Source organism: Triticum urartu, chromosome 3A (assembly GCF_056163025.1).
Source record: "Triticum urartu cultivar PI428250 chromosome 3A, HENAU_Tu73, whole genome shotgun sequence".
NCBI classification, from domain to species: domain Eukaryota; kingdom Viridiplantae; phylum Streptophyta; class Magnoliopsida; order Poales; family Poaceae; genus Triticum; species Triticum urartu.
In genome coordinates, this window is record NC_141875.1 from 511,110,278 (window position 1) to 511,182,366 (window position 72,089).

Below are 72,089 nucleotides of genomic sequence, written 5' to 3' on the forward strand. Positions count from 1 at the left end.
TTTTATCCCGTTTGGACTCCGTTTGATATGGATATTCTGTGAAACAAAAAACATGCAACAAACAGGAACTGACACTGGGCACTGGATCAATATGTTAGTCCCAAAAATAGTATAAAAAGTTGCCAAAAGTATATGAAAGTTGTAGAATATTGGAATGGAACAATCAAAAATTATAGATACGACAGAGACGTATCACTTGGTTCTCTTGTGAAATCTGGATTCCTTTGCCAAGGCAATTGCTCCAGTATTGTCACAAAAGATTTTCATTGGACCCGATGCACTAGGTATGACACCTAGATCGGATATGAACTCCTTCATCCAGACTCCTTTAGTTGCTGCTTCCGAAGCAGCTATGTATTCCGCTTCACACGTAGATCCCGCCACGACGCTCTGCTTGGAACTGCACCAACTGAAAGCTCCTCCATTTAATAAAAACATGTATCCGGTCTGTGACTTAGAGTCATCCGGATCAGTGTCAAAGCTTGCATCGATGTAACCGTTTACGATGAGCTCTTTGTCACCTCCATATACGAGAAACATGTCCTTAGTCCTTTTCAGGTATTTTAGGATGTTCTTGACCGCTGTCTAGTGATCCACTCCTGGATTACTTTGGTACCTCCATGCTAAACTTATAGCAAGGCACACATCAGGTCTGGTACACAACATTGCATACATGATAGAGCCTATGACTGAAGCATAGGGAACACCTTTCATTTTCTCTCTATCTTCCGCAGTGGTCGGGCATTGAGTCTGACTCAACTTTGCACCTTGTAATACAAGCAAGAACCCGCTCTTTGCCTGATCCATTTTGAACTACTTCAAAACTTTATCAAGGTATGTGCTTTGTGAAAGTCCAATTAAGCGTCTTGATCTATCTCTATAGATCTTGATGCCCAATATATAAGTAGCTTCACTGAGGTCTTTCATTGAGAAATTCTTATTCAAGTATCCTTTTATGCTATTAAGAAATTTAGTATCATTTCCGATTAACAATATGTCATCTACATATAATATCAGAAATGCTACGAAGCTCCCACTCACTTTCTTGTAAATACATGCTTCTCCAAAAATCTGTATAAAACCATATGCTTTGATCACACTATCAAAGCGTATATTCCAACTCCGAGAGGCTTGCACTAGTCCACAAATGGATCGCTAGAGCTTGCACACTTTGTTAGCACCTTTCGGATCGACAAAACCTTCTGGTTGCATAATATACAACTCTTCTTTAAGATATCCATTAAGGAATGCAGTTTTGACATCCATTTGCCAAATTTCATAATCATAAAATGCGGCAATTGCTAACATAATTCAGACGGACTTAAGCATCGCTACGGGTGAGAAGGTCTCATCGTAATCAACTCCTTGAACTTGTCGAAAACCTTTTGTAACAAGTCGAGCTTTGTAGACAGTAACATTACCGTCAGCGCCGGTCTTCTTCTTGAAGATCCATTTATTCTCTATGGCCTGCCGATCGTCGGGAAAGTCAACCAAAGTCCATAATTTGTTCTCATACATGGATCCCATCTCAGATTTCATGGCTTCAAGCCATTTTGCAGAATCTGGGCTCATCATTGATAACCCACAAGTATAGGGGATCAATTGTAGCCTCTTTCCATAAGTAAGAGTGTTGAACCCAATGAGATAAAGGTAGAACAAATATTCCCTCAAGTTCTATCGACCATCGATACAACTCTACGCACGCAAAATGTTTGCTTTACCTAGAACAAGTATGAAACTAGAAGTACTTTGTAGGTGTTTTTGGATAGGTTTGCAAGAATATAAAGAGCACGCAAATAAAAACTAGGGGCTGTTTAGGTAAAGAAGCAATAAAGATAGTATAGAGAGTGTGGAAAAGTGATGGTAGGAGTTGCGAAATTGTCCCTAAGCAATTGACTACTTTACTAGACCGATAGCAAGTTTTATGTGGGAGAGGCCACTGCTAGCATGTCATCCCTGACTTGGAATTCTATGCACTTATGATTGGAACTATTAGCAAGCATCCGCAACTACTAACGTTCATTAAGGTAAAACCCAACCATAGCATTAAGATGTATTGGTCCCCCTTCAATCTTGTATGCATCAATTTCTATGCTAGGTTGAAGCTTCTATCACTCTTGCCCTCCAATACATAGTCCTATCAACATACAACTAGCCCTATGGTGTGATCCACGCGCGCGCTCATATGATGGGCACCAAAGGGCAGCAACATAACCACAAGAAAATTAAATCAATCATAGCAATTCATCAACCACCGATAGGACAACGAAAATCTACTTAGACATCATAGGATGGCAACACATCATTGGATAATAATATGAAGCATAAAGCACCATGTTCAAGTAGAGGGTACATCGGGTTGCGGGAGAGTGGAAGCTGCAGATAGAGGGGGCATGGTGATGGAGATGTTGATGGAGATGGCATAGGTGTTGGTGAAGATCGCGGTGATGGTGATGGCCCCGGCGGCGTTCCGGCGCCACCGGAAGAGAGGGGGATAGAACCCCCCTCCTCCTTCTTCTTCCTTGACCTTCTCCCTAGATGGGAGAAGGGTTTCCCCTCTGGTCCATGGCCTCCATGGCATGGGAGGGGCGAGAGCCCCTCGGAGATTGGATCTGTCTCTCTTTTTCTGCGTTCTGGGATTCTGCCCTTTGACCGTTTCTTATATATCTGGAGATCCGTAACTCCGATTGGATTGAAACCTTCGCCCTAGTTTTTTCTCTCCAAAAATTAGCTTTCTTGCGGCCAAAGAAAGGCAGTAACCGCCTTACGGGGGGCCCACAAGGGTCAGGGCGCGCCCCCTGCCTCGTGGCCCCCTCGGGCACCGTCTCGCATTGATTTTCTTCCCATATCTCACAAATATTCCAAAAATATTCTCCATCCGTTTTTATTCCGTTTGGACTCCGTTTGTTATGGATTTTCTGCGAAACAAAAAACATGCAACAAACAGGAACTGGCACTGGATCAATATGTTAGTCCCCAAAATAGTATAAAAAGTTGCCAAAAGTATATGAAAGTTGTAGAATATTGGCATGGAACAATCAAAAACTATAGATACGACGGAGACGTATCAGCATCCCCAAGCTTAATTCCTGCTCGTCTTCGAGTAGGTAAATGATAAAAAAGATAATTTTTGATGTGGAATTCTACCTAGCATAATCTTGATCATGTAATCTAATCATGGCATGAATATTAAGACACAAGTGATTCAAAGCAATAGTCTATCATTTGATATTAAGACAATAATACTTCAAGCATACTAACCAAGCAATTATGTCTTATCAAAATAACATAGCCAAAGAAAGCTCATCCCTACAAAATCATATAGTCTGGCTATGCTCCATCTTCACCACACAAAGCATTCAAATCATGCACAACCCCGATGATAAGCCGAGCAATTGGTTCATACTTTTTAGTGCGCTTCAGCCTTTTCAACCCTCACGCAATACAGGAGCGCAAGCCATGGACATAGCACTATGGGTGGAATAGAATATGATGATGGAGGTTTGTGTGAAGAAGACAAAAAAGTAGAAAGTCTCACATCGATGCAGATAATCAACGGGCTATGGAGATGCCCATCAATTGATGTCAATGTGAGGAGTAGGGATTGCCATGCAACGGATGCACTAAGAGAAGTGTATGAAATCTCAAACTGAAACTAAGTGGGTGTGCATCCAACTTGCTTGCTCATGAAGACCTCGGGCATTTGAGGAAGCCCATCATCGAAATATACAAGCCAAGTTCTATAATGAAAATTCCCACTAGTATATGAAAGTGATAACTCAAGAGACTCTCTATATGAAGAACATGGTGCTACTCTGAAGCACAAGTGTGGTAAAAGGGTAGTAGCATTGCCCCTTCTCTCTTTTCTCTCTCTTTTTTTGGGGGGGCCTTCTCTTTTTTGGCCTTTCTCTTTTTTTTCGTCCGGAGTCTCATCCCGACTTGTGGGGGAATCATAGTCTCCATCATCCATTCCTCACTAGGGCAATGCTCCAATAATGATGATCATCACACTTTTATTTACTTACAACTCAATATTACAATTCGATATCTAGAACAAAGATATGACTCTATATGAATGCCTCCGGCGGTGTACCGGGATGTGCAATGATCTAGCGTAGCAATGACATCAAAAAACGGACAAGCAATGAAAACATCATGCTAGCTATCTTACGATCATGAAAGCAATATGCCAATGATGCTTAAGTCATGTATATAAAGATGATGGAAGTTGTATGGAAATATATCTCGGAATGGCTATGGAAATGCCATGATAGGTAGGTATGGTGGCTGTTTTGAGGAAGATATAAGGAGGCTTATGTGTGATAGAGCGTATCATATCATGGGGTTTGGATGCACCAGCAAAGTTTGCACCAACTCTCGAGGTGAGAAAGGGCAATGCACGGTACCGAAGAGGCTAGCAATGATGGAAGGGTGAGAGCGCGTATAATCCATGGACTCACATTAGTCAAAAGAACTCATATACTTATTGCAAAAGTTTATTAGCCCTCGAAGAAAAGTACTACTACGCATGCCCCTAGGGGGATAGATTGGTAGGAAAAGACCATCGCTCGTCCCCGACCGCCACTCATAAGGAAGACAATCAATAAATACCTCATGCTCCAACTTCGTTACATAACGGTTCACCATACGTGCATGCTACGGGACTTGCAAACTGTAACACCCTCGATGCGACTATAGCTCCCACGTGTCGAGGCACGACTTAGAGACATAATCGCATTGAAGGCATATGTCGCAAGTTAGGCAATCTTCACAACATCCCATGTAATATAAATAATAAAGGGGAGATAACATAGTTGGCTTACACTCGCCATGTCAATCAAGGTACATAAATAACATTACATCATCCAAACACTCATGGCCCGACTACGGCGCCAAAATAAAAGATAACCCAACATGCGACACGGTCCCAATCACCCCCAACTGGGCACCACTATTGATCATCGGGAAAGGAAACATAGTAACGTTGAGAGTCTTCGTCGAACTCCCACTTGAGCTCATACGCGTCTCCTGGAGCGGAATCATCTGGCCCTGCATCTGGTGTAATAGTAATCTGTGAGCCACAGGGACTCAGCAATCTCGCACCCTCACGATCAAGACTATTTAAGCTTATAGGTAAGGCAAGGTAAAAATGTGGAGCTGCAGCAAGCGACTAGCAAATATGGTGGATAACTTATTCGCAAAAGAGGACGAGAAGAGGAGGCAAGCGCGAGCGAGAAACTAGAGAAAAACCTGCGCAAACATTACTCCAACACCGTGTCCACTTCCCGGACTCCGCCGAGAAGAGGCCATCATGGTAACACACTCGGTTGATTCATTTTAATTAAATTAAGGTTCAAGTTATCTACCACCGGACATTAACAAATTCCCATCTGCCCATAACCGCGGGCACGGCTTTCGAAAGTTCAAATCCCTGTAGGGGAGTCCCAACTTAGCCCATGACAAGCTCTCACGTTCAACGAAGGAATAGACCTCCTCCCAAGACGTTCCGATCAGACTCGGTATCTCAGTTACTCAAGACACTTCGACAGGTTAAAACAAATCCAGCAACACCGCCCGAATGTGCCGACAAATCCCGATAGGAGCTGCACATATCTCTTTCTCAGGGCACACTCAAATGAACACTACGTACAACTAAAACCAACCCTCAAGTTGCCCCGAGGTGGCGCTGCAAGTGGCTCTATTTGGACCAACACCCAGAGGGAGCACTGGCCCGGGGGGGGGGGGGGTTAAAATAAGATGACCCTTGGGCTCCGGAAACCCAAGGGAAAAAGAGGCTAGGTGGCAAATGGTAAGACCAATGTTGGGCATTGCTGGAAAAGCTTTAATCAAGGCGAAATATCAAGGGGTTCCCATTATAACCCAACCGCGTAAGGAACGCAAAATCCGGGAACATAACACCGATATGACGGAAACTAGGGCGGCAAGAGTGGAACAAAACACTAGGCGAGAGGCCGAGCCTTCCACCCTTTACCAAGTATATAGATGCATTAAGATAGCAAGATAATATAATGATATCCCAACAAGTAAAATAAATGTTCCAACAAGGAACGGCCTCCAATCTTCACCTGCAACTAGCAACGCTATAAGAGGGGCTGAGCAAAGCGGTAACATAGCCAATCAACGGTTTGCTAGGACATGGTGGGTTAGAGGTTTGACATGGAAATTTGGGAGGCTTGAAATCAAGTGGTAGGCATCGTAGCATTGGCATAGCAAAGAGCGAGCAAACTAGCATAGCAAAGATAGTAGTGATTTCGAGGGTATGATCATCTTGCCTGCACAGTTGTCAGAGTTGACTGGATCCTCGAAAGCAAACTCAACGGGCTCCTCGTTAGCGAACTTGTCTCCTGGCTCTACCCAAACAATACAAACAAGCAACAAGGACACAATCAACCACGTGCAAGACCAAGCAATACGGTGCAAAGATGATATGCTATGCGGGATGCGATGCGGGATGCAAAATGCAAGATATGACAGGAAATGCATGAACCTGGCCTCAACATGGAAATCCAAGTGTGCCACTGGAAAGATGAGATGAAATCGCTTGAAAACGATATAAAGAACGCCGGAATCGGAGTTACGGTTTGGAAATGGCAAGCGATTCAAATATGACACCGGTCTGCGATTTACAGCAAGTAGCCAATTAATGCAATGAGATGAACATGCTACAACAACCAAACATGACAACTAAATACATGGAAGGGATGCACACAAGATGCTTAACAAAAGTCTAGCACTGAGCTACGGCCAATTCATCCATTAACAGGTTCAAACAAGCATGGCAAAAATGCATATGGCAAACAGATCTCAGACTTAGTGAAATTAACACTTGTCTGGAATTTCAGATCAGGTAGCCCTCTTCGGAGCCACAAAACTACATGTTACAGGACCTGAACATGGCAAAGTAAAGCATGGCCTGGAGCTACTCAAAGAGCTTAACAAAAGTCCCTTAGTGACCTTGAGCCAAAAGGGATCAGAAAATACAATTGCAAGCACGTCAACATAGCAAAAACATAATCAGTTTTCAGACTTAGTGAAAACTGACACATGCTGAAATATAACTCAAGTAGGCATGTTTACGAGCTCGATGCACTCACTACGGTGCAAGTCATGGCAAGACAAGCATACACCCATCAAGAAGGCACAAAATTCAAGCTAGACATGGCAAGAACAATAGCATAGCATGCATGGATCAACCACAACATCACCGGCAAAATTGCAAACAAGTTGACAATCTGCCCAGATTCACAAAGTAGCAAAAGTAGAGCTCGATTGACTCAAGCTAGGGTGATCCATAATTGCAAACAAAGACATGGATTGATATAGCACTACAATATTAACAAAACATCCTTACTTAACATCCTCAAAAGAGGCACAGATCACTAGGAAACAACATGAACATATGGCAACATGAGATAAACAGCTCCAGGACTTGGTGAAATTACTAAGTCCCTGAAAACAGACTTAGCAAGTGCACCACTTTGCAAGCTTGCACAAGTCACCACACACATCACAAAAATACATGGGTTGCACCTCTGGAAAGATGACAAAACCCTTAACAAAACACATGTAGAACTCATGGGCATAGCATGCACACATTAATCATGGCAAAAATGACAAAAGTGCTAAACGGAGTAACAGATCTGGCAATTAACTCAAGTAGCCCTCTTCTAACAGCATTTCGGGCATCAGGATGAGCTCAAATGAAAATGATGCAATGGAATGAAATGATGTACTCTCTGAGATGAACATTTTGATATGCTATATGCATAAATCGGAGCTACGGATGCAAAGTTACGGAGCTACAAACATGAGCATATGGACTGAAAATATCAGGAACTTAGAAAAAAACCTTAGATCTAGGGTTTGACCGGCGCGCGAACCGAGGCGGCGGCGGGCACTGTTCACGGCCGGCGGATCCGAGGTCGCCGGCAGCCGGCGAGGGCGAGGCGAGGCCGGAGAGGGGCGACGGCGGCGAGCTCCTGCGGCGGCGGCGAGGCGGCGGCTCGGGGCGGCCGCGGGCGGCGGGCGGCGCACGCGTGGCGGCGGGGAGGCGGCGGCGGCTCGGTGGCGGCGCAGGGAGGCAAGGGCGGCGGCCGGCTTCGGGAGAGGCGGCGGCGCGTGGGCGCCCGGGAGATGGGCCACGGGGGCCGGCTGCGGGCTTCCCGGGCCCGGGGGGCGCGGGGATCTGGGGACCGGGCGCGGGCGAATTGGAGGCTGCCACGTGGCGGCGGTGGCAGCGGGATTTTTCGTCCGGTGGCGGGCGGACACGTCCGGCCGCGCGGAGATGAGTTTTAGGGTTTCGGAGGTAGGAGGAGATCCGAAAATCGGGGGGGTGTTTAAATAGGCATAGAGGGAGGTAGGAGAGTCCAAATGAGGTGCGGTTTTCGCCCACGCGATCGTGATCGAACGCTCTAGATGATGGAGCAGAGTTTGGTGGGTTTTGGCCCAAATTGGAGGGGTGTTGGGCTGCAACACACACGAGGCCTTTTCGGTCCCTCGGTTAACCGTTGGAGTATCAAACGAAGTCCAAATGATACGCAACTTGACAGGCGTTCTACCGGTAGTAAACCAGGGCCGCTTGGCAAGTCTCGGTCCAATCCAGAAATGTTTAATCCCCACACATGAAAGAAAGCTAGAAATGATCACCGAAGGAGAACGAAGCGCCGGAATGCAAAACGGACAACGGGGAAAAAGCTCGAATGCAAGAGACGAACACGTATGCGAATGCAATGCACATGATGACATGATATGAGATGCATGACAACGACAACAACACACTGAGACAAAGACCCGAACCCGAGATAATAAATTAACTTAACGCCGGAAACGGCAAGAGTTGGAGTACAAATAGGGAAAGTTACATCCAGGGTGTTACACAAACCTCAACACAAGTATTTCTCAATTTCACAATTACTCAACTAGCACAACTCTAATATCACCACCTTTATATCACAAAACTATTGCAAGGAATCAAACATATCATATTTAGTGATCTACAAGTTTTATGTAGGATTTTATGAGTAACCATGTGAATGACCAATTCCTATCAACTATCTAAATAGATATAAGTGAAGCAAGAGAGTTTAATTCTTTCTACAAAAGAAATGCCCACTCTCTAAAAAATATAAGTGAAGCAAAAGAGCATTATAAAAATGGCGATTTTCTATGTGAAGAGAAACAGGCAATCCAAACTTCAAATGATATAGGCGAAGCACATGAAGCATTCTATAAAGCCATACTCAAAAGATTTAAGTGAAGTGCATAGAGAATTCTACAAATCAACCAAGGACTATCTCATACCAGCATGGTGCATAAAAGAAAAATGAAAACTAAATGCAAAAGACGCTCCAAGATTTACACATATCATGTGACGAATAAAAATATAGCTCCAAGTGAAATTACCGATGATCGTTAGAAGAAAGAGGGGATGCCTTCCGGGGCATCCCCAAGCTTGGTTGCTTGGGAGTCCTTGAATATTTCCTTGGGGTGCCTCGGGCATCCCCAAGCTCAGGCTATTGCCACTCCTTATTCCTTCATCCATCATGATCTCTCCAAAAACTTGAAAACTTCAATCACACAAAACTCAACAGAAAACTCTGTAAGATCCGTTAGTATAATGAAGCAAATCACTACTCTAAGTACTGTTGAGAACCAATTCATATTTTGTTTTTGCATTGTAGATATTATAATATAACTTTTCCATGGCTTAATCCACTGATATAAATTGATAGTTTCATCAAAACAAGCAAACTATGCATCAAAACAGAATATGTCTTAAACAGGCAGTCTGTAGTAATCTGAACATTCACCATACTTCTGGTACTCCAAAAATTCTAAAAAAATTAGCAAAAATGAACAATTTGTATAGAAAGACATTGCAAAAAGTTTCAGAACAGTTTGACGTTCCAGCAAAAAATGTAAAATCTTGCACTACAGCCAAAGTTTCTGTCCTGCACCGTACAAACCAACAAGTAATCTAAAACATTCTAAAGGCAAACCTTGGCACATTATTTAATACAATGGAATTGTGCAATGGGATAATTATTTTTGTTGAAAAGTTTCTGTAATAAAGATTCACAAAGTTTTCGTGAGCATGAACAAAGTTCAAGGAGCTCCCCCACTTCAACAATGCTTGTCTCTCTCACTTTCGCTTTCCTTTTTGAAAAAGTTTTGGGTTCCCCTATTTATTTATTTTTGTTTTTAAACTATATAAAATAACACACAGAAATAAATGACTCTATAAAACTTCCGGGTTGTCTCCCTGGCAGCGCTTTCTTTAAAGCCATTAAGCTAGGCATATAGTGCTCAAGTAATGGATCCACCCGGATCCCAAGGTATATCAAAGACAATTTTAATTAACAATGATTTGTAATTTAGTAGTGAGCACAAAGTAACATATATCATGTAATGACGAAGTCTAACTCTCTTACCATGCATCCGCATGTCATAAAAGAACAATTCATGCACACAAAGTAAAGGCCAATGCATAGTATAAACAGTTTCTTGCAATTTTTTCGTGTTGGAAACATAAAGAGGCAGAGATGTAGTTCCTCTCTCATAATAGTTGCAAGTAGGAGCAGCAAGCATATGCATATTATATCTATCAAAATCATCATGTGTAATAGTAAAACACAACCCATCAATATAATCCTTAATAAGGATAAAGTTCTCCGATATAGTGTAGTCGGGAGAATTCAAAAAGATAATAGGACTATCATGCGTGGGTGCAATAGCAACAATTTCATGTTTAACATAAGGAACTATAGCAAGTTCATCTCCATAAGCATAATTCATATTGGCATCTTGGCACAAGCATAGCAAGCATCATCAAAAAAGGATATTTCAAGAGAATCAACGGGATCATAACAATCATCATAGCATTCATCCTTCGATAAGCACGAAGAGAAATTAAACAATGTATGAGTTGAAGAGTTACTCTCATTAGAAGGTGGGCACGGGTGATCAATCTGCTCTTCCTCCTTTTGTTCTTCGCTCTCCTCCTCATCTTTTTCATCCAATGAGCTCACACTTTCATCAATTTCTTCTTCCATAGACTCCTGCAAAATATTAGTCTCTTCTTGGACAGCGGAGACTCTCTCAGTAAAATCATCAATTTCGGTATTGAATTCATAATTCTCATAGCAGTATTTAAGGATAGCTAAATTTTCAGGTCTATAAACGGAATCATCAAAATTTTCGCACTCTTTAAACAAAGATTCAATTTCATAAGCACCCATAAAAGCAACAAATTCTTCTATTTGTTCCACATCATAGTAATCATATATACCATTAGCATAAGAAGCCAAGGTTTTATCATCATTAAATTTTCATGAAAAGGGAAGGTGTGGAGCATTCATCCTAAAGAAACAAGTATAATCATATCTCAAGCATAGTTCCCGAGCATACCAATGCAACATATGAATTTGATCCCATAATAGTTTCCCTTTTTGAGTCAAGCGATAATCCATAAAGTATTCACGTTGATCTAACGTGTCTCCCATTACGTAATTGAATGGGGTTTTCTCAGGATTATCAACGTAGTACATAATATTTTTCACATAACCAGCATCGAGGGTTTTAGGAGGTTCCCCATCTCCATGAGTAGCAGGTACACCTAATTTTTTTTTGGTATTTCATGTTCCATACCCATAACTAAAGATAGAGAACAACTAAGAACAACAAATAAAAATTACTTAGTGATAAAGCAAACAAGCACACACGAGAATATTCACCCCACGATATGGCTCCCCGGCAACGGCGCCAGAAAAAGGGTCTTGATAACCCACAAGTATAGGGGATCAATTGTAGCATCTTTCAATAAGTAAGAGTGTCGAACCCAACGAGGAACTAAAGGTAGAATAAATATTACCTCAAGTTCTATCGACCACCGATACAACTCTACGCACACTTAACGTTTGCTTTACCCAGAACAAGTATGAAACTAGAAGTACTTTGTAGGTGTTTTTGGATAGGTTTGCAAGAATATAAAGAGCACGTAAATAAAAAGTAGGGGCTGTTTAGGTAAAGAAGCAATAAAGTTAGTATAGCGAGCGTGGAAAAGTGGTGGTAGGAGTTGCGAAATTGTCCCTAAGCAATTGACTACTTTACTAGACCGATAGCAAGTTTTATGTGGGAGAGGCCACTGCTAGCATGTCATCCCTGACTTGGAATTCTATGCACTTATGATTGGAACTATTAGCAAGCATCCGCAACTACTAACGTTCATTAAGGTAAAACCCAACCATAGCATTAAGATGTATTGGTCCCCCTTCAATATCGTATGCATCAATTTCTATGCTAGGTTGAAGCTTCTATCACTCTTGCCCTCCAATACATAGTCCTATCAACATACAACTAACCCTATGGTGTGATCCACGCGCGCGCTCACATGATGGTCACCAAAGGACAGCAACATAACCACAAGCAAATTAAATCAATCATAGCAATTCATCAACCACCGATAGGACAACGAAAATCTACTCAGACATCATAGGATGGCAACACATCACTGGATAATAATATGAAGCATAAAGCACCATCTTCAAGTAGAGGGTATAGCGGGTTGCGGGAGAGTGGACCTCTATAGATAGAGGGGGGAAGGTGATGGAGATGTTGGTGGAGATGGCGTAGGTGTTGGTGAAGATCGCGGTGATGATGATGGCCTCGGCGGTGTTCTGGCGCCACCCGAAGAGAGGGGGAGATAGCCCCCCTCCTTCTTCTTCTTCCCTGACCTTCTCCCTAGATGGGAGAAGGGTTTCCCCTCTAGTCCATGGCCTCCATGGCATGGGAGGAGCGAGAGCCCCTCCAATATTGGATCTGTCTCTCTGTCTCTCTCTGTTTCTGCGTTCTGGGATTCTGCCCTTTCACCATTTCTTATAATATATCCGGAGATCCGTAACTCCGATTGGATTGAAACCTTCGCCCTGATTTTTTTCTCCGAAAATTAGCTTTCTTGCGGCCAAAGAAGAGCAGTAACCGCCTTACAGGGGGCCACGAGGGTCATGGGCGCGCCCCGGGGGCGCCCCCTGCCTCGTGGCCCCCTCGGGCACCGTCTCACGTTGATTTTCTTCCCATATCTCACAAATATTCCAAAAATATTCTCTGTCCGTTTTTATTCCATTTGGACTCCGTTTGATATGGATTTTCTGCGAAACAAAAAACATGCAACAAACAGGAACTGGCACTGGGCACCGGATCAATATGTTAGTCCCAAAAATAGTATAAAAAGTTGCCAAAAGTATATTAAAGTTGTAGAATATTGGCATGGAACAATCGAAAATTATAGATACGACGGAGACGTATCAATCATCGCTTCCTCATAGTTCGTAGGTTTGTCATGGTCAATTAACATGACTTCCAAAACAGGATTACTATACCACACTGGTGCGGATCTTACTCTGGTTGACCTACGAGTTTTGGTAGTAACTTGATCAGAAGTTTCAAGATCATCATCATTAGCTTCCTCACTTACTAGTGTAGGAATCACTAGAACTGATTTCAGTGAAGAACTACTTTCTAATAAGGGAGAAGGTACAATTACCTCGTCAAGTTCTACTTTCCTCCCACTCACTTCTTTCGAGAGAAACTCCTTCTCTAGAAAGGATCCATTCTTAGCAACGAATATCTTGCCTTCGGATCTGTGATAGAAGGTGTACCCAACAGTCTCCTTTGGGTATCCTATGAAGACACATTTCTCTGATTTGGGTTCGAGCTTATCAGGTTGAAGCTTTTCACATAAGCATCGCAGCCCCAAACTTTAAGAAACGACAACTTGGGTTTCTTACCAAACCACAGTTCATAAGGTGTCATCTCAATGGATTTAGATGGTGCCCTATTTAACGTGAATACAGCTATCTCTAAAGCGTAACCCCAAAACAATAGAGGTAAATCAGTGAGAGACATCATAGATCGCACCATATCTAGTAAAGTACGATTACGACGTTCGGACACACCATTACGCCGTGGTGTTACAGGTGGCGTGAGTTGCGAAACTATTCCGCATTGTTTCAAATGAAGTCCAAACTCATAACTCAAATATTCACCTCCACGATCAGATTGCATAGACTTGATTTTCTTGTTACAGTGATTTTCCACTTCACTCTGAAATTCTTTGAACTTTTCAAATGTTTCAGACTTATGTTTCATCAAGTAGATATACCCATATCTGCTCAAATCATCTGCGAAGGTGAGAAAATAACGATATCTGCCACGAGCTTCAATGGTCATTGGACTACATACATCAGTATGTATGATTTCCAATAACTCTGTTGCTCCCTCCATTGTTCCGGAAAACGGAGTTTTAGTCATCTTGCCCATGAGGCATGGTTCGCAAGTACCAAGTGATTCATAATCAAGTGATTCCAAAAGTCCATTAGAATGGATTTTCTTCATGCGCTTTACACCAATATGACCTAAACGGCAGTGCCACAAATAAGTTGCACTATCATTATCAACTCTGCATCTTTTGGCTTCAATACTATGAACATGTGTATCACTACTATCAAGATTTAGTAAGAATAGACCACTCATCAGGGGTGCATGACCATAAAAGATATTACTCATATAAATAGAACAGCCATCATTCTCTGATTTAAATGAATATCTATCTCGCATCAAACAAGATCCAGATATAATGTTCATGCTCAACGTTGGCACCAAATAACAATTATTTAGGTCTAAAACTAATCCCGAAGGTAGATATAGAGGTAGCGTGCCGACGGCGATCACATTGACTTTGGAACCATTTGCCACGCGCATCGTCACCTCATCCTTATCCAATCTTCGCTTAATCCGTAGCCCCTATTTCGAGTTGCAAATGTTAGCAACTGAACCAGTATCAAATACCCAGGCACTATTGCGAGCATTAGTAAGGTACACATCAATAACATGTATATTAACTATACCTTTCACTTTGCCATCCTTCTTCTCCGCCAAATACTTGGGGAAGTTCCGCTTCCAGTGACCAGTTCCTTTGTAGTAGAAGCACTCAGTCTCAGGCTTAGGTCTAGACTTGGGTTTCTTCACTTGAGCAGCAACTGGCTTGTTGTTCTTCTTGAATTTCCCCTTCTTCCCTTTACCCTTTTTCTTGAAACTGGTGGTCTTGTTGACCATCAACACTTGATGCTCCTTCTTGATTTCTACCTCCGCAGCCTTTAGCATTGCGAAGAGCTCGGGAATCGTCTTATCCATCCCTTGCATATTATAGTTCATCATGAAGCTCTTGTAGCTTGGTGGCCGTGATTGAAGAACTCTGTCAATGACACTATCATCAGGAAGATTAACTCCTAGTTGAGTCAAGTGGTTGTGGTACCCAGACATTCTGAGTATATGTTCACTGACAGAACTATTCTCCTCCATCTTGCAGCTGTAGAACTTATTGGAGACTTCATATCTCTCAATCCGGGAATTTGCTTGAAATATTAACTTCAACTCCTGGAACATCTCATATGCTCTTTGACGTTCAAAACATCGTTGAAGTCCCGGTTCTAAGCCGTAAAGCATGGCACACTGAACTATCGAGTAGTCATCAGCTTTGCTCTGCCAAGTGTTCATAACATCTGGCGTTGCTCCTGGAGTGGGTTTGTCACCTAGTGGTGCTTCCAGGAATAACTCTTATGTGCAGCAATGAGGATAATCCTCAAGTTACGGACCCAGTCCGTGTAATTGCTACCATCATCTTTCAACTTAGCTTTCTCTAGGAACGCATTAAAATTCAACGGAACAACAGCACGGGCCATCTATCTACAACAATATAGACATGCAAAATACTATCAGGTACTAAGTTCATGAGAAATTAAAGTTCAATTAATCAAATTACTTAAGAACTCCCACTTAGATATACATCTCTCTAATCATCTAAGTGATCACGTGATCCATATCAACTAAACCATGTCCGATCATCACGTGAGATGGAGTAGTTTTCAACGGTGAACATCACTATGTTGATCATATCTACTATATGATTCACGCTCGACCTTTAGGTCTCCAGTGTTCCGAGGCCATATCTGCATATGCTATGATCGTCAAGTTTAACCCGAGTATTTTGCGTGTGCAATACTGGCTTGCACCCGTTGTATGTGAACGTAGAGCTTATCACACCCGATCATCACGTGGTATCTCGGCACGACGAACTATAGCAACGGTACATACTCAGGGAGAACACTTATACCTTGAAATTTAGTGAGAGATCATCTTATAATGCTACCGATGAACTAAGAATAATAATATGCATAAAGGATAAACGTCACATGCAATCAATATAAGTCATATGACATGGTCATCATCATCTTGTGCCTGTGATCTCCATCTCCAAAGCACTGTCATGATCACCATCGTCACCGGCTTGACACCTTGATCTCCATCGAAGCATCGTTGTCGTCACGCCAACTATTGCCTCCACGACTATCGCTACCGCTTAGTGATAAAGTAAATCAATTACATGGCGATTGAATTTCATACAATAAAGAGACAACCATATGGCTCCTGCCAGTTGCCGATAACTGTGTTACAAAACATGATCATCTCACACAATAAAATTTAGCATCATGTCTTGACCATATCACATCACAACATGCCCTGCAAAAACAAGTTAGACGTCCTCTACTTTGTTGTTGCAAATTTTACGTGGCTGCTACGGGCTCAGCATGAACCGTTCTTACCTACGCATCAAAAACCACAATGCGGTATAGTGATTGCTTTTTGATCTTCAGAAAGAACCATGTTCATTGAATCCGATTCAACAAAAGCGGGAGAAACAGACACCCATTAGCCACCTGTGTGCGAAGCACATCGGTAGAACCAGTCTCGCGTAAGCATACGCGTAATGTCAGTCTGGGCCGCTTCATCCAACAATGTCACTGAATCAAGAATCAACTAGTGACGGCAAGCAATATGTATATACCCATGCCCACTGAGGGAGTCTTGGACTAGGGGGTCCTCGGACAGCCGGACTATATACTTTGGCCGGACTATTGGACTATGAAGATACAAGATTGAAGACTTCGTCCCGCGGCCGGGTGGGATTCTCCTTTGCGTGGATGGCAAGCTTGGCAATTCGGATATGTAGATCTCCTTCCTTGTAACCGACTCTGTGTAACCCTAGCCCCCTCCAGTGTCTATATAAACAGGAGGGTTTAGTCCGTAGGACAAGGACAATCATAATCATAGGCTAGCTTCTAGGGTTTAGCCTCTACGATCTCGTGGTAAATCAACTCTTGTAATACTCATATCATCAAGATCAATCAAGTAGGAAGTAGGGTATTACCTCCATCGAGAGGGCCCAAACCTGAGTAAACATTGTGTCCCCTGCCTCCTGTTACCATCCGCCTTAGACGCACAGTTCAGGACCCCCCACCCGAGATCCGCCGGTTTTGACACCGACATTGGTGCTTTCATTGAGAGTTCCACTGTGTCGTCACCATAAGGTTTGATGGCTCCTTCGATCATCAGCAACGATGCGATCCAGGGTGAGGTTTTTCTCCCCGGACAGATCTTCGTATTCGGCGGCTTCGTACTGCGGGCCAACTAGCTTGGCCATCTAGAGTAGATCGAGAGCTACGCCATGGCCATCAGGTCAGGTTTGGAAGCTTGAACCATACTGCCGACATCCACGGAGACTTGATCTTCGACGGATTCGAGCCCATGTCAGGTGCGCTACACAGTCGCGACGAGCACAACTTAACTCTGCCGCCGGACGGTGTTCGGGAGATCACACCTGTGGCTACTCCGGCCTTCAATCCGGAGCAAATCGTGCCGTCCGAGGACGGGTGGATGGACCCCGCCAGGGAGGCCGCACACCTAGCGGCGATAGAGCCGAATACTGACTTCATCCCCTATGAGACCTGTGTTGCCGGACCCTTGGATTAGTCCCCGGCCACAGGCTCCGAACCGCCTGCGTCCGTGCCTATCGAATCTGATTGGGCACCGATCATGGAGTTTACCTCCGCGGATATCTTTCAACACTCGCCCTTGGGGGACATGCTAAATTCATTGAGGTCTCTCTCCTTGTCAAGAGACCCTTGGCCGAACTATGTCTGACTTGAGTGGGAAGCGGACGACGAAGAAATTCATTCCCCACCCATCACCCACTTAATAGCCACTGTCGACGACTTAACCGTCATGCTTGATTTCGGCTCCGGAGACATCGACGGTTTGGAAGGCGATGCAGGAGAAGAACAGGAACCACTGCCCACAAGGCGTTGGACAGCCACCTCATCATATGATATATACATGGTGGACACCCACAAAGAAAGCGATGGCAATAAGGCAACGGAGGATAATCCCCTCGAGAAGCAATCTAAGCATCGGCATCATCAGCGCCGCTCTAAGCCCCGCCATAGCAAAAGTAGCGATACCAGCACAAGAGACAATAATGCTGCAGATAATGCCGAAGACGAAGACAATCCCCTCCAGCCAGGCTTCGAGTGGGAGGATGGGCAAGCTAGCCCTAAGGAACAGGCGGCAGACGGAGAATCAGAGGATGACAATTACATGCTCCTCTCCGATGACGAGGTGAGCCTTGACGATGAAGAATTTATCGCGCCCGAGGATCCCGTCGAGTAGGAGCGCATCAAGCGCCAGCTTATAGCCACAGCAAAAAGCCTGAAGAAAAAGCAACAACAGCTTCAAGCTGATCAAGATCTGCTAGCGAATAGATGGAGCGAGGTGCTGGCAGCCGAGGAATACGAACTCGAGCGCCCAACCAAAAGTTAACCAAAGTGCAGGTTGCTACCCCAACTCGAGGAGGAAGCATTAAAGCCTACACTACCAACGTATGGTGCGGCTGACTGGCCACCTCGTGGCCGAGACAAAGCAGCATATCAACCCGAAGTCCAGCCCGCACCCCGTCGCCAGTCAAACTAAAATACCAAGGCCCGGGGTAACACGCAGGACCTGCGAGAAGTATTGGAAAACAAATCAGGACATAAAATATCGGTCTACGGATCATGGGGGCATGCCCCAACGCGTGACGACAACCATCACGCCAAATATACTAAAAGCAAATCCGGCCGAGCCGAACACAGCAGACAAGACTCGTATGAACTGCGTCGTGATATAGCCCGGCACAGAGGCGCCGCACACCCCCTATGCTTCACTGATGAAATAATGGATAATGAATTCCCAGAAGGGTTTAAACCCATGAACATTGAATCATATGATGGCACTACAGACCCCGCGGTATGGATAGAGGATTTCTTCCTCCACATTCACATGGCCCGCGGGGATGATCTACACGCCATCAAGTATCTCCCGCTAAAACACAAGGGGTCGGCTCGGCATTGGCTGAATAGCTTGCCGGCAAACTCCATCGGAAGCTGGGAGAACCTGGCAGATGCATTCCTGGACAACTTCCAGGGCACTTATATGCGGCCACCGGATGCTGACGATTTAAGTCACATAACACAGCAGCTCGAAGAGTCAGCCAGGAAATTCTGGAGTCGGTTCCTAATTAAAAAGAACCAAATTGTCGACTGTCCGGATGCCGAAGCCCTAGCGGCCTTTAAACACGACATCCGTGACGAGTGGCTCGCCCGACATCTCGGCCAAGAGAAGCCAAAATCCATGGCAGCCCTCACGACACTCATGACCCGCTTTTGCGCGGGCGAAGATAGCTGGTTGGCCCGTAGCAACAACACAACAAGCAACCCTGGCACATCAGAAGCCAGAGATAGCAATGGCAAACCCTGACGCAACAAACACAAGCGCCGCAAAAATGGTGGAAACGCCGAAGATACGGCAGTCAATGCCGGATTTAGGGGCTCTAAGTCCAGTCAGCGGAATGGGCCACTCAAAAATGACAATTCGGGTCCGTCCAGTTTGGACCGCATACTCGACCTCCCATGCCAAATTCATGGCACCCCAGGAACACTAGCCAATCATACCAACAGAGAATGCTGGGTCTTCAAACAAGCCGGCAGGTCAGGTGCCAAAAACAAAGATAAGGGGTCTCAAAGCGACGATGGCGACGAGGAGCCCAGATCACCGAGTACAGGAGGGAAAAAAAATTCCCCCGCAAATCCAAACGGTGAACGTGGTAAACGGCACCCACACTCCCAACCCGGACCGGACGCACACCCTTAGGGATGTCGACTTAACGGAACCAGTCGTCCCACAATATAAACTAGGGCCGATCACCTTCAACCGCATGGATCATCTGGTTAACACCAATCAGGGCAATCCAGCCGCACTAGTCCTCGACCCAATAATTGACGGGTTCCACCTCACACAAGTCCTTATGGACGGAGGTAGCAGCCTAAACCTGCTTTACCAGGACACAGTGCACAAGATGGGCATCGATCATTCGGTGATCAAGCCCACTAAAACCACCTTCAGCAATATTATACCACGTGTGGAGGCCAGATGTACAGGCTCCATCGCCCTTGAGGTAGTCTTTGGACCACCAGACAATTACCGTGCTGAAGAGTTAATCTTCGACATCGTCCCCTTTCGCAGTGATTATCAGGCACTGCTCGGACGAACCACGTTCGTTCGATTCAACACAGTACCACATTACGCCTACCGTAAGCTCAAGATGCCCGGTCCGCGCGGCGTCATCACGGTTAATGGCAAGGCCGAACTTTCCCTCAGCACCAAGGAGTATACCGCTGCTTTAACAGCAGAAGCTACAAGTGGCACCTTCCAACCAAACCTCGAGTCGACGGCCCGACTCCCGGACACCGCCAAAGGACTTCGAACTATTTCGCGGCAGGATAGCCCAGCTCGTCCAGAGCTCAATTAAACACTCCGGCGAAAGCCAGGACAGGCCACATACCGCGGCTCAACCGCTCTACGGCACACAAGCATTTCTTACATTTTGTTTGCAAGTTCAACTTTGCGCAGACCAGGACTAGCGATATGGAAGCAGCTCGAACGCGCAAGGGAATCCTTAGATATTCCCCCCGATAACCATCCGACTATACTTCGGATCCGCACACAGCTTCTTCCCCCTGGTCTCAGCAGGTTCCATAGTCATATTTCTTTTTTATCACATTACCTGTACTTACACGCATCGACGTACTATTCAAATACAACATGTGAATTTATATAACGCTTATCTGCTGTTATTTCTTATTAAAATTCTTTTGTCAAGTGGCATCCGTACACCGCGATATGCTTTAAATATGCCAGGGGCTTCGTTTTACCCATAATACGGCAATAAAGTCCGAACACGTTCATGGAAGTTCGGCACCCCGAACTTATAGCATTATATGCATCAGCTCCGAATCATGTCTTGGGTCAAATGTTGGGTTTTCCTGGCTCCCATGTTTTGCTGCCTTACGTTCCGCTATATCGGCTAAGGCGGCACAGGGAGAACTACTGCGATTGTGTCCCGGTTCTTCCGAACAAGCACCTCAGTAGAGAAAGCCGAAAACTGACTGTCATGATACGGCGAGAGCTGGTCAGCTATTCGATAGGTTGTAAGATCTTTAAGGATTTCTCCCGCATAATGCCATAACCAATGCAGTGTGCGATGGACCGGCTTTTCTTCCGATCAGGTGCTTATATAGCCCCTCGTGCGGTCGTGCCAACACCAGGGGCTGCGCCTACCTTCCTTTTATAAAGCTCCTATGGCTAAGTGAGAGTGATAAAGCCCTATAGTCCGATTGCCTGGTTCGTTGTGCTGAACACCTCCTTCGAAGGACCAAAAACTGGGATAAAGAGTGATCAGGTTTATCCCGAACACCCCGTACTTCCTACGTGGGGGCAAAAGCCGACGGCTGGCCAACTCTCGGGATTAATATATAAAACGGCCGCGCATGAGGATAAACTTTTATATAACAGGCAATAAATAATAGAAATGACCTTGTTCAAACATTACAAAGGACAACATATTGTATTCATGGAAATATAATGTCCTTGGTGCATTGCTCCGCCGCAAGGCAGGATCCTTTCAGGACACTTTCATAATATAATTCGGGCTTACGGTGCTCCTTCCCCTCTGGCGGTCCCTCGGTCATCAGCTTTTCAGCATCCATCTTCCCCCAGTGCACCTTGCACGGGCAAAGGCCATTCACGCACCCTCTATACAGACCGATCGCTTGATGACGTCAAGTCGAGGGCAGGCACTCACAAGCTGCTTCACGAACCCGAAGTAGCTGCCTGGAATCGGCTCGGTGGGCCATAGCCGGATAATCAAATCCTTCATGGCTAGTTCGGCCGCCCTATGCAGTTCGATCAGCTGTTTCAGTTGGTCGGCAAAAGGCACCGGATAATTCGGTGCCAGATACTGCGACCAGAAGAACTTATCCGCAGTGTTCCCTTCTTCGGCTCAGTAGAATTGGGCGGCATCCGATATGCTGCGGGGCAGTTCCGCAAATACCCCTGGAGAAATCCGAACTCAAAATTGGAAACATGATTTTCTCCTCAAAATACTTGCTTTACATGGAAAAAAGCCTTACCCGCCATGAGCGTCCTCGCCTCTTGGATCTCCTGCAGGGCGCCTTGGGTTTCCCCCTGGGCATCGCGTGCGGCCTGATGAGCCCTGACGAGTTCGGATTCTTTCTCCGTTAAACTCTCTCCAAGGTCTCGCATTTCTTCACGGACTCTAGAAGCTCCTGCTCAGCTTCAATAACCCTGGCCTCGTGCTTCTCACGAAGAGCCTACTCTACGACTGCCTTTTCCTCGGCCTCGGCAATAGCCTTCCCCAGAGCCTCGACTTCGGTCATCGCCCCTGGCACAAATAATGGAACATATTCTATCATAGTGGAAATTTTTTCGCACTGAACACGAACAAGGCTTGCGCATACCTTGTTTATCTTCCAACTGCCTTTTCAACTGGCCAAGTTCTTCTTTGGCCCGCTCCAGACTTTGATTCAGTCTGGAGACCTCCGCAGTATGAGAGGTAGCAGCCGCTGTAGGCGCCTGCTTATAAAAGAAGAGAGATAGATGTCATCAAGTGAGTCTTCCTGCGAACATAAAATTGATCCTCTGTCCGATCCTTTCTTGCACCGAATAGTGAATCAGGGGCTACTATCTATACTATGACACTCTTCGAAAGCTCATAAAACATACCTCAAAGCCTTTTATAAGGCTGATACAGGCTTCATTCAGTCCACTCCCAGCAGACTGAATCTCCTTAATCACCGCACCCATCAGGGCACGGTGCTCATCGACGATGGAGGCGCTCTTCAGCGCCGCCAACAAAACATCCGGCACCTCTGGATGGAAAGAGATTGCCGGTGGAACAGGCATGCCCCTCCAGCCAAGGGAGGCCGCCTCCTTGATTCTGGAGCCGCATTGGTCTCCGGAATTGCATCCGGCTGGGAGCCGAATTCAAGATGGCTCCCATCGTCGACCCCCATGTGAATCTTTTCCCCCATGTCTCCGGCCCCGGAAGTTTGACCTCCATACGCTGTTTTCACGATCTCTTCCCCCCCTCCTTGGCCAGGGTCCTTCTGGGACGAAGCCTCGGTGTTATTCACATATTTGGAGGAAGGGGCCTTCGGGGGCGTCCCGCTCTCCAAGCATACGAGCTCAGCAAATCCTCGGATGAGGATCGTTCGGTGTGGGACCTTGCCGGACTACAAAAAATATAGCTCAGGTTAAAATATTATGCCATGATGAGTCTGGACGCATAAACGTGTTCGGATTTTATACTCACGAGTTCACCAGGGGCTGGGCCCTGGGATCCCACGCCGGGCTGCTGTCGGCGGCGATAGTGGACTCTTCCGGAAGAGGAGCTTTTCCCCTTTTAGGTGACTCGGCCTCCAAGTGTATGGAGGCCACCCTCTTATTTATTCCCCCCACTGGGGATTCGTCTTCATCCTCCTCCTCGTCCTCTTCGGAGGCAGAACGGACGTTGGAGCCTTCGGATATTGTGTCCGAAGTGCCGTTGCGACGAAGGCTGCCCCGGGTCTTTTTTGCCTCCTTCTCGGCCTTCTTCTTCGGCGCCTTGTACAGCACCGGGACCAGCATCTTCGTCAGAAGTGGGCCGGCCGGTTCTTCAGGCAACGGGGCCGGACAGTGGATCCGCCCCGCCTTCTTCGTCCAGCCCTAGGGGAGTCGAGGAAAACACATTAAGAATTTCCCTTGGGTTATGCGGATAAAACGCGTAAAAACTTATCGAGCTTGCAGGGCGGGACAGTTGGTATCCACGGTCCTCGGCCGAGTCCGGCCATGATTTGCCGGACTTGAAAAGCACCTTCCAGATGTCTTCGTGCGAGGAGCCAAAGAGCTCTCACAGGGTCTGGTGCTTGGCCGGATCGAATTCCCATAGACTGCAAGTCCGGTGCTGACAAGGCAGGATCCGGCGAACTAACATCACCTGGACTACATTGACAAGTTCGATGTTCTTGTCTTCCATATCTTTAACGCGCGTCTGGAGCACATACAGCTTGTCGGACGAAGACCAGTTCAGGCCCTTCTTGAGCCAGGACGTAAGCCATAGAGGGGCTCCGGATCAGAACTCTGGAGCAGCGGCCCATTCCATGCCGCGCGACTCAGTGATGTAAAACCACTGCTGTTGCCACTCTTTGATGGAATCATTAAAAGTACATGTTGGCCATGTGATGTTGGGCATCTTGCTCACCATAGCGCCCCCGCACTCGACGTGCTCACCGTTCACCACCTTGGGCTTCACATTAAAGATCTTCAGCCACAAGCCGAAGTGTGGCGAGATACGGAGAAAAGCCTCGCACAAAACGATGAATGTCGAGATGTTGAGGAAGGAATTGGGGGATAGATCATGAAAATCGATCCCGTAATAATACATGATGCCGCAAACTAACGGGTGGAGGGGAAACCCTAGCCCGCGGACAAAATGAGGGAGGAATACAACCCTCTCTTGGGGTTCCGGAGTAGGAACGATCTGTCCCGCCATCGGGAGATGGTGGCCGATTTTTTTGGCCAGATACCCGGCCTCTCGAAGCTTTTTGATATGCTTCTCCTGGACGGTAGAGGCCATCCACTTGCCTCCTGCTCTAGATCCGGTCATTTCCGGAAGGCCTTTGTGGGCGGAGAAGATGAACGATCGGGCACTAGAGCTCGGGCGAAGGGGAATGGATCGGGAAGAAGAAAGCGTGGGTGCGAAAGGGAGTCCTTATCCCCTTATAAAGGCAGCAGGGATTCTGCACCTGCCCACTTGCCTGTAAACTCCGAATAATATACTCTCTACGGTGGTATGTGGAATTTGTTTTGCAGAGGTGAACACGATCCTTGTGTTCAAAATCTTCTATGGAGTATTCGGATAAGGAACCCGCCTTGCAATGCAGAAGACAATCTGTGTGCCGGACTCATCATCATTGAAGCCTGGTTCAGGGGCTACCGAGGGAGTCCTGGACTAGGGGGTCCTCGGACAACCGGACTATATACTTTGGCCGGACTGTTGGACTATGAAGATACAAGATTGAAGACTTCGTCCTTTGTCCGGGTGGGACTCTCCTTTGCGTGGAAGGCAAGCTTGGCAATTCGGATATGTAGATCTCCTCCCTTGTAACCGACTCTGTGTAACCCTAGCCCCCTCTGGTGTCTATATAAACCGGAGGGTTTAGTCCGTAGGACAAGGACAATCATAATCATAGGCTAGCTTCTAGGGTTTAGCCTCTACGATCTCGTGGTAGATCAACTCTTGTAATACTCATATCATCAAGATCAATCAAGTAGGAAGTAGGGTATTACCTCCATCGAGAGGGCCCGAACCTGGGTAAACATTGTGTCCCCTGCCTCCTATTACCATCCGTCTTAGATGCACAGTTCGGGACCCCCTACCCGAGATCCGCCGGTTTTGACACCGACACCCACAACTCCTTTGTGTTCTACTCGTGCATATAACATCTACGCATAAACCTGGCTTGGATGCCACTGTTGGGGAACGCAGTAATTTTAAAAAAATTCCTACGCACACACAAGATCATGGTGATGCATAGCAATGAGAGGTGAGAGTATCGTCTATGTACCCTCGTAGACCGTAAGCGGAAGTGTTATGACAACGCGGTTGACGTAGTAGTACGTCTTCACGATCGACCGATCTAGCACCGAAGGTGCGACACATTCGAGATCTGCACACGTTCAGCTTGGTGATGTCCCGCGAACTCACGATCCAGTAGAGCTTCGAGGGAGAGTTTCATCAGCACGACGGCGTGATGATGGTGATGATGATGCTACCGAAACAGGGCTTCGCCTAACCACTGCTACAATATAACCAAGGTGGATTATGGTGGAGGGGGGCACCGCACACGGCTAAAAGATCAATGATCAACTTGTGTGTCCATGGGGTGCCCCCCTCCCTGTATATAAAGGAGTGGAGGAGGGGGAGGGCCGGCCCTCTCTATGGCGCGCCCTGGGGGAGTCCTACTCCCTCCGGGAGTAGGATTCCCCCTTTCCTAGTAGAAGTAGGATCCCTTCCAAGTAGGAGTAGGAGAGGAAGGAAGGAGGAGAGAGGGAGGAAGGAAAGGGGGGCCGGCCCCCCTCCCAATTCGGATTGGGCTTGGGGGCGCACCTCCCTCTTTTGCCTTTCCTATCCTCTATTCCACTAAGGCCCATATACTCCCCGGGGGGGTTCCGGTAACATCCTGGTACTCCGGAAAAATGCCCGAACCACTCGGAACCATTCTGATGTCCAAATATAGGCTTCCAATATATCTCTCTTTATGTCTCGACCATTTTGAGACTCCTCATCATGTCCATGATCAAATCCGGGACTCCGAACTACCTTCGGTACATCAAAACACATAAACTCTTAATATCGATCGTCACCGAACATTAAGCGTGCGGACCCTACGGGTTTGAGAACTATGTAGACATGACCGAGACTCATCTCCGGTCAATAACCAATAGCGGAACCTGGATGCTCGTATTGGTTCCTACATATTCTACGAAGATCTTTATCGGTCAAACCGCATAACGGTATACGTTGTTCCCTTTGTCATCGGTATGTTACTTGTCCGAGATTCAGTCGTCGGTATATCAATACCTAGTTCAATCTCGTTACCAGGAAGTCTCTTTACTCGTTCCGTAATGCAACATCCCGTAACTAACTCATTAGTCACGTTGCTTTCAAGGCTTATAGTGATGTGCATTACCGAGAGGGCCGAGAGATACCTCTCCGACAATCGGAGTGACAAATCCTAATCTCGATCCATGCCAACTCAACAAACACCATCGGAGACACCTGTAGAGCACCTTTATAATCACCCAGTTACGTTGTGATGTTTGGTAGCACACAAAGTGTTCCTTCGGTATTCGGGAGTTGCATGATCTCATAGTCATAGGAACATGTATAGTTATGGAGAAAGCAAAAGCAACAAACTAAACGATCATCGTGCTAAGCTAACGGATGGGTCAAGTCAATCACATCATTCTCTAATGATGTGATCCCATTAATCAAATGACAACTCATGTCTATGGTTAGGAAACATAACCATCATTGATTCAACGAGCTAGTCAAGTAAAGGCAAACTAGTGACACTCCGTTTGTCTATGTATTCACACATGTACTAAGTTTCCGATTAATATAATTCTAGCATGAATAATAAACATTTATCATGATATAAGGAAATATAAATAACAACTTTATTATTGCCTCTAGGGCATATTTCCTTCATGATCTCAATCTCCAAAGCACCGTCATGATCACCATCGTCACCAGCTTGACACCTTGATCTCCATCAAAGCATCGTTGTTGTCTCACCAACTATTGCCTCTACGACTATCGCTACCGCTTAGTGATAAAGTAAAGCAATTACATGGCGATTGCATTTCATACAATAAAGCCACAACCATGTGGCTCCTGCTAGTTGCCGATAACTGTGTTACAAAACATGATCATCTCATACAATAAAATTTAGCATCATGTCTTGACCATATCACATCACAACATGCCCTGCAAAAACAAGTTAGACGTCCTCTAGTTTGTTGTTGCAAGTTTTAAGTGGCTGCTACGGGCTGAACAAGGACCGTTCTTACCTACGCATCAAAAACCACAACGCGGTATAGTGATTGCTTTTTGATCTTCAGAAAGAACCATGTTCATTGAATCCGATTCAACTAAAGCTGGAGAAACAGACACCCACTAGCCACCTGTGTGCGAAGCACGTCGGTAGAACCAGTCTCGCGTAAGCGTATGCGTAATGTCAGTCTGGGCCGCTTCATCCAACAATGCCGCTGAATCAAGAATCAACTAGTGGCGACAAGCAATATGTATATACCCACGCCCACAACTCCTTTGTGTTCTACTCGTGCATATAACATATACGCATAGACCTGGCTCGGATGCCACTGTTGGGGAATGCAGTAATTTTAAAAAAATCCCTACCCACACGCAAGATCATGGTGATGCATAGCAACGAGAGGGGAGAGTATCATCTACGTAACCTCGTAGACCGTAAGCGGAAGCGTTATGACAAAACGGTTGATGTAGTCGTACGTCTTCACGATCAACCGATCTAGCACCGAAGGTACGGCACCTCCGCAATCTGCACACGTTCAGCTCGGTGACGTCCCACGAACTCACGATCCAGTAGAGCTTCGAGGGAAAGTTTCGTCAGCACGACAGCGTGATGACGGTGATGATGTTGCTATCGGAACAGGGCTTCGCCTAAGCACCGCTACGATATTACCGAGGTGGATTATGGTGGAGGGGGGCACCTCACACGGCTGAAGATCAATGATCAACTTGTGTGTCTATGGGGTGCCCCCTCCCCCGTATATAAAGGAGTGGAGGAGGGGTGCTACGTCTTGAGCTTGCGTTGGTTTTCCCCGAAGAGGAAGGGATGATGCAGCAGAGTAGCGTAAGTATTTCCCTCAGTTTTTGAGAACCAATGTATCAATCCAGTAGGAGGCCACACTCAAGTCCCTCGTACCTGCACAAAACGATAGGTACTCGCAACCAATGCGATTAGGGGTTGTCAATCCCTTCACGGTCACTTATGAGAGTGAGATCTGATAGATATAATATTTTTGGTATAAAGATGCAAAGTAAAAAGTAAAGGCAAAGTAAAAAGCAAAGCAAGATTAAAGTGATGGAGATTGATATGATGAGAATAGACCCGGGGGCCATAGGTTTCACTAGTGGCTTCTCTCAAGAGCATAAGTATTCTATGGTGGGTGAACAAATTACTGTTGAGCAATTGACAGAATTGAGCATAGTTATGAGAATATCTAGGCATGATCATGTATATAGGAATCATGTCCGTGACAAGTAGATCGAAATGATTCTGCATCTACTACTATTAATCCACTCATCGCCCGCTATCCAGCATGCATCTAGTGTATTAAGTTAAAAACAGAGTAACGCCTTAAGCAAGATGACATGATGTAGAGAGATAAATTCATGCAATATGAAATAAACCCCATCTTGTTATCCTCGATGGCAACGATACAATACGTGCCTTGTTGCCCCTTCTGTCACTGGGTAAGGACACCGCAAGATCGAACCCAAAGTTAAGCACTTCTCCCATGGCAAGAACTACCAATCTAGTTGGCCAAACCAAACGGATAATTCGAAGAGACTTGCAAAGATAACCAATCATACATAAAAGAATTCAGAGAAGATTCAAATATTATTCATAGATAGACTTGATCATAAACCCACAATTCATCGGTCTCAACAAACACACCGCAAAAAGAAGATTACATCGAATAGATCTCCACAAGAGAGGGGGAGAACTTTGTATTGAGATTCAAAGAGAGAGAAGAAGCCATCTAGCTACTAACTATGGACCCGAAGGTCTGAGGTAAACTACTCACACTTCATTGGAGGGGCTAGGATGATGTAGAAGCCCTCCGTGATGACGGCCCTCTTTCGGCGGAGCTCCGGAACAGGCCCCAAGATGGGATCTCGTGGATACAGAAAGTTGCGGCGGTGGAATTAGGTTTTTGGCTCCTGTTTTGATCGTTTGGGGGTACGCAGGTATATATAGGAGGAAGGAGTACGTCGGTGGAGCACCGAGGGGCCCACGAGGCAGGGGGCGCGCCCTATGGGGGGCCCCACCCTCGTGACCTCCTCTTTGACTCGTTGGAGTAGGGTCCAAGTCTCCTGGATCACGTTCGGTGAGAAAATCACGTTCCCGAAGATTAGGGTCCAAGTCTCCTGGATCACGTTCGGTGAGAAAATCACGTTCCCGAAGATTTTATTCCGTTTGGACTCCATTTGATATTCTGTTTCTCCGAAACACTGAAATAGGCAAAAAAAACAGCAATTCTGGGCTGGGCCTCCGGTTAATAGGTTAGTCCCAAAAATAATATAAAAGTGGAAAATAAATCCCAATATAGTCCAAAACGGTAGATAATATAGCATGGAGCAATCAAAAATTATAGATACGTTGGAGACGTATCAGGCATCCCCAAGCTTAATTCCTGCTCGTCCTCGAGTAGGTAAATGATAAAAAGAGACTTTTTGATGCGGAGTGCTACTTGGCATAATTTCAATGCAAATCTTCTTAATTGTGGTATGAATATTCATATTAGAAAGATTCAAGACAAAAGTTTATATTGAGATAAAAATAATAATACTTCAAGCATAGTAACAAAGCAATTATGTCTTCTCAAAATAACATGGCCAAAGAAAGTTATCCCTACAAAATCATATAGTCTGGCTATGCTCCATCTTCACCACAAAAAGTATTTAAATCATGCACAACCCCGATGACAAGCCAAGCAATTGTTTCATACTCTAACTTTTTCAAAACTTTTTCAATCTTCACGCAATACATGAGCGTGAGCCATGGATATAGCACTATAAGTGGAATAGAATGGTGGTTGTGGAGAAGACAAAAAAGAGGGGAAGATAGTCTCACATCAACTAGGCGTATCAACGAGCTATGGAGATGCCCATCAATAGATATCAATGTGAGTGAGTAGGGATTTCCATGCAACGGATGCACTAGAGCTATAAATGTTTGAAAGCTCAAAAAGAAACTAAGTGGGTGTGCATCCAACTTGCTTGCTCACGAAGACCTAGGGCACATGAGGAAGCCCATCATTGGAATATACAAGCCAAGTTCTATAATGTAAAATTCCCACTAGTATATGAAAGTGACAACATATGAGACTCTCTATATGAAGAACATGGTGCTACTTTGAAGCACAATATATGAGACTCACTATATCATGGTGCTACTTTGAAGCACAAGTGTGGAAAAAAAGATAGTAGCATTGCCCCTTTTTATTTATTTTCTTTTTGGGCCTTTTTTTTCTTTGGCCTTTCTCTTTTTTGGGACAATGCTCTATTGAATAATGATCATCACACTTTTATTTATTTACAACTCAATGATTACAACTCGATTCTAAAACAAAGTATGACTCTATATGGATGCCTCCGGCGGTGTACCGGGATATGCAATGAATCAAGAGTGACAAGTATGAAGAAATTATGAACGGTGGCTTTGCCACAAATACTATGTCAACTACATGATCATGCTAAGCAATATGACAATGATGAATGTGTCATGATGAACTAGATGGTGGAAATTTGCATGGCAATATATCTCAGAATGGCTATGGAAATGCCATAATAGGTAGGTATGGTGGCTGTTTTGAGGAAGGTATATCGTAGGTGTATGATACCGGCGAAAGGTGCGCGGTATTAGAGAGGCTAGCAAAGGTGGAAGGGTGAGAGTGCATATAATCCATGGACTCAACATTAGTCATAAAGAACTCATATACTTATTGCAAAAATCTAGAAGTTATCAAAGCAAAGTATTACGCGCATGCTCCTAGGGGTATAGATTGGTAGGAAAAGACCATCACTCGTCCCCGACCGCCACTCGTAAGGAAGACAATTAATAAATAAATCATGCTCCGACTTCATCACATAACGGTTCACCATACGTGCATGCTACGGGAATCACAAACTTTAACACAAGTATTCTTTAAATTCACAACTACTCAACTAGCATGACTTTAATATTATCGCCTCCATATCTCAAAACAATTATCATGCTTCAATCTTTTCTTAGTATTCAACACACTCAAAATAAAGTTTCACAAATCTTGAATACCAAGCATATTATTATTAAGCAAATTAGCATGCTATTAAGAGACTCTCAAAATAATTTAAGTGAAGCATGAGAGATCAATAGTTTCTTTAAAACAAATCCACCACCGTGCTCTAAAAGATCTAAGTGAAGCACATAGAGCAAAATTATAATGCTCAAAAGATATAAGTGGAGCACATAGAGCAAAACCACTTAGCTCAAAAGATATAAGTGAAGCACATAGAGCAAAACTACATAGCTCAAAAGATGTAAGTGAAGCACATAGAGTATTCTATCAAATTTTAATTCATGTATGGCTCTCTCAAAAGGTGTGTATAGCAAGGATGATTGTGGCATACTAAGACACAAAGACACAAATAATACAAGACGCTCCAAGCAAAACACATATCATGTTGGTGAATAAAAATATAGCTCCAAGTAAATTACCGATGGAAGTAGACGAAAGAGGGGATGCCTTCCGGGGCATCCCCAAGCTTTGACTTTTTGGTGTCCTTGGATTATCTTGGGGGTGCCATGGGCATCCCCAAGCTTAGGCTCTTGCCACTCCTTGTTCCATGATCCATCAAAAGAATTCACCCAAAACTTGAAAACTTCACAACACAAAACTCAAAAAAGAAAACTCGTGATCTCCGTTAGCGAAAGGAAACAAAAGACCACTTCAAGGTACTGTAATGAAATCATTCTTTATTTATATTGGTGTTAAATCTACTTTATTCCAACTTCTATATGGATTATAAACTATTTTACTAGCCATAGATTCATCAAAATAAGCAAACAACACACGAAAAAACAGAATCTGTCAAAAACAGAACAGTCTGTAGTAATCTGTAGCTAGCGCAAGATCTGGAACCCCAAAAATTCTAAAATAAATTGCTGGACGTGAGGAATTTATCTATTAATCATCTGCAAAAAGAATTAACTAAATAACACTCTTCAAATAAAAATGACAGCAGTTCTCGTGAGCGCTAAAGTTTCTGTTTTTTACAGCAAGTTCAACAAGACTTTCCCCAAGTCTTCCCAACGGTTCTACTTGGCACAAACACTAATTAAACACAAAAAACACAACCAAAATAGAGGCTATTTATTTATTACTAAGCAGGAGAAAAAAGCAAGGAAAAAAAATAAAATTGGGTTGCCTCCCAACAAGCGCTATCATTTAACGCCCCTAGCTAGGCATAAAAGCGAGGATAGATCTAGGTATTGCCATCTTCGGTAGGCAATCCATAAGTAGCTCTCATGATAGTTTCATATGGAAATTTTATTTTCTTTCTTGGAAAGTGTTCCATGCCCTTTTTAATGGAAATTGAAATCTAATATTCCCTTCCTTCATATCAATAATCGCACCAACCGTTCTAAGGAAAGGTCTACCAAGAATAATAGGGCAAGAAGGATTGCAATCTATATCAAGAACAATGAAATCTACGGGCACATAATTCCTATTTGCAACAATAAGAACATCATTAATCCTTCCCATAGGTTTCTTAATAGTGGAATCCGCAAGATGCAAGTTTAGAGAGCAATCATCAAAATTGCGGAAATCTAGTAAATCACACAAAGTCTTGGGAATAGTAGAGACACTATCACCCAAATCACACAAAGCATAAAACTCATGATCTTTAATTTTAATTTTAATCGTTGGTTCCCACTCATCATAGAGTTTTCTAGGGATAGAAACTTTCAACTCAAGTTTTTCTTCATAAGATTGCATCAAGGCATCAATAATATGTTCGGTGAAGGCTTTGTTTTGACTATAAGCATGTGGAGAATTTAGCACAGATTGCAACAAGGAAATACAATCAATTAAAGAGCAACTTTCATAATTAAATTCCTTGAAATCCAATATAGTGGGTTTAGCAACATCTAAATTTTTATTTCTTTCAATCCCACTTTCATCAATTTCATCATTAAGATCTAAATACTCTGAATTTTTAAAACGCCTTCTAGGTAAAGGAAGATCATATTCAGTTTCATCAAGATTCATATTGCAAAACAAAGATTTAATAGGGGACACATCAATAACTTTTATATCTTCATCTTGATTTTCATAGGCATTCGGTTTAGCAGCCATCTTATTGACTAAGGTGGCTTGCATATCCGAAATTTCAGCAGTCATCTTTTCTAGACGAGCAATTTGGGATCTTATACCATCAAATTCTTTAGACATATCATCTAGATCTTTATTCATATAACTCATAAAACTTTTTTGGTCCTTAATCTCGTTTCTAAAGAAATTATTATGCTCAAATTGCAAAAACATAAACTTCCTAACGTTGGTTTCGATCTCCTCTAACCTTTTGAGGTGGAGATCACCAAATCTCGGTTGAGCCATCGCGACAAACAAGCAATCTAACACACGAGCAAACAAAAGCAAACGGGCAAAAGAGGCAAATAGAGAGGGAGGATAGAGAGAGAGAGGGCGAATAAAACGGCAAGGGTGAAGTGGGAGAGAGGAAAACGAGAGGCAAATGGCAAATAATGTAATGCGAGAGATAGGGATTGTGATGGGTACTTGGTATGTTGACTTTTTGCGTAGACTCCCTGGAAACGGCGCCAGAAATCCTTCTTGCTACGTCTTGAGCTTGCGTTGGTTTTCCCCGAAGGGGAAGGGACGATGCAACAGAGTAGCGTAAGTATTTCCCTCAGTTTTTGAGAACCAAGGTATCAATCCAGTAGGAGGCCACGCTCAAGTCCCTCGTACCTGCACAAAATGATAGCTACTCGCAACCAACGCGATTAGGGGTTGTCAATCCCTTCACGGTCACTTACGAGAGTGAGATCTGATAGATATAATATTTTTGGTATAAAGATGCAAAGTAAAAAGTAAAAGCAAAGTAAAAAAGCAAAGCAAGATTAAAGTGATGGAGATTGATATGATGAGAATAGACCCGGGGGGCATAGGTTTCACTAGTGGCTTCTCTCAAGAGCATAAGTATTCTACGGTGGGTGAACAAATTAATGTTGAGCAATTGACAGAATTGAGCATAGTTATGAGAATATCTAGGCATGATCATGTATATAGGCATCATGTCCGTGACAAGTAGATCGAAACGATTCTGCATCTACTACTATTACTCCACTCATCGACCGCTATCCAGCATGCATCTAGAGTATTAAGTTAAAAACAGAGTAACGCCTTAAGCAAGATGACATGATGTAGAGAGATAAATTCATGCAATATGGAATAAACCCCATCTTGTTATCCTCGATGGCAACGATACAATACGTGCCTTGCTGCCCCTTCTGTCACTGGGTAAGGACACCGCAAGATCGAACCCAAAGCTAAGCATTTCTCCCATGGCAAGAACTACCAATCTAGTTGGCCAAACCAAACGGATAATTCGAAGAGACTTGCAAAGATAACCAATCATACATAAAAGAATTCAGAGAAGATTCAAATATTATTCATAGATAGACTTGATCATAAACCCACAATTCATCGATCTCAACAAACACCCCGCAAAAAGAATATTACATCGAATAGATCTCCACAAGAGAGGGGGAGAACTTTGTATTGAGATTCAAAGGGAGAGAAGAAGGCCATCTATCTACTAACTATGGACCCGAAGGTCTGAGGTAAACTACTCACACTTCATAGGAGGGGCTAGGATGATGTAGAAGCCCTCCGTGATGACGGCCCTCTTCCGACGGAGCTCCGGAACAGGCCCCAAGATGGGATCTCGTGGATACAGGAAGTTGCGGCGGTGGAATTAGGTTTTTGGCTCCTGTTCTGATCGTTTGAGGGTACGTAGGTATATATAGGAGGAAGGAGTACGTCGGTGGAGCACCGAGGGGCCCACGAGGCAGGGGGCGCCCCCCACCCTCGTGACCTCCTCTTTGACTCCTTGGAGTAGGGTCCAAGTCTCCTGGATCACGTTCGGTGAGAAAATCACGTTCCCGAAGGTTTTATTCCGTTTGGACTCCGTTTGATATTATGTTTCTCCAAAACACTGAAATAGGCAAAAAACAGCAATTCTAGGCTGGGCCTCCGGTTAATAGGTTAGTCCCAAAAATAATATAAAAGTGGAAAATAAAGCCCAATATAGTCCAAAATAGTAGATAATATAGCATGGAGCAATCAAAAATTATAGATACGTTGGAGACGTATCAAGGGGGAGGGAGTCGGCCTCTCTAGGTGCGCCCAAGGGAGTCCTGCTCCCACCGGGAGTAGGATTCGCCCCTTCCCTTGTTTGGTTTTAGGAGAGAAGGAAGGAGGAGGAAGAAGGAAGGAAAGGGGGGAGGCGTCCCCCTTCCCAATTCAGATTGAGCTTGGGGGGGCCTCCTTTGCTTCTTCTCCCTCTCTTCCAGTAAGGCCCAATAAGGCCCATACACCTCCCGGGGGGGAGGGGGTTCGGTAACCTCCCGGTGCTCCGTATACTCCCGATTTCACCCGGAACCATTCCGATGTCCAAATATAGGCTTCCAATATATCGATCTTTACGTGCGACCATTTCGAGACTCCTCGTCATGTCCGTGATCAAATCTAGGACTCCGAACTATCTTCGGTACATAAAAACACATAAACTCTTAATACCGATCATCACCAAACGTTAAGCGTGCGGACACTACGGGTTCGAGAACTATGTAGACATGACCGAGACATGTCTCTAGTCAACAACCAATAGCGGAACCTGGATGCTCATATTGGCTCCTACATATTCTACGAAGATCTTTATCGGTCAAACCGCATAACGGTATACGTTGTTCCCTTTGTCATCGGTATGTTACTTGCCCGTGATTCGATCATCGGTATCTCAATACCTAGTTCAATCTCGTTACTGGCAAGTCTCTTTACTCGTTCCGTAATGCTACATCCCATAACTAACTCATTAGCTACATTGCTTGCAAGGCTTATTGTGATGTACATTACCGAGAGGGCCCAGAGATACCTCTCCGACAATCGGAGTGACAAATCCTAATCTTGATCCATGCCAACTCAACAAACACCATCGGAGACACCTGTAGATCACCTTTACAATCACCCAGTTACGTTGTGACGTTTGGTAGCACACAAAGTGTTCCTCCGGTATTCGGGAGTTGCATGATCTCATAGTCATAGGAACATGTATAGTTATGGAGAAAGCAATAGCAATAAACTAAACGATCATCGTGCTAAGCTAACGGATGGGTCAAGTCAATCACATAATTCTCTAATGATGTGATCTCGTTAATCAAATGACAACTCATGTCTATGGTTAGGAAACATAACCATCTTTGATTCAACGAGCTAATCAAGTAGAGGCAAACTAGTGGCACGCTGTATTTCTATGCATTCACACATGTACTAAGTTTCCGGTTAATACAATTCTAGCATGAATAATAAACATTTATCATGATATAAGGAAATATAAATAACAACTTTATTATTGCCTCTAGGGCATATTTTCTTCACACCCCTCCGCCAAGCCCATTAGGAACTTTCAGTTTGGTCCCTTTTTCACATGTAGGACATGATCTATATACCTTCAAACATGCTATAGTGGGTCAGGCTCCCAGGAAAAGCGAAAAGCATGCAGTCTACCAAACGCCTCCTAGGTAGCCAGTTTTGGTGCAGCTCCGCATGACCCGAGGCCGAGTACCCAAGCGAAGCAGGATCTTATTTGCCGCCCATGGGCGACAAACTGAAGTGGCTTCGCTGAAGCCGCCCGCGGATGGGCTGGCCCAATTACCTGTTTTATAGTTCGCTAATGTTTCCATAGCTGTTTCCTACGGGTTTTATTTCATTTTTCTTCTGTGCTCTTTTCCTTTCCTGTTTTGTTGGATTCCAGTTCATTTGTTCCATTCTATTTTTATTTTCAAGTTTTGGTTCTTTTTCCCTTCATTTTTTGAATTTATCTATTTTTTGTTTCTGTTTTTTTCCTTCTCTTTCTTGCCTATTTATATAAAAGGTCACCGTTTATTACAAAAATGTTCATTTTATATTAAGAAATTTTTCATCGTATATAATGGAAAAGTTTCACCATGCATTATAAAGATGTTCATCGTGTATTAGAAAATGTTAAACGTATATTATGAAATTGTTCAACCTATATTTTACAAACTGTTCACTGTGTATTTCAAATTTGTTCATGGTATATTAAGAAATTGTTCAACATATACTACAAACTGTTCATTGTGTATTTGAATTTGTTCAGCATTTTTTTTACAAAATTTCTTACTTTCTAAAAAATTGTTCAATGTATATTACAAATGTTCAATGTGTATTCAGAATTTGTTCAACGTATATATTCATATTTTCATAAATTATTGGAAATAAAAACCAAGCAGAAAAAAACCATGACGCCAGTTAAGTACTCCCTTTGTTCCTAAATATTTGTCTTTTTAGACATTTTAAATGGACTACCACATGCGGATGTATATAGACATATTTTAGAGTGTAGATTCACTCATTTTGCTTCGTATGTAGTCACTTATTAAAATCTCTGAAAAGATAAATATTTAGGAATGGAGGGAGTATATTTTTTGAGTAACGGATGTACAGTATCATTCACTACATTGTCTCTACATTGTGTTTTTTTCGTTAAACTGTAAATGGGCCGGCCAAGTTGGATTACCCTGTGCGAAGCCACAGCTCCTTGACGCACACGGGCGTTCAATAGGGACTCTCCCAACCGATCTAGCAACCGCTCTCTTTTTGTGTCGTGCAACGTTAAAACATCCTGCCTTCCTGCATGGCTTCGCTCCAAGCAACGTTCTTTTCTCCCAGCACAGCACACGGTCCAACCTTGGGTGCGAGCCGTACTACATTTTATTTCCCCCGGATCCGGATGCCGTTGCATTATACTCCTTGCATTAAGTGATCTAAACGCTGTTATATTAGTTTACGAAGAGAGTACAATCCAAATCCAAGGGGACACGTTACGTACAAGAGATACCTACTGATGTTCAAAAAAACACCACCCATACGTACGTAATGGTCCAAAACAGAACCGCTAAAGCATGGTGCACGTGGATGGTTTTTACTCTCATGTAGTCTAGGTTAGCAAGGATGGCGTGGCGGCGACATCATTCTTGTGGTGGATCTGTGTCCTCGGGCTCCACCGTTGCGACGACGTTTGCTCCAGCGTCGATGTGGAGTTTGGGAGGTAGTCCAGGAGCGGATGCAGATTGTAGTCTGCATCGACGACATCTGGAAGACGAAAACGTGTGCTGGGTTCGTGGTTCGTGGATGGCAGGTATGGTTTCCTCCTTCGGCGTCTTAGTCGTGGTGGGGTGCCAGATCTGAAGTTCGATTGCGTGTCCGGAGTGTTGTCCCGGTCTGATTGGTTCAACGGCAAGGGCTTCACTTTTGGTGAGCCACCTTGGAGGTCCGCAAAGCTGCATATCAACGATGGAGCCACGTCAAGCTCGGGTGAGGAGGTGATCCGTGATTCTTTTTTTCGGTGGCTGTTGTGGTGGTGCCGGAGGCAGATGATGGGCGTTGGTGTCAAGCTCAGAGATATTTTGCTATCTTTTCAGTTTTGTCATGTCGGTTCTTACGTGATTGTATTTTGTTTTTTATGATATAAATAAGACACGTGTTATCATGCAAAAAAAAAAGCATGATGCATGTATGGATGGGCTGTTTTTCTTTTTTCTTTTGAGTAGATCAATCAATTAGACCCAAACCACCCTCTTTTTCCTTGATCTCCTAGTTACAATCTTCCAAATAGTTTCTTCCTTGCCATGCTTGCATGTGCTGCCACGTACGCGTGCCATGCGTGACAATCATGGCATATATATTTGGTTTTATCATCAGTGAAATGTGTCACACCCACCCTATCAGCTTATCATCATCATCGTCTATCTACTCGGAGCCGGGGACTTGGGGGCCACCAACAGCTCCGCAAACTTCATCACCTTGGAGACGCTCTGCAGCACCTCATAGGGCGTCACGTCCCCCGTCACCACCACCTTCTTGTTCTCCAAATCCACCTCAAACGACGACACACCTGGACACACAAGAACAGAAGCAAAATGTTAAAATGATCGCTCGTCCAGTACTCTGACTCGTAAATCAACATATTTTCACTGAACTGATATGATAATATCTATCGACGCAGATGCTCCGACGGTGAGCCGTACGGTGAAGGTGGTGGCAGCTCAATTATGAGCGCGGCAGCAGTAGCAGTAGTACCAAATCTTGGGCACCGACTGGCGGTGCCACCAAAAGTTTTTCCAGAAAAGGCAGGCAGCCCTGCACATGCGCAGAGTAGCAACATGTGCAGATGCGCCCAAGCATGCAGTATCATGCAGTACCGCAGCGCCGCAGCGGCCGCGCGAACGGAAGGAGCCCGATCCATGCTGCATGCATCGGCGCGCGGCCGAAACGACACCGGAGCCAACTCAGGCGCACAGGGCCGAACGGAGGTGGATCGACGCCCACCCGCGAGTCCACCGGCTGCGGCGAGTCGGTGACCTGTGTTTTATTCCGTAACATGCCACAACAGTACTGGCGTACTACTAACCTAGAAGCTTTCCGGAGCTCATGGCCGCGTGGCTGCGTTCACTGTTCGCCATTAGCCCGGCAACGCGTGCGGCAGAGCAGAGCAGAGTAGAAATTTGGGGTTTTCTTTCACTTGTTGTATTGAAATTTTGAAATGAATGACTGGAGGCGCACAGAGGTCAACCTGCCGCAGGGCATACATTTTTCTCTTCCTGCGTCTGACAGGCCGCGACTTATCTCTGCTGCAAATGCTTGTGGGCTTCTGAGACGTTGCGCTCCGCCCGCCCATGTGGTGGCTGGCTACGGCGCTACTCTACTTTGAAAAATTATCCGGTCTACAGATCCGCGCCACATTTCACAGTCGTTGATTACTTCGAGATCCTGGATATACTAATGCCCCGCCCCACTAATAAGAAATGGACGCTCTGCTTTTTTTTTATCAAATGATACTAGCAGCAGTAAGAAATGCACACTTGGCTATGTCCGAATTATCAACACATTGAGAGGTGGTGTTGAAAGGGAAGATAAACTTAGAGTAAGACACGAGGCAGAGATCTGCTGTGTGTTGTGCAGGTTCGAAAGCAATTGCAGTGAGATAATCAAGGAAGGAAAAAAAAACAAGCTGTCAAGTTGTCCCTCTGGCGAATAATTAGCAAAGCTTACGGACAGATCAGTTGTATAACTCTGCAATTCCTTTTTTGTTTGGAGTCAAATGATAGGAACTTTACGATACCCCAGCATGATTGTATGCTTTTAGCGCTAGCTAGGCCCTATCAAAAGAATCTCAACACTGCCCCGAAAAGGGGATTTAAAGGTTCAGTTACTATTCGCCTCGTACCTTCCATCTTGGAGATGTGCTTCTGAACTTTCCTGGCGCATCCGTAGCAGTGCATGGACACCCTCAGCTCCACTGTCTGCATCCATAGTGAATATTAGCAGTGTCCACAGCATGTTGTGCAGAGGCGTCTTAGATAGAGAGATAGAACGGGCGTTAGTTAATTCTTGTTTACCTTTGGCTCCAGATGGAAGGCAAGAGTCTTAGCCCCACCGCCGAAGTCCTTGAGCTTGTGCAGCTCGTCCAGCTGCGCGCTCACCAGGGCCTTCCCCTCGTTCTCCTCGTCCTCGTCCTCCACCGCGTGCACGCAGACGCAGGCGTTGGCGCACACCGAGAGCGAGAAGCAGTCCAGCACCCTCTCCAGCCCTAGCTTCCTCCCCATCCTCTCCTCCCTCTATCTCTATCTCTATCTCACCACGGCTTCTCTCCGAAGTCTCGAGAAGTGAGGCTCTGAAGTGAAAAGCGCACTGCAAAGCGCAGAGGCCCTTTTAAGGCGACGAGGAAGAAGAGACAAGCTGGTGAGCGAGCAGACCTACCAAAGCAAAGCCAAGCGCTTGGAATGAGGCAAAGGGATGAGAATATATATGCATATAAGCAGCAGCGTCGGGCAGTATAAAAAAAGTGGGCTATATGTTAGCTCAAAAGTCTGAAGCAGCTCCCGATGTTGAAATTGAATACAATCATAGCTTTTGTTTCGGTGCAAGACAGAGTCATGAGCCGGTTTGACAAGGGGACAGACAAGCTGGCCAGCCCTCCATGTGACAATGTGCTTGCTTATTGGCGCTACCACTCGTGGAATCATGCGTTTTGGAACACACGCACATCGCGATGCCCATGTATGCGTACGTACATACACTACAAACTGAGCTGAAAGCATAACCATAGAATAGAAGGAGCCAATCATGCATCGTGCCAATGAGAGGCTGGATGGCCTTTCACGTACACACAGGTAACCGAAAGCCCTCCTTTTCGGAAGATCAAAAAGCATGTACAAGCAACTGAAAACAGGGAAAAGTTAGGTTAAACACGTCAGGGTTCACAGGCTGACACATACGTGTCTTTCACTTGTGCACATCGGCGATCAGTGTGTATAGTGTATGTTTGTAGCTTTCCCTTCGGTGGGTGGGGAATATATATGCGCTGCAACGTGAGCATATATACGTACATGCACAAGCAAGACCGCGACGATTATTACCATATAAAACCATATCCGCCTTGCCCTTGCGCCCAAGAGACACCACATTTTTAAACAAGGGCGCTCAAGGGTATAGAATAGGCTCTGGTCGCCTTCGTTGACGCATGCCACAGTGCATCTCTTCCTTGCAGACCACGACGACCTTTTAATTTTTTGGCCAATTGCCGCTATATCTATGCAAATTTGAAAAATCCTACGGCGTTCTTGCTCAGCTCGTTTGGTAAAATGCGGACTAATTCCAAGTGACTGCATCAACGCACTCCTCTGCGTGTTCATGAGAAAACGGATGTACTAGTACCAAGTATTCAAGCGTTCATCTTTTGCCGGCGGTACTAACTCGAGGGAGAAGAATCTCTCGGTGCCGCTACCATCTCGTGTTGTATGGCGCTGTCACCTTTCTACTTGCCGAAAGCTAGCATAATGCGCTCCAAGAGATGGATTGATTGATTGATTAATCCGTCATATCTGCAGATGGCTACGCGCAACATCTTAATCGCCCCCAGCTTTGATCCAGTGAGCGGAGAATCTAGTGGTGGGCCTCCGCGATTTACCTGCCTGCTCGGCGCGCGAATGTCTGTGTGTGCGCATCTATCTATCTGCAAGGCAGTGGCCCGACGGACAGGCATGGCAGGCGGGCCCGGCCAACGCGGCATTATTGGCTCGCTGGGCTGGGGGCGCAGGTGAGGCCGTACGCTTGCCCGAGAGGGACGGGGTGTACCATTTGCCCCTTGCCTCGTTCTGGATCGATGCCCGAATTATATGAAGCCAACACGATCTGTGACAAGTTTTCAGTACCTTCCGCCACTCTCCATGCCTGCCTGGGCCACCCTAGCCAGCACTCTAGGTGCCCGGTACTATCTGCTCACTGCGACATGAAACGTAGAGACGTTTCACCAGAAATGTTTGCTTTAGTTCAACCGAAACGATGTGCGATGATGAGCCGATGGTGTGAGAGTGATGTGTGTCTCGCGGACGGCCGAGAACCATACCACGTGTGCCCAAAACTTACCCGAGGAAACGAGACCGCAGAAAAAGCAGAGGAGCACCATAGTGTGTGGTTGGCTCTTTCTGTCAAGAGTGTCCATCCATCGTATGCACGGGAAAAGACATTGTTCTGTCGCTTCGGATAGTCATGCGGGCGGGCGGGCAACCAGGGATGAGCTGCGATCTAGGCTTGGTGGGTGTTCCGGATTCCCTGCCGGCATGTAAATGAACACCACTCCCGGCAGAGATAGCCAGATAGACTGCTGCTTGTGACCAACTCACAAGCTCAAGTGCGCACAGCCAGGGCCCATGTCCTAGCCACGATCATGTTTTCATGTTTGGAGCCGAACTACTGAACTAGGATGAAGAGGACATGTCCTTCTGCCTTGCCCGTTTTCTGCAGAGGGAATCTATCTATGTGGGCCGTGCTTGCAACCAGATGTTCACCAGACACGAACAACTGATCCAAATCATCCAACGGACAGGAATCATATGGCTCTCCTCTCTGACTACAAGGCTGGGTTTAACTATGTCCTAGCAGCACATAAGAACATAAGTATAAGCAGCATACAAAATAATCTACACCGAGTTCCGTCAAAAAGAGTACGAAGACATGGCTAACCACCAACTAGGAGTCAACATGCTACTACTAATAGTGAGAAGCGATATGGTTTGCGGTTGGTTAGAAGAAATATCAAACCAAGGCCATGCTGACAAAACGATCAAATCAACCGGAAATTACTACGGAGAGAAGAGCAGAGCAGAGGCAAAGTTACTCCTCTTGGCCAGGAGCAAGAGTTCACGGACCGGAACTGCCACCTTGGGATCATCATGCTGAGAGATCTGCCAAGGTCATAAGCAATCAATAGTGGCATGTCCATGAGGAAAAATGACAAACAAGAAAAAACATACTGGCATGTAGTTAGAATGGAATACCAGACCCAGCAGAAGGAGCAGGCCAGTGCACAGGAGACGGGACTATAGCAAAAGGACTTGCTTACTTAAACAGTCCAACCTGCCAAGATTACATCGAGCAGCAACATTACACATTTACACCCACGAATCGTATAACCTAATTTAGACTTGTACATGCCACACACATGATTGAACAAACAATGAAAAATCACAATACATCTTAAGAGTATATAAAGGTTGCTCTCTGTTTCCTAGTGATTGCTGAACCCAAGGCAGTTCAAGAAGAATGAGATGCTAGCCAACTCATGGCAGAATTTTGCAACCAAATAGGTTGGTGGTTCCAATGAAACCAAAATAGAATATGAATATACAGTTGTACAAACAGCAAAGGGGAGAACTTCCTCCCATGGCAGTCAAAGTGCCAATTGCCTAGAAACAGTGAACACATCGTCCAAAGCCTATGTGTTATTCCCTCCGGTCCTTTTTAGTTCGCATATAAGATTTGACTGAAGTCAAGCCTCGTAAAGTTTGACCAACTTTATAGAAAAAAGTACCAACATTCACAATCTGAAATCAATATCAATAGATGTGTCATGACTTAAAGTTTCATATTGTATAACTGTAGCATGGCATATGTTGATATTTTTTTATATAAATACGGTCAAACTCTGTGAAGTTTGACTTCAGAGAATTCTAATACGCAGAGTAAAAAGGACCGGAGGGAGTACTATAACAAAACCTAGATTCACAAGTCAATGCAATTAAGTGCTGTCAATAACGAAGAGGGCAGCATCTTTTTCCAAGATCTACTCGGAAGCCGCAAAGTGGGCATACCTGGTGTATTTTGTTACAGTGACAAAGTGCTTCAGGAGGAAAAAACAAGGAGCTCAGGGCTTGGACTTAGAAAGTACTGAACTGTGCGCTATAATTGACAGCTGTAGCAATACAATGCAGAATGCGGTAGTTACTTCTGATACGGACTGAAAGCTGGTCCTGTGAGCTTTGGTTGTCACAAACTTACCATGTTCATGAAGCGAAGTTCATCTCTGAGTATCTGATAAATTATAAGCGATGTCAATACATATACTTGGTGTTAACACGACGCAGAAACCTTATTTAATTCCCATGATCCGAGCTTATCTGAGAAGTTTGTTCTTGCGCTGGCCAAGCTCATGACCTACAACCTCCACCAAAAAGGTAAAGAGATAAAATATAAGTTGTACTTATAAAGTAAGATCTAGAGAATAATTACCATTTAAACATCAGTTAAGACTAAAAGAATACAGAATATGCAATGAGACTGAGTGGTTTCTTTCACCTGGTATTTCAGGGGAGTTCAACAAAACAGGAACTTCAGTAACACAATGGTGTCTGCAGGGAAAAAGAAGAAATTAACATAAAGCAATGGGTATTCATCCTTCTTGTACTGCACTGTAGTTCTTGTTTGTCTATGCAAGTTTCCCAAGTAAAACATGCGATCTGGCTTGAAATAGTCAGGCCGTTGGCAGGCACTCTACATGGATACAAAACCTCGAATCTGCAAAGAACTGGAATGAAGAAAAGAAATGCACACACCAAGATACAAGGTATAAAGTTACACAAATTCATGTGTTGTATATTGATGCCTATAAAAGAATCAATGGAACAGGTGGTGAAACGCAAAAACCTCCAACATCCCATTTCCAATATCCATGAAGCCATATACTGACTTCCTCTTTTCGAAAAAATAAATTACCGACTTCCTACACAGAAACGTTTTCTACTATTTTATGACTTATACTGGAACTCCCAGGAAGGCAGCTAAAGCAAAAGTCCGACTCGCAGTGGGAACACGGTACAGAGAAAGGATAGTTGAGAACCTTGTAATTGTCGAGGCCAGCCATTCAATTCAGTGTAACCAGAAAATTTGAGCTCCAGATTGTAAGAAGACATAGGAAAAACTAGCTCTGAGATTATGGTGTCCTAATAATCTGCATGCTGTAATTGTGATTACATTGAAGATAGCCAAAATCTTTAGCACCAACCTGACCAGAAAGTGTGCCAAAAAAAAAATACTGACCAGGAGTATACATACAACTGTAACTGTTATAGGTGATTATTTTTCAGAGTTCAGATGCTAAACTCTGACTGCAACTGATTTAACTACAATTGCAGTTAGGCAAATACCAGCTAGCTTTGTTGCAAAGTATATACATACACCTATAAGGTAAGAACATGATATCTGAAAGCGTGTAACATAAAGGACACCGAAGTTAGGATTTTACCTTGGGAATACTGATAGTTGGGGATAATGACTGCCAATATAAGAAGGATCATGTGTTGCCCCAAGAACCCCAGTAGCACCAGACAATGTTTGCAGCCTAATTTTCAGCAAATGAAGTCAAAGAGGGATCAAATGCCGGTTTAGATCAAAGAATAAGATAACACGATCCAACCATAGTAAAATGGATGTAACTAGAATTGCTGGCTACTGATTAAGAGCTCAAGCATATTACATGCTCTGATTAAGCACGTTCAACCAATCTTAACAGCGAATTCGAGGATCCTACAAAATGGAATCAGACTAATTTTGCCAGTAACTACCATGTGATCAACCAGTTCAGTACCATGATGTTCTTCCTAGGAACCCATGGTTGTCATATTCATCTATTCTGTGATAGCATATGACAGGAACGTACAGTCTCCGTGGATACCATGCCCAACACAGACAGGCCTTCAGCACGCCATGGATAAGTATTGTCTGTATGTCCGATAATTTTTCTACAGGAAAAAAATCCATTTATGGCATGGCATGGACAAGTAGTGTAGGACTGTTGAGAGTTGAGACATAGGTTGGCCCAAATGACTCGTCTATGGCTTGTATCGCGTTTGGCAATATGCCTTGGCGTCCTTTTTTTCTTCTTCTTTTTGCCGATTTTATTGTATTTGAAATAATTCGGTTGTATTCATCCTTAGCTGGCGCAGAGGCTGGGGGTAATGAAGCTTCCATTTTCTAAAAAAACCAGCTTGGCCCAAATAATAGTACTAACAAGATAACAAGTTTCTGAACCCTGCAGAGTGCACCACAACTAATCAGAAATATCTGTGGTACTCATGAAGAAGTTAGCTAAATGGAGTTTGCAGCTTCAATATCAAGATACCAATCAGAAAAATGAAGCAATACTTCTTCCGAAAGATCTATATGAAAATTGAATCCCACATACCAAGTAATTTGATTAAGCTCAGAATTGTCACTGGGTTGATGAGCCAAAAGTCCTGGGAAAGCCATACCAGTGCATGGGATATCAGGTCCCCTAGGATGCTGCTCACCAAACTTCATAACTGCCGAGGAAATGGAGTTGAAAGTTAGGGTAGCAGAGAATGTGCAGGACCAGAGCCTCAAGCATGCACACATTTCAGAAGAAAAGGACAGGTACAATATATATGTTTTCTTATGTTCTCTTTTTACGTCTAAAATAAGACAAAATTTACGGAAAGTAAAATTACGGTGCATTAATGTTGAAACAGAGGGGGGTGAAGAATAACTATTCCTCGCCCAGGGTGACGAATAGTCAATCCCTATATATTAGCATAACACCAACCAAGAATTGGTATGAACCAGCAAGGCTACAACTCTGCAAATAAAATGATACCTAGACCTAATCCTTATTCTGGAATGACCACAGAGTAGTATTTCCTAAAGTTCTCTAGAAGCTAGGCTACGGTTGAAACTTGGCCCATACGCACTTCTGGATCTCCAAATCGTAAAGAAGGAACTATTTGAGTTATCAAATTCATGCTAGAATATTTAAAACCTGTTGAAATCAAATCTCGTTGCCATTTCCCCACTTTGTGAAGTGCATGACTGCATGAAAGTTTCTGTGCCAAGTCAGAACAAACCTTAAATGGTTGGGCTGCTCTACTTTTTTTACGGGGTGGCTGGACTGCTCTACTGGTTGCAATTTTATAATTAAATTCATATATGTCATGTATCCCAACTAACAATACATACCTTTTTTTTTTGAGGGGAACTGACAATACATACCTGGCAATACTGCTGGAGTGCCAAGAGTAAGGTCCTTTGCTCCCGTAACATCAAGAGCATGACCACCACCACAAGGGAAAGAGCCACTCACTGCTTCTACCTTATCATTTTGCACTATTATAACAGACGGTGCTAAAGAATTGTTTGACCCAGGAGGGGGACTGGTCTCTGCATCTTCAGTTGAACTTATCAGTGTATTTTGTGGATGAGACTGAATTTTGCTGGCACTGGCAATGTTTTGATGGAATATCTGAGCAGAAAGTTTGTTCTTTGTGGGGACACCAATGTTCAAACCACTTCCTTGATCCCTGGATTCTGAATATTGGCTATTTGATGTTGATACAGTTGAATGAGAACCAAGGTTAGGCATGCCTTTTACCATACTAAGAGAACCAGCAGTATTTCCATGCTCACCAGAAGGAGCAAATGCCTTCAGTCCAAAACTGGGACGAGATTGAGGTTTCAGAGAACTATGTGCCATTCGAACGGAGGATGAGAAGAGCTTACTTAAAATGTCAGGTCGTGCTTTCCTTCTTTCTACAAAGGGGGGTTCTTGCTTCGACGAAAACTCTTGTTCATTCTGCAAACTTAAAGTTCGATGTGAGTTCTTTCCCACACCTATATCAGAACAGCCCTGCTCATTCTGTGATCTGGAATATGTCCTATGAAGGATAGGCAACAACATAGTTAATGCTAAATTCAGCTAGCAATCTCTAAGAAGTGGGGAATGGATTCACACTTTACCTATTGTTTTGCACTGAAGAGGTTTGCAAAGTATTCTTCCAGGTAGGTTGGTAGGGCCTTGATGGTTTCCCTCTGTTAACATTTGGTGCATTGTTGTAACCTTTAGCATTCACATAACAGATTCGAGATTCTGTCCGAGCATTATAAAAGTTCTGCTCATCATAGTACGAATGGGATTTTCCTGGAACACTTCTGTAGTTCTTGGCGCTGTAATAGGAAATGTTGGCCTCTTTTGGGAATCTATTGTAGTTGTTGGTACTCCCATACTTGTAGTCTGCTCTGTAATCATGATAATAGGATGCGGATTTGGTTCCTTCTAGAGAACCATGGTTAATGTCATGAGTTCTACCACCAGCCCATGCTCTAAAAGGACTTCTTGGCCTCCTTATCTAAACAAAGCAAAGAAAATCAACTAAGTCAGTAAGAACACTACATAATAGATAGGGGGAAAGGCGTGATACACACACTGTCATGTTGAACATAACGGGTATTGATCTCATCAGACTGATCGTGGTTAACGTCATGAGTTCTACCACCAGCCCATGCTCTAAAAGGACTTCTTGGCCTCCTTGTCTAAACAAAGCAAAGCAAATCAGCGAAGTCAGTAAGAACACTACATAATAGATAGGGGGGAAGGCGTGATACACACACTGTCATGTTTAACATAACGGGTATTGATCTCATCAAACCGATCATGGTTAACGTCATGAGTTCTACCACCAGCCCATGCTCTAAAAGGACTTCTTGGCCTCCTTGTCTAAACAAAGCAAACCAAATCAACAGAGTCAGTAAGAATACTACTCCCTCCGTAAACTAATATAGTCCGTAAACTAATATAGTTTACAGAGGGAGTAGTACATAATAGATAGGGGGGAAAGGCGTGATACACACACTGTCATGCTGAACACCATGGGTATTGATCTCATCAAACCGATCATGCAGCCATACGCTATCATCTTTAAAATTCCATAACTTTTGGCCACCGAAAAAGTCCCTGAATTGATAACATGGATATATCAGGCAGACACTATGGGCTAAAATTTGCAGTGAATACAGATGGAAAAAATTATAGAGAAGGGAGCCAACTTCAAACTCTACCAATCTCTAGAAGTTGTGCCAAGCAGTCAATGACAGTGAGTAACAAAATGCAGTTAGGTAGCAGTTTATCTGTTTAAGCTCTTACAACAAACAGCACTTGTACAAGTTCCATCTAGACAGTGTTACACGATGTTTCCTTTGAATGCCCGATCTTATCATACAATCTCCAACCGTGGAACAGTTGACTCACTCTAAGCATGTAGGTGCTCCTACCAAGGCACCCATTTTTCATGTGGGGGGCTTAAATTTGATCGACAATCCTTGCTGCAACTAAAATGCGATGCACATGCTTTCAGAGTTCAGACTAGCTTGTACAGTCAGAGAGGCATACTACAGAGCCTCTCGGGTGAATAACAGAAGAGGAAGCAACCAGTGAAAGACGGAAAGGCTCGAACCTCTGGCGCCCGCGGCCGCGGTTTTCCTTGTTCTGGAAGCGATCATCGTGCATGTAGAAGGCACCTGTTCTCGGCACGGCGTCGGGCTCGAACCCCTTGTTCTCCTTGTCATCTTCTTTCAGTTCGGCTCCAGTCTCAGCCTGGGCCTCCTCCTCCTCCTCGTACCTCCCCTCGTCCTCCGGCGCCGCAGCCACCTCATCCGGCGCCACTTCCTCGGCCTCTCCACCACCCCCAGATCCTGCGTCGAACTCCTTGCGAACCTCCTCGCATTCCTCAGAACCCTCGTCTTCGCCGTACACCTCGGCCGCGCCCAGCTCGTCGGAGTCGGAATCGGAATCGGACCCGACCACCCTCGACGGCGGCGAGGAACCACTCCCCTCGCCTCCGCCGCCGCCGCCCTCGTCCTCCTCCTCGTCGTCGTCGCTCGCCGCCGCGCGACGCCTCAACGCCGGGAGGGGCGAGTCGTCGGCGTCGCTCACGTCCTCCTTCTCGTCCCCCTCCGCCGTCGCCGCCTTCTCCTCTTCAGCCATAGAGGCCGCCGCGCCAATTCGGGCGAGAATGCTAGGGTTTAAGCTAGGGTTTGAGGGAATCCGGAAGGTTCGAGAGGCTTCTCGACCTCGCGTGGAAAGCTGTTCTGTTTTTTGGCGGACTGGCTTGATTTGATCACCTTTTCTGATCGATCAGCTTCTCTGCCGTGAGGGGAAAGAGAAGAAGGGCATTCATTAGCTGGAGCCACTATGCAAAACCACTCGGAGGTCCAGCTAAAAAACAATTTAGGGATGTTGAGGCGCCGACAAGTGGGCCACAGTAATGAGATTTGTAGGTGGACCCTGTTGGCCCCACCTGTCATCACTCGTCCTTGTTTTAGTACTTCATTTTTTTACTCTGCATATTAAAATTCTCTGAAGTCAAACTTCACAAAGTTTGACCGTATTTATATGAAAAAATGTCAACATCTGTCATGCTAAAGTTATATAATATGAAACTTTAACTCATGACATATCTAGTGGTATTGATTTCAGATTGTGAATGTTGGCACTTTTTCCTATAAAGTTGGTCAAACTTTACGAGGCTTGACTTCAGTCAAATCTTATATGCGAACTAAAAGGTTGGTCAAACTTTACTAAAAAGGATCCATTGTGAATGTTGGCACTTTTTTCTATATGCGAACTAAAATATGCGAACTAATGACAGTACTAGAAGGGTATGCGCGCCTTGCCGCGCCGTTTTCTCTAACCATTAGATAATGATGACGATACCATTCAAACAAAAATTCTTCGAATCGGACTGCATGAAGCCAATTCAAAATCCCAAATGACAGTGCAGGGAAGAATAGAGTTTGATCTGTTTATCCATGTTGTCCTAATTGATTTCAATTCTTGAAACACCATCCTGATCCATTGCCTTATTCATATTAGTGGATTACAGTGGAGTTTTTCTGCATGTTCTATTTGCAAATTTGTGTCTTCCTGAAACATCCAAAAAATAACAAATAAGCAAGGTAAATTAAATTGCAATACTGAGGTGATGAATATGAGTCTTGCTAAACCATGAACTCTAGTTTGCCATGACCGAAATACTTTGAAATGTACAATTAAGTGTTGTTGAAAGTGAAGAAGGAAATGCAGAGTTTAGAGTAATATAATATATTTACTCAGCCAACTACATGCAAATTCCATATATCACAAAAATAGGTGCATTTTGTCCTACAACTAAAGTTTAGCATCATAAACACTGAAGGTTGAAACCTGCACAAAACACTTTTAGTAATAATACCACAAGTTACCGACTGAAGCTGCAAGTTGGGCTGCATTATTCACTATAGATAGTTTATTTGCACAAGCAATGCTACAATCTAGTCAATACTTACATAGTTGAAGTGTAACAATGAAAGGATCGAGAAGAGGTGTCTAGAGGGGGTGATTAGACTACTTGACCAAATAAAAATCTAGCATTTTCCCAATTTTAAGTCTTGGCAGATTTTAGCAACTTAGCACTAGTCAAGCAATCAACCTACACATGCAAGTCTAAGAGTATAGCAGCGGAATGTAAAACATTGCACATGAAGGTAAAGGGAGGAGTTTGGAGGGAGCAAACGCAATGTAGACACAGAGATTTTGGCGTGGTTCCGATAGGTGGTGCTATCGTACATCCACGTTGGTGGAGACTTCAACCCACGAAGGGTAACGGTTGCGCGAGTCCACGGAGGGCTCCACCCACGAAGGGTCCACGAAGAAGCAACCTTGTCTATCCCACCATGGCCATCGCCCACGAAGGACTTGCCTCACTAGGGTAGATCTTCACGAAGTAGGCGATCTCCTTGCCTGTACAAACTCCTTGGTTAAACTCCACAATCTTGACAGAGGCTCCCAAGTGACACCTAACCAATCTAGGAGACACCACTCTCCAAAAGGTAATAGACGGTGTGTTGATGATGAACTCCTTACTCTTGTGCTTCAAATGACAGTCTCCCCAACACTCAACTCTCTCTCTCACTGATTTGGATTTGGTGGAAAGAAGATTTGACTGGAAAGCAACTTGGAGAAGGCTAGAGATCAAGATTCATATGGTTGGAATGGAATATCTTGGTCTCAACACATGAGTAGGTGGTTCTCTCTCAGAAAATGAATGTTGGAAGTGTAGGCATGTTCTGATGGCTCTCCTCATGAATGAAGAGTGGGTGGAGGGGTATATATAGCCTCCACACAAAATCTAACCGTTACACACAAATCACCAAACTCTGTGGGACCGAATAACGAAACTCGGTCAGACCGATTTAGTTCAAAATGTGAACGTTAGGATTTTCGGTGGGACCGATATGATCAACTCGGTGGAACCGATGTGCTAAGGTTAGGGTAAAACCTCATCTTGGTTTGACCGATTACACAAACTCGGTGAGACCGATTTTGGTAATAGGCAGAACAGAGAGTTGGTCAAGTGTCGTGGTATTTCTCACGGGGGGCTTGCGAGTCGACAGATGCCACAAGGGCTTAGTGTGTGGGTAAGACTGCTGCTGATAGGACCGGGAGCGGGTATGCGAGTAGCACGCGGTGATTTACCCAGCTTCGGAGCTCTCCGGAGAGATAATACTCCTACTGCTGCATGTCTGAGTTTATCTATCTGGGGTGTACATCGGGCAGTACAAAGTGCTCCTGGAACTGTATCTCGGATCAGTGCCAAATGCATCTGATCTGGTATATGCCTATACGAGGTATGCTAGTGGCCGGCCATGCTCATGACCGTGAGCATGTGTGCTCATGTGGATGGATGGATGGATAGATGGATGGATAGCTAGCTTGCTTGCTGGCTTGTGTGTGTGCGTGAGTGTCCATCCCCTGGATGGATGGATATGTGCCTTTATATAAGCATGGCTAGCTTACTTCCTAAGCTATGTGAGTGGCGTGGGGGCAAGTGGGCATGGGGCACCATGCCCATGAGAGGTGTGATGCATGTCATGCTTGTCCCCTAGTCACTTCATAGAATAGTGCCAAGGGGACAGGTACACTGTACATGATGTCGTCGCGGTACGGTTGTCTTGTCCGCGGTATGGCCGTCTCGTCGATGTCTTGTCGATGTCGGGTCGGGCTGCAGTCGGCAGCCGGCTGGTTGGCGCAGTCGGCAGCCGGCTGGCAGACTGAGGGGCTTTGCTAGCCCCGATGTCTTGAAATATCGTCTCGCCGTCTTCGGGGTATCCGTGTCCAATTACTCCAACAGTAGCCCCCAAGCCTCCGGGCAACTTGGCAAAGTTGGGCGGAGGTTTTTTGGCAAATGTTCATGGAAATGATCATAAAAAGGACAAAGTTAGTCCACGCAAATATATCATATGCTTGCTTTAGTATTGCAAGTTTTATGCGGAGGGTGCCGACTCGGTTTCGTCCGAGCCCCTTTAATCTTTTTCGTGTTCCCTCCACTTTTTGGCTTGTGCTCTCGCTCGCCGAACAGCCGCTCTGCGGTCTGTGGCTGAGAGTGGGCCGCGAAGTGGAGTGTATAGTACTCAGAGTCTAGGAGCAGATTCAACCGAGTAGATACTCATAAAAGAAACGACCGGGTCGCCCGAACCGTTTTTCTTCCCGGACGTTTTTCACGTGGGTGGCCTCCAGCGTTCACTCTTGCTAGTCGGACAGCCGTTCTGCGGTCTGTGACTAAGAGTGGGCCTTTGGTACCGCGCACGGTACTAAGCCGTCTGCGGGAACTAACGTCTCAGGCCAAGCGGCCAGCCCTCGGGCCAACTCTGACTGGCGCCAGGGCGAACAGTGACGCTACTGTAATAAAATGCGGAGACAGCCCCCGAGCATCGCTCGTGGTTATCCATGCTTGCGTGGTGCAAAAAATATGCAGGTGAGGAGCTCACATTGATTTTCGTGTAGTCGCGGTCGTCGGAGACAGCTGGCGCGACTCGGCGCTCGCGGAGCGCGTCGGCGCACCCGCTGGGTGAAGCCTTCGCCCGGCCGGTCAGGCTCGACCGGCCAGGCGGCGAGGCGTCTTGCAATGCCCTTTTTCTTCTGCCAGCTGCTGACAGCCGGACAAAACTCTTCTCTTGTCTGCAATCTTCGCGGGGGCGCGTCAGCGCACCCGCTGGGTGTAGCCCCCGAGATTCGGGCCGACTGCCGAGCAGTCGGGCCGGATCTCCCGGCAACTACTTTGTCTTCTCTCTCACAGGGGCGCGTCAGCGCACCCGCTGGGTGTAGCTCCCGAGATTCGGGCTGACTGCTGAGCAGTCGGGCCGGATCTTTCGGCAGCTACCTTGTCTTCTCTCTCGCGGGGACGCGTCAGCGCACCCGCTGGGTGTAGCCCCCGAGATTCGGGCCGACTGCTGAGCAGTCGGGCCGGATCTCCCGGCCACTACTTTTTCTTCTTTCTCGCGGGGGCGCGTCAGCGCACCCGCTGGGTGTAGCCCTCGAGATTCGGGCCGACTGCTGAGCAGTCGGGCCGGATCTTCCGGCAACTACCTTGTCTTCTTCTTTTTCTTCTTCAGACGGCTGAAGGGCGGACCCCGACACGGCAGTCGGCTCTTTGCAGCCGGCCAGGTAGCCAACGGTCGGACGCATATCTGGCAGTCGGACGCAACTTTTTTTTGCTGGCTGTGGGCAATCGGCCCTGACTTTTCTCTCAGCCAGCCCCTTGGGCAGGCGGCCCTTTTCTTTCTTTTGCTTCTTTCCTCCAGGAACCGGCCACAGCAGGCGGCTTGGAGCAGGACCTGGCGGGGGCGCGTGGGGAACAGCCGGCCACGGGGCTCGACCCGGGAGTCGGCAGCGGGGGCGCGCGACTCGGCCCGGTGTGTAGGCGGCAGGCGGAGCCGACCGGACTTGGGGAGGCGACCCGAAGCCGGTGGGAGCCGGAGTCGGCCATGGCCGTGCTGGCGAGCGGCCGCATGGGAGTCGGAGCCGGCCTAGGCGAAGGCCAAGGCGGGGCGACGCGGGCGCAGGGGCGAGGCCGGCGCGGGAAGAGCCGGCTGCCGGGTGTGGAGTGGCGCAGGCGGCGGGAAGGCGGAGGCGGACGACTGCGGTGGATTTGTGGGCGCGAGGAGGCGGAGCCGGAGCGCCCGGAGCCGGCCAGTGAGCAGCAGGCGGGCCGGCACGCGTGCGAGGATGCAGCCGGGTGCGACGAGTCGGCTCGGCCTGCAGCGGAGGCGGCCAAGCGGGCCGTGGGGAACAGCCGGCCACGGGGCTTGACCCGGGAGTCGGCAGCGGGGGCGCGCGACCCGGCCCGGCGTGTTGGCGGCAGGCGGAGCCGACCAGACCTGGGGAGGCGACGGACCCGGCGAGACGACCGGGTGGGCGAGGCGGCACGAGGGCGGCAAGCCGGCCAGCCGGGTTGTGGGCGGACCTGGCAAGGACGAAGCCGGGAGGCCGGGTCGCGGGGGAGCCGGCAGGCCTGCGGTTGGCGGAGCTGGTCGTGGGAGGCGCTCGGGGGAGGCCGGAACCACGCGCGGCGCGGGAGGAGGCCGGACCCGGCGAGCGAGCCAGCCAGCCGTCTCGCGGGAGGCCGGGTGGGCGAGGCGGGGGCCCGGCGGCGCCGAGTTGGTGAGTGGGCGGAGCCGGAGCCGGCCTAGGCAAAGCTGGCGGGCGCGGCGGGAGGTGGCGCAGAAGCCTGGGCCGGCACCGCAGGCGGGAACGGCGCAGACGAACTGGCGCGGAGCCGGACGCGGCCGGGCCCGGGGAGGCGGAGCCGAGGCCGGGCGCCAGCGTGCTGGTGGAGCTGGCCAGCGCAGCGGGTGGAGCAGGCGGGCCGCGCTGATCCGGCGCGCGCGGAGTAGCCGGCCGTGGAGGCGCGAAGGCCGGCCGGAGCGGCCAGCCGGCACAGTCGCATGGCGGACGCGAGGCTCTCAGTCTCAGAGCCGCTGGTCCAGCAGGTCAATGACGACGGCCAGAGGCCGGATGCGTAGGTAGCTGGAGAGCGGCTAGGAGGAGTAGCGCAGCGTGGGTGCTAGAGATAAACCACGTCATTGCCTGGGAAGTATCCTGGTAGTATCTGGCTTGCATCCGGCCAACGAATGGGTAGTGTATGGATGGTTTGACCATTGACTGACTTGCATCTAGCTAGCTTGTCTAGGTAGCATATGGAGGGGTGAGCGCTTGTTTTGGCAGGAGCAAGGCGCAACGCGGAGGGAAGCAGACGCGAGCGGCGCGTGGGTGGCCACGGTCGACCGAAACGAGGCCCCGCGCGCGGCACGCGCGCGGACGGACAGTCGGCGTTGCGGTGGTGGTGAAGAAGGCAAGGCTGATGGCGAGGTCACGCCGCCCCTCACGTCCGTTCCGGGGGCATGTCGATGTCGAGCCCCTGACCGCTATCGGAGAGGCGGCGCGACGCCGCGATGATGAAGACGAAGAGGCCGACGGCGAGGACGCGCCACCCATCGCGGCCGCTCCGGGGGCGGGTCGATGTCGAGCCCCCGAGCGCTACCGGAGAAACGGCGCGACGCCGCGGCGGAGGCGATGAAGAAAAGGGGGTCCCGCCCGGACAGCGAAACCAGCAGCAGTGTGGTAGCGTAGTAGTAGTACCGCCCCACGGTGGGCGCCAACTGTCGTGGTATTTCTCACGGGGGGCTTGCGAGTCGACAGATGCCACAAGGGCTTAGTGTGTGGGTAAGACTGCTACTGATAGGACCGGGAGCGGGTATGCGAGTAGCACGCGGTGATTTACCCAGCTTCGGAGCTCTCCGGAGAGATAATACTCCTACTGCTGCATGTATGAGTTTATCTATCTGGGGTGTACATCGGGCAGTACAAAGTGCTCCTGGAGCTGTATCTCGGATCAGTGCCAAATGCATCTGATCTGGTATATGCCTATACGAGGTATGCTAGTGGCCGGCCATGCTCATGACCGTGAGCATGTGTGCTCATGTGGATGGATGGATGGATAGATGGATGGATAGCTAGCTTGCTTGCTGGCTTGTGTGTGTGCGTGAGTCCATCCCCTGGATGGATGGATATGTGCCTTTATATAGGCATGGCTAGCTTACTTCCTAAGCTATGTGAGTGGCGTGGGGGCAAGTGGGCATGGGGCACCATGCCCATGAGAGGTGTGATGCATGTCATGCTTGTCCCCTAGTCACTTTATAGAGTAGTGCGAAGGGGACAGGTACACTGTACATGATGTCGTCGCGGTACGGTTGTCTTGTCCGCGGTATGGCCGTCTCGTCGATGTCTTGTCGATGTCGGGTCGGGCTGCAGTCGGCAGCCGGCTGGTTGGCGCAGTCGGCAGCCGGCTGGCAGACTGAGGGGCTTTGCTAGCCCCGATGTCTTGAAATATCGTCTCGTCGTCTTCGGGGTATCCGTGTCCAATTACTCCGACATCAAGCAAACTCGTTGGGACCGATTGCTTATCTCGGTGGGATCGAAATAATTGCAATATGCAATAGAGAGTTTGCAAGCCCATCTCGGTGAGACCGAGATCCCATCGATGAGACCGAATTGATTTAGGGTTTTTGGTAGTGGCTATGTCAAGTGAACTCGGTGACGGCGGATAGAGTGTTTCGGTGGTGCCGAGTTTGGTTTTTGGTTTGGGACATATGCGGATATGAGAAAGTGGTTGAGGGATTTTGGAGCATATCACTAAGCACTTAGAGCAAGAAAGCCATTAAGTGACACCTCATCCCCTTTTAATAGTATTGGCTTTCCTAAGGACTCAATGTAATCTTGGATCATTAAACTGAAAATGTAGAGCCTTGAGCTTTTGAGCTTGAACCAATCCTTTGTCCTTAGCATCTTGAAGGGGTTCCACATCCTCTTGCCCGTGCCACTCCATCTGTTGAACTTATCTGAAATATACTAGATAAAAACATTAGTCCAATAAGAGATATGTTGACATTAATTACCAAAACCACCCAGGGAGCACTTGTGCTTTCAATCTCCCCCTTTTTGGTAATTGATGACAACATACATCAAAGCTTTAGATAGAGATATATAAAGAATAGCAGGTAAGGCTTTTTAAAGACATGTAACATGCATAGGCTCCCCCTAGATGTATGCATCCATGAAACTATGGAATATGGGAGCATGTGAATGCATAATTATGATAGAGCAAGCAGTGAGTTACATGTATATTGGCTATATGCATCAGAGCAAATGATGTGGATATGGGAATTGTACCTTCATGTTCATGAGTCCTTGTAAACAATATGTACATCAGTAAGAGATCATCATGCACATGGGTGAGATGCATATACTTACCTTGTGGTCTTAAGTTGGCTTAGGAAGAGATGAACCTGAGTAAACAAGGTTAGATAACACAGATATATCTACTAACCAGAGCAAACCAAAGAGCCACAAGAGTACCAAGACTGAGATGACATGTAGAGAATGAGTACTAGGTACTCCCATTGGATATAGACATGTCCCCAAGGAAAAGATATGTAATGAATTCAAGATTTATTTCCCTTAGATGTCTTTCTTCCCCTGAATCTTATGTTTGATAATGGGAGAATATAGGAACAGAAAATCAGAGCAAAACAAATAATAAACTGACATGTCTTTCCCCTTTAAAGACATGTGACTTCTCGAATACCAAGCATCCGGGGTCTCTCTCTCTCTGTTTGATATGATTAAGTACTCTCCCCCTTTGAAGCACTCTCCCCCTTTTTAAGGGAATAAGCTTTGACGTGAGCTCTCTCTCCCCCTTCGACATCAATTTTCAAGAAGGGGTCTTCTGGATTGTGAGTCAAAATAGGTTTGGTCCTTGAGCCATAGAGCAAAGCAACTTATAAAGTGTGATGCTGGTAGAGAACAATCATCGAGTGGAGCTGGATCAATTATGCAGGATGCAAGTGGCAAATTGTCTTCTCAGCGTTGAAATCGGTTACACCGAGTTGTTTCCTTCGGTGGCACCGAATTGGTTCGGTTTGACCGAAAAAGACAAACCGGTGTGTCCGAGTTCAACACAGAGAAAGAACAATTTTCATCTCAGCTCACTAGGCAAATAAGATCTCACAAAGATTTACAATGAATTGGATGATGTGAATGTAGAACAAAACAAAGAAAAAGAAAAAGACATCTAGATGAGGGGAAACAAATATGCAAGAGACAAATGCAAGAATACATAGAAATGAAGGAAATATGCCCTAGTGGCAATAATAAATTTGTTATTTATATTTCCTTGTATCATGATAAATGTTTATTACTCATGCTAGAATTGTATTAACCGGAAACTTAGTACATGTGTGAATACATAGACAAACAGAGTGTCCCTAGTTTGCCTCTAATAGACTAGCTCGTTAATCAAAGATGGTTAAGTTTCCTAGCCATAGACATGTGTTGTCATTTGATGAACGGGATCACATCATTAGAGAATGATGTGATGGACAAGACCCATCCGTTAGCTTAGCACTATGATCGTTTAGTTTATTACTATTGCTTTCTCCATGACTTATACATGTTCCTATGACTATGAGATTATGCAACTCCCGAATACCGGAGGAACACTTAGTGTGCTATCAAACGTCACAACGTAACTAGGTGACTATAAAGATGCTCTACAGGTGTCTCCTATGGTGTTTGTTGACTAGGCATAGATCGAGATTAGGATTTGTCACTCCGATTATTGGAGAGGTATCTCTAGGCCCTCTCGGTAATGCACATCACTATAAGCCTTGCAAGCAATGTGACTAATGAGTTAGTTGCGGGATAATGCATTACGGAATGAGTAAAGAGACTTGTCGGTAACGAGGTATGAGGATACCGGCGATCGAATCTCGGGCAAGTAACATACTGATGACAAAGGGAACAACGTATGTTGTTATGCGGTTTGACCGATAAAGATCTTCGTAGAATATGTAGGAGCCAATATGAGCATCCAGGTTCCGCTATTGGTTATTGACAGGAGATGTGTCTCGGTCATGTCTACATAGTTCTCGAACCCGTAAGGTCCGCACGCTTAATGTTCGATGATGATTTGTATTATGAGTTATGTGATTTGATGTACCGAAGGTTGTTCGGAGTCCCGGATGAGATCACGAACATGACGAGGAGTCTCAAAATGATCGAGACGTAAAGATCGATATATTGGAAGGCTATATTCGGACATCGGAAAGGTTCCGAGTGATTCGGGTATTTTTCGGAGTAACGGAGAGTTACGGGAATTCGTCGGAGGAAGTAGTGGGCCTTGATGGGCCATACGGGAAAGGAGAGAAGGGCCTCAAGGGGTGGCCGCCCCCCATGGGCTGGTCAGAATTGGACTAGGAGGGGGCGGCGCCCCTCCCTTTCCTTCTCCCTCTCTCCCTCTCCTTCCTTCCCCCTCTCTTCCCTTGTTGGAAACCTACTAGGAATAGGAAACCTCGGTCATATCGTTGTAGAGCTTAGGCGAAGCCCTGCGGCGGTAACTTCATCATCACCGTCATCATGCTGTTGTGCTGACGAAACTCTCCCTCGACCTCAGGTGGATCTAGAGTTCGTGGGACGTCACCGAGCTGAACGTGTGCAGATTGCGGAGGTGCCGTACCTTCTGTGCTAGGATCGGTCAGATCATGAAGACGTACGACTACATCAACCGCGTTGTCATAACGCTTCCTCTTACGGTCTATGAGGGTACATAGACAACACTCTTCCCCTCTCGTTGCTATGCATCACCTAGATAGATCTTGCGTGTGCGTAGGAATTTTTTGAAATTACTGCGTTCCCCAACAGTGGCATCCAAGCCAGGTCTATGCATAGATGTTATATGCACGAGTAGAACACAAAGGAGTTGTGGGCGTGGGTATATACATATTGATTGCCGTCACTAGTTGATTCTTGATTCAGCGGTATTGTTGGATGAAGCGGCTCAGACCGACATTACGCATACGCTTACATGAGACTGGTTATACCTACGTGCTTCGCACACATGTGCCTGGTGGGTGTCAGTTTCTCCAACTTTAGTTGAATCGGATTCAATGAACAGGGTTCTTTCTGAAGATCAAAAAGCAATCACTATACCGTGTTGTGGTTTTTGATGCGTAGGTAAGAACGGTTCTTGCTCAGCCTGTAGCAGCCACATAAAACTTGCAACAACAAAGTAGAGGACGTCTAACTTGTTTTTGTAGGGCATGCTGTGATGTGATATGGTCAAGGCATGGTGCTAAATTTTATTGTATGAGATGACCATGTTTTGTAACAGAGTTATCAGCAACTGGCAGGAGCCATATGGTTGTTGCTTTATTGTATGAAATGCAATCGCCATGTAATTGCTTTACTTTATCACTAAGCGGTAGCGATAGTCATAGAAGCAATAGTTGGCGAGACGACGATGATGCTTCGATGGAGATCAAGGTGTCAAGCCGGTGACAATGGTGATCATGGCGGTGCTTTGGAGATGGAGATCAAAGGCACAAGGTGATGATGGCCATATCATATCACTTATATTGATTGCATGCGATGTTTATCCTTTATGCATCTTATTTTGCTTAGTTTGACGGTAGCATTATAAGATGATCTCTCACTAAATTTCAAGGTATAAGTGTTCTCCCTGAGTATGCACCGTTGCTACAGTTCGTCGTGCCAAGACACCACATGATGATCGGGTGTGATAAGATCTACGTTCACATACAATGGGTGCAAGCCAGTTTTGCACACGCAGAATACTCAGGTTAAACTTGACGAGCCTAGCATATGCAGATATGGCCTCGGAATATTGAGACCGAAAGGTCGAACGTGAATCATATAGTAGATATGATCAACATAGTGATGTTCACCATTGAATTCATCACATGTGATGATCGGACATGGTTTAGTTGATATGGATCACGTGATCACTTAGATGATTAGAGGGATGTCTATCTAAGTGAGAGTTCTTAAGTAATATGATTAATTGAACTTAAATTTATCATGAACTTAGTCCTGATAGTATTTGCATATCTATGTTGTAGATCAATTGCTCGCGTATAGCTTCCCCGTTTTATTTATGATATGTTCCTAGAGAAAACTATGTTGAAAGATGTTAGCAGCAATGATGCGGACTAGCTCTGTGATCTGAGGATTATCCTCATTGCTGCATAGAATAATTATGTCCTTGATGCACCGCTAGTTGAGGACCTATTGCAGGAGCAGATGCAGACGTTATGAACGTTTGGCAAGCTCGATATGATGACTACTTGATAGTTTAGTGCGCCATGCTTTACGGCTTAGAATCGGGACTTCAAAAACGTTTTGAACACCACAGAGCATATAAGATGTTCCAAGAGCTGAAATTGGTATTTCAGACTCATGCCCGAGTCAAGAGGTATGAGACCTCCGACAAGTACTTTTCCTACAAGATGGAGGAGAATAGCTCAGCTAGTGAGCATGTGCTCAGAATGTCTGAGTAATACAGTCACTTGAATCAAGTGGGAGTTAATCTTCCAGATAAGATAGTGATTGACATAGTTCTCTAGTCACTATCACCAAGTTACTAGAACTTCGTGATGAACTATAATATCCAAGGGATACCGGAAATGATTCCCAAGCTCTTCGCGATGCTGAAATTGGCGAAGGTAGAAATCAAAAAAAGCATCAAGCGTTGATGGTTGACAAGACCACTAGTTTCAAGTAAAATGGCAAGGGAAAGAAATGGAACTTCAAGAAGAATGGCAAGAAAGTTGCCACTCCCGTGAAGAAGCCCAAAGCTAGACCTAAGCCTGAAACTGAGTGCTTCTACTGCAAAGGGAATGGTCACTAGAAGCGGAACTACCCCAAATACTTGGCGGATAAGAAGGATGGCAAAGTGAACAAAAGTATATTTGATATACATGTTATTGATGTGTACTTTACAAGTGTTCATAGTGACCCCAGGGTATTTGATACCAGTTCAGTTGCTAAGATTAGTAACTCGAAACAGGAGTTGCAAAATGAATGGAGACTAGTTAAGGGCAAGGTGACGATGTGTGTTGGAAATGATTCCAAGGTTGATAAGATCACCATCGCACACTCCTTTTACCTTCGGGATTAGTGTTGAACCTAAAATAAATGTTATTTGGTGTTTGCGTTGAGCATGAATATGATTGGATCATGTTTATTGCAATACGGTTATTCATTTAAATCAAAGAATAATTACTGTTTTGTTTACATGAATAAAACCTTCTATGGTCATACACTTAATATAAATGGTTTATTTAATCTCGATCGTAGTGATACACATATTCATAATATTGATGCCAAAAGATGCAAAGTTGATAATGATAGTGCAACATACTTGTGGCACTGCCGTTTAGGTCATATTGGTGTAAAGCGCATGAAGAAACTCCATGCTGATGGACGTTTGGAATCACTTTATTATGAATCACTTGATGCTTGCGAACCATGCCTCATGGGCTAGATGACTAAGACTCCATTCTTCGGAACACTAGAGTGATACGTCCATTTTGCATCATGCTTTTATATTGATATTGCATTATGGGCTGTTATTACACATTATGTCACAATACTTATGCCTATTCTCTCTTATTTTACAAGGTTTACATGAAGAGGGAGAATGCTGACAGCTAGAATTCTGGGCTGGAAAAGGAGCATATATTAGAGGCCTATTCTGCATAACTCCAAAAGTCCTGAAACTTCACGGGGGCACGTTTCAGAATATATAAAAAATATTGGGCAATAGAAGTACCAGAGGGGGCCACCCATCGTCCACGAGGGTGGGGGGCGCGCCCCCTGCCTCATGGGTCCCCTGGTGGCCCTATGATGCCCATCTTTTGTTATATGGAGTCTTTCATTGAGGAAAAATCATAAGCAAGCTCACGGGATGAAACTCCGCCGCCACGAGGCGGAACCAATCTAGGGCTCCGGCGGAGCTGTTATGCCGGGGAAACTTCCCTCCGGGAGGGGGAAATCATCATCATCGTCATCACCAACGATCCTCTCGTCAGGAGGGGGTCAATATCCATCAACATCTTCACCAGCACCATCTCATCTCAAACCCTAGTTCATCTCTTGTATTCAATCTTTGTCCCAAAGCCTCAGATTGGTACCTATGGGTTGCTAGTAGTGTTGCTTACTCCTTGTAGTTGATGCTAGTTGATTTACTTGGTGCAAGATCATATGTTCAGATCCATTATGCATATTAATACCCCTCTGATTATGAACATGAATATGCTTTGTGAGTAGTGATGTTTGTTCCTGAGGACATGGGAGAAGTCCTGCTATAAGTAGTCATGTGAATTTGGTATTCGTTCGATATTTTGATGAGATGTATGTTGTCTCTCCTCTAGTGGTGTCATGTGAACATCGACTACATGACACTTCACCATTGTTTGGGCCTAGAGGAAGGCATTGGGAAGTAATAAGTAGATGACGGGTTGCTAGAGTGACAGAAGCTTAAACCCTAGTTTATGCGTTGCTTCGTAAGGGGCTGATTTGGATCCATATGTTTCATGCTATGGTCAGGTTTACCTTAATACTTCTGTTGTAGTTGCGGATGCTTGCAATAGGGGTTAATCATAAGTGGGATGCTTGTCCAAGGAAGGACAGTACCCAAGCACCAGTCCACCCACATATCAAATTATCAAAGTACCGAACGCGAATCATATGAACGTGATGAAAACTAGCTTGACGATGATTCCCATGTGTCCTCGGGAGCGCTTTCCTTTATATAAGAGTTTGTCCAGGCTTGTCCTTTGCTACAAAAAGGATTGGGCCATCTTGCTGCACCTTATTTACTTTTACTATTTGTTACCCATTACCAATTACCTTATCACAAAACTATCTGTTGCTGATAATTTCAGTGCTTGTAGAAAATACCTTGCTGAAAACCACTTATCATTTCCTTCTGTTCCTCGTTGGGTTCGACACTCTTACTTATCGAAAAGGATACGATAGATCCCCTACACTTGTGGGTCATCAAGACTCTTTTCTGGCGCCGTTGCCGGGGAGTGAAGCGCCTTTGGTAGTTGGAATTTGGTAAGGAAAAATTTATATAGTGTGCTGAAATTTACTATCACTTGTTACTATGGAACATAATCCTTTGAGGGGCTTGTTCGGGGTATCTTCACCCCGACCGGTAGAGCAAAGAGTTGCTCCTCAACCTATTGAACCTACTGAAAATGTTTACTTTGAAATTCCTTCGGGTATGATAGAGAAACTGCTAGCTAATACTTTCACAGGTGATGGAACATTACATCCCGATTTGCACCTAATCTATGTGGATGAAGTTTGTGGATTATTTAAGCTTGCAGGTATGCCCAAGGATGGTATCAAGAAGAAGGTCTTTCCTTTATCTTTGAAGGGAGAGGCATTGACATGGTTTAGGCTATGTGATGACATGGGATCATGGAACTACAACCGATTGAAATTGGAATTTCATCAGAAGTTTTATCCTATGCATCTTGTTCATCATGATCGTAATTATATATAATTTTTGGCCTCGCGAAGGAGAAGCATCGCTCAAGCTTGGGGGAGGATTAAGTCAATGTTATATTCATGCCCCAATCATGAGCTCTCAAAATAAATGATTATTCAAAAATTTTATGCTCGGCTTTCTCTCGGTAATCGCTCCATGCTCGATACTTCTTGTACTGGATCTTTTATGCTGAAGACTATTGAATTCAAATGGGATTTATTGGAAAGAATTAAACGCAACTCTGGAGATTGGGACCTCGATGAAGGTAAGGAGTCAGGTATAACCCCTAAGTTTGATTGTGTTAAATCTTTTATGGATACCAATGCTTTTTGTGAATTTAGCATTAAATATGGACTTGACTCTGAGATAGTAACTTCTTTCTGTGAATCCTTTGCTACTCATGTTGATCTCCGTAAGGAGAAGTGGTTTAAATATAATCCTCCCATTGAAGCAAAAGTAGTTGCACCTATTAAAGTTGAAGAAAAGACTATCACTTATAATGATCCTGTTGTTCCTACTGCTTATATTGAGAAACCACCTTTCCGTGTTAGAATAAAGGATCATGCTAAAGCTTCAACTATGGTCAACAAAAGTAATATTAAGACACCCAAACCCCCTGAGCAAATTAAAGTTGAACCTAGTGCTGCTATGGCTAAAGATCTCTTGGCTGATAATATTGATGGGCATGTTATTTACTTCTATGATGAAGCTGCTAGAATTGCTAGACCTGATGCTAAAAATAAACATGGACCAGTTGTAGGCATGCCTGTTATTTTTTAAAAATAGGAGATCATTGCTATCATGGCTTATGTGATATGGGTGCTAGTGCAAGTGCAATACCTCATTCCTTATACAAAGAAATTATGCATGATCTTACACCTACTGAGATAGAAGAGATTGATGTTACAATTAAGCTTGCCAATAGAGATACAATTTCACCAGTTGGGATTGTTAGAGATGTTGAAGTCTTGTGTGGGAAAGTTAAATACCCTGCTGATTTTCTTGTTCTTGGTTCCCCACAAGATAACTTTTGTCCCATTATATTTGGTAGACCCTTCTTGAATATTGTTAATGCTAAGATAGACTGCAATAAAGATATTGTTTCTGCTGGTTTAGGGGATATGTCTCATGAATTTAATTTTGCTAAATTTCGTAGACAACCCCATGATAAAAAAATTGCCTAGTAAAGATGAAATTATTGGTCTTGCTTCTATTGCCGTGCCTCCCAGTGATCCTTTAGAACAATATTTGCTAGACCATGAAAATGATAGGTTTATGAATGAAAGAAGGGAAATAGATGAAGTATTCTTTAAACAGGGACCTATTTTGAAGCACAACTTGCCTGTTGAAATCTTAGGGGATCCTCCTCCACCTAAGGGTGATCCCGTGTTTGAGCTTAAGCCTTTACCTGATACTCTTAAATATGCTTATATTGATGAGAAAGAGATATATCCTGTTATTATTAGTGCTAACCTTTCAGAGCATGAAGAAAAGAAATTATTGAAAACTCTGAAGAAGCATCGTGCTGCTATTGGATATACTCTTGATGATCTTAAGGGCACTAGTCCCACTCTATGCCAGCACAAAATAAAACTGGAGAAAGATGCTAAACCGGTTGTTGATCACCAACGACGGCTAAATCGTAAGATGAAATAAGTGGTAAGAAAAGAAATACTAAAGATTCTGGAGGCAAGTATAATTTATCCCGTTGCTGATAGTCAGTGGGTAAGTCCTGTTCATTGTGTCCCTAAGAAGGGAGGTATTACTGTAGTTCCTAATGATAAAGATGAATTGATTCCACAAAGAATTGTTACAGGTTATAGAATGGTAATTGATTTCCGCAAATTAAATAAAGCCACTAAAAAGGATCATTACCCTTTACCTTTTATCGATCAAATGTGTAGGATCGAAAGTATGTCTAGAGGGGGGTGATTAGACTACTTGACCAAATAAAAACTTAACCTTTTCCCAATTTTAGTTCTTGGCAAATTTTAGCTAATTTAGGACAAGTCAAGCAATCATCACATAATTCAAGCAAGCATGCAAAGAGTATATAGGCAGCGGAAAGTAAAGCATGCAACTTGCAAGAATGTAAAGGGAAGGGTTTGGAGAATTCAAACGCAATTGGAGACACGGATGTTTTTCCCGTGGTTCGGATAGGTGGTGCTATCCTACATCCACGTTGATGGAGACTTCAACCCACGAAGGGTAACGGTTGCGCGAGTCCACACAGGGCTCCACCCAAGGGTAACGGTTGCGCGAGTCCACACAGGGCTCCACCCACGAAGGGTCCACGAAGAAGCAACCACCCACAAAGGGTCCACGAAGAAGCAACCTTGTCTATCCCACCATGGCCATCGCCCACACAGGACTTGCCTCACTAGCGGTAGATCTTCACGAAGTAGGCGATCTCCTTGCCCTTACAAACTCCTTGGTTCAACTCCACAATCTTGTCGGAGGCTCCCAAGTGACACCTAGCCAATCTAGGAGACACCACTCTCCAAGAAGTAACAAATGGTGTGTAGGTAATGAACTCCTTGCTCTTGTGCTTCAAATGATAGTCTCCCCAACACTCAACTCTCTCTCATAGGATTTGGATTTGGTGGAAAGAAGATTTGAGTGGAAAGCAACTTGGGAAGGCTAGAGATCAAGATTCATATGGTAGGAATGGAATGTCTTGGTCTCAACACATGAGTAGGTGGTTCCCTCCCAGAACATATGAGTTGGAATGGTGTGTGTGTTTTGATGGCTCCCTCATTGAATGAAGAGGAGGTGGAGGGGTATATATAGCCTCCACACAAAATCCAACCGTTACACAGTTTTCCAATCTCGGTGGGACCAAATCAATAAACTCGGTCGGACCGAAAATGTAAACCTAGTGACCGTTAGAGATTTTCGGTGGGACTGACATGCAACTCGGTAGGACCGATATGGTTATGGTTTGGGCATAAAGTAATCTCGGTGAGACCGATTACACAAACTCGGTGAGACCGAATTTGGTAATTAGCTAACTAGAGAGTTGGTCAGGCAAACTCGGTGGGACCGATTTGCTCTTTCGGTGAGACCGAGAAGTTACAAAGGGGAAACACTGAATTTACATTGCAATCTCGGTGGGACCGATTCGCTCTTTCGGTGAGACCGAAAAGTTACGAAAGGGAAACAGAGAGTTTGCAACCCCATCTCGGTGAGACCGAGATCCCTATTGGTAGGACCGAATTGCTAGGGTTTGGCAGTGGCTAATGACAAGTGAAAACTCGGTGGCGCCGGATAGGAAGAATCGGTAGGACCGAGTTTGGCTTAGGGTTTTGGTCATATGTGGATATGGGAAAGTAGTTGAGGGTTTTGGAGCATATCACTAAGCACATGAAGCAAGAGGCTCATTAAGCAACACCTCATCCCTCCTTGATAGTATTGGCTTTTCCTAAAGACTCAATGTGATCTTGGATCATTAAAATATAAAATGAAGAGTCTTGAGCTTTTGAGCTTGAGCCAATCCTTTTTCCTTAGCATTTTGAGGGTTCCACTTTCACATCCATGCCATGCCAATCATTGAGCTTTCCTGAAATAATCATCTTGGAATATCATTAGCTCAATGAGCTATATGTTGTTATGAATTACCAAAACCACCTAGGGATAGTTGCACTTTCAATCTCCCCCTTTTTGGTAATTGATGACAACATATAGATCAAAGCTTCGACAAATGATAATAAGCATGAAATATATCGTTGCTTTGAGAAGTATGTGATAAGTAAGAGCTCCCCCTAAATTTGTGCATATTTAAAATTTGCTTTGGACTGCAAATGCACAAAGAGTTAGAGTCATGGGTTACTCTTCCATGTCACATACATCTTGGTGGAGCGCTTAAAATGATAAGAATGAAATACATGCACTCATCATCAAGAATAGTGAATGATCACACAAGATAGATAGGATAATAGCATTAAGCAAGCATTAAGTGTAGCTTATGATCAAACACATGATCATCAATGTCTCACAAGCATAGTATGTCAAGCACTCAAAAGCAAACAAGTTCGAAAAACCACCAAATAAAGCAAGAGAGAAAAACAACACTCTCTCTCTCGAAGCCTATGATCTATACATCTTCTCCCCCTTTGGCAACAAGTTACCAAAAAGTTCCTAGAAGATGCATAGTGCTAGATCGACGCTCAGGCTTGATCTTCAGGTGGTGGTGGAGTCCGGATCACTCCAAGGACGAAAGCTTCGGTAGATGCTGAAGTAGACGCTGGAGTTGGAGCTGAAGTAGATGCTGGAGCTGGTGGAACTGAGGCTGTAGCTGATGCTGAAGTGGTGGCTCTGGTGTCAGCAACTGGCACGGCAGATGACCTCGGGCCTCGTGGCACTCTGGCAAAGGCATGAGTGGTAGTCCTGCCTCTCCTCTCCTGCATGTCCTCCTGGAGCTGCTCCACTGCAGACTGAACTTCCGTTACTTTGACATCCAAGTCATAGAACTTCTGTTCCATGATTCTCTCTAGGCTCTGCTGATTCTGAGTGAGGGTGGCCAGATTTTGCTCAATCCTCAGCGTGGATGCAATCAAGTAACCAAGCTGCTCTTGTTTAGTCTTCAAGAAATACTCAGATGCCTCCTCTTGAGTTGGCATCTTGGCAGCTTTCTCCTTTCTTGCTTTCTCCTTCTTTGCGTATGCTTGGGCAGATGATGGCTCATTCTCAGTCATAACAACTTGATTGTCCTCAAAATCTGGACGGATGGGCAAATGTTCCTTGTCCAATAAGTATATGCCCGTGCCCATCTTGGAGTTGATGAGCTCCTGAATTTGAGGGGCATATCCGCAACTCCTCTTCTGATCTGCCGCAGTCCTCTTGATTGTTTCCACTATGAGGCTCATCACCTTGAACTTCTGAGGCACATCAAACACATGTAGCAAGTTGATAGCATGGCCTCTAATCATCTTGTGATCACCTGACTTGGGCAACAAGGTGTGCCTCAAGATCCAATTGATGGTTGGCAGTCCTGACAGAAGATAGTGCACTGAGCCAAACTTGAAAGTATCAAGTGCTTCATTTGGGATCTCCTTGTACATATTGGACATTGAGTTGTGGTCCATCTTTTTCTTGGCATATATGTCCATGTCATCATCATGCTCCTCTGGGGCATTAATCAACTTTGCCCATTCCTCAACAGTGGATTGGTACCTCGTACCCTCAGACATCCATGTGATCCTCCCATCTGGATAAAAGTGAGTTGTGGAGTAGAACTGCATGATGAGTTCCTCGTTCCACTTTGTGAGCTTCTGCCCAACAAAGTCCTCTACTCCACACGCCTTGAAGCTATCCCGAACTCCTGGGTAGTACTCTTCATTGTCCTTAATGTATTGCCAATCACCCCATCTCATATCACAGACTATTGGCTTCTTATCAAGCAAAATAGTCTCATAGAAATCCTGCTGCTCCTTGGTGTGAAACCTGTAGTCAACTGCTGTCCTTCTCCTCGAAGCATATGGGTCTGCTTCTCTCCACTTCCTCAGCCCTGAATCTCTCCTGAGCTTCATATCCTCAGCCACAGGATGAGCATCGTTGTGGTCTGGGATCTTGGGCTTTAGCTTTCTCAGAATTTGCTCTTCATCCTCTTCTTCAGCAACAGTCTCAGGCACTGGGGCCTTGTTCTTCTCAGCTGCAGGAATGCTTCTTGTGTTCCTCTTTGGCTTTGGCTTTGGAGCTGGCTTGGCCTTGGAAGCAGCTCCCCCTGATTTTATGGCATCTCCCATTAGC

The 72,089-nt window shown here is 45.3% G+C and overlaps 2 protein-coding genes across 15 annotated transcripts; both read right to left on the reverse strand.

Annotated features, from left to right (window-relative positions):
• Positions 1 to 39,545: 39,545 nt before the first annotated feature.
• LOC125544760 (protein SODIUM POTASSIUM ROOT DEFECTIVE 2) lies at positions 39,546 to 41,837 on the reverse strand. The gene is made up of 3 exons (XM_048708509.2): positions 41,385 to 41,837; positions 41,213 to 41,288; positions 39,546 to 39,880 (listed from the first exon to the last, which is right to left on the reverse strand). The coding sequence occupies exons 1-3, from the start codon at positions 41,589 to 41,591 to the stop codon at positions 39,732 to 39,734; spliced, it is 432 nt and encodes a 143-aa protein (XP_048564466.1). The 5' UTR covers positions 41,592 to 41,837; the 3' UTR covers positions 39,546 to 39,731.
• A 2,073-nt stretch (positions 41,838 to 43,910) lies between these two features.
• Positions 43,911 to 51,289, reverse strand: LOC125544758 (uncharacterized). Of its 14 annotated transcripts, none has more exons than XM_087547501.1 (13): positions 50,565 to 51,289; positions 49,963 to 50,065; positions 49,721 to 49,828; positions 49,537 to 49,644; positions 49,072 to 49,460; positions 48,328 to 48,989; positions 47,507 to 47,624; positions 46,568 to 46,663; positions 46,163 to 46,327; positions 45,622 to 45,674; positions 45,138 to 45,480; positions 44,325 to 44,403; positions 43,911 to 44,231 (listed from the first exon to the last, which is right to left on the reverse strand). In XM_087547501.1, the coding sequence occupies exons 1-9, from the start codon at positions 51,092 to 51,094 to the stop codon at positions 46,192 to 46,194; spliced, it is 2,250 nt and encodes a 749-aa protein (XP_087403627.1). In that variant the 5' UTR covers positions 51,095 to 51,289; the 3' UTR covers positions 43,911 to 44,231; positions 44,325 to 44,403; positions 45,138 to 45,480; positions 45,622 to 45,674; positions 46,163 to 46,191. The 14 variants fall into 14 exon arrangements, with proteins under 14 accessions (XP_087403627.1, XP_087403628.1, XP_087403624.1 ...); XM_087547502.1 differs by having other exon boundaries at positions 45,138 to 45,487; XM_087547498.1 differs by having other exon boundaries at positions 45,138 to 45,238; positions 45,325 to 45,480; positions 45,622 to 46,327.
• Between the last annotated feature and the right edge of the window lie 20,800 nt (positions 51,290 to 72,089).

What these genes read in the sequence shown, in the direction of transcription:
- LOC125544760 (XM_048708509.2), bottom strand. Translation starts at nt 41,591, where the DNA reads ATGGGGAGGAAGCTAGGGCTGGAGAGGGTGCTGGACTGCTTCTCGCTC. An exon ending in CCTTCCATCTGGAGCCAAAG is followed by an intron (nt 41,289 to 41,384) that starts GTAAACAAGAAT and finishes CTATGGATGCAG; the next exon opens with ACAGTGGAGCTGAGGGTGTC. An exon ending in GCACATCTCCAAGATGGAAG is followed by an intron (nt 39,881 to 41,212) that starts GTACGAGGCGAA and finishes TTGTGTGTCCAG; the next exon opens with GTGTGTCGTCGTTTGAGGTG.
- LOC125544758 (XM_087547501.1), bottom strand. Translation starts at nt 51,094, where the DNA reads ATGGCTGAAGAGGAGAAGGCGGCGACGGCGGAGGGGGACGAGAAGGAG. An exon ending in TCTTCAGTGCAAAACAATAG is followed by an intron (nt 48,990 to 49,071) that starts GTAAAGTGTGAA and finishes TATCCTTCATAG; the next exon opens with GACATATTCCAGATCACAGA. An exon ending in CACTCCAGCAGTATTGCCAG is followed by an intron (nt 47,625 to 48,327) that starts GTATGTATTGTC and finishes TTTCCTCGGCAG; the next exon opens with TTATGAAGTTTGGTGAGCAG.